The sequence below is a fragment of the Rattus norvegicus genome, chromosome 5 (genome assembly GCF_021556685.1).
Source record: "Rattus norvegicus strain SHRSP/BbbUtx chromosome 5, alternate assembly SHRSP_T2T, whole genome shotgun sequence".
Classification (NCBI taxonomy): Eukaryota; Metazoa; Chordata; class Mammalia; order Rodentia; family Muridae; genus Rattus; species Rattus norvegicus.
Genome location: NC_141538.1, coordinates 69184958 through 69257046, shown reverse-complemented (window position 1 = coordinate 69257046; position 72089 = coordinate 69184958). Strand labels below are relative to the sequence as shown.

Genomic DNA, 72089 nt, shown 5'->3' with positions numbered 1-72089 from the left:
GCCTCAGTGTTCATGTGAAATTGGCTAAAGCTGGACCAAATGGCTAGCCCACCAGCTTGGTTCAGCAGGTTTGCAGTATTTCGGGTTTCAGAAAAGGCAGAATTTTGGTCAGATGGAGCAACATCCTCCCCAGAAAGAGTCCTCTCATCCCATACCTGATTGGAGAGAATGGGCGAGTCTGTTTTCCCACTGAGTGGAAATGCTATTGTTATGGATGATGAGAAATACAGACTCCAAGCAAAATGAAACTTAGTAACATCCGTTTGGTTTGCTTCTGAGAATCAGATCTGGTTCCTAACAGAGAAGCCAAGAGCTGTCTTATCCCAGGATGGTTCCCCCACAGTACCATCCAGCTCAGAGTGCCAGAATCCTTAAACTAGTACCCTAAGAAGTGCCAGAACTTGTTGATTCTAGACAAGTAATGTGACACAAGTCTCTCAGCAAGTCACTTAGTTCTTGTTGGTGGCCTGGGATCAGCAATGTTAGATAGCACAGCATGAAAAGGAACAAGTCAGTTTAATACTACAGTTTGTCCCCATAAGTTTACTAGCTCTCTGAAGCCCCTTAGACTATTGTCAATCCACAGAGTATAAGAAGTCCCTGGAACACCTCATGCCAGTGTGCCAGCATCTACTGCTTCACAGATCACTCCCTATAGTGAAGCCTCCTAAAACTCCCAAAACCGGAACAGTGAAATAAACTCTTACTACACTTACCCAGTCAAGGTACCACTTAACTATTCCCAGTTTATTGTATATATTATATTATAGTTTATCTATTTTAAAGAAACTGACAACTAGTCTTGGGGAGCAGGAATCCACAGATTTCATGACTGTCGATGTGCCCATCTATCCCCAAGGCAAAGCTTTCTATATTAGACTTTACCTAAGATCCACAGGAACAGGAAGCCCTGACTCCATACTTCCTTTTCCATCCTAAAACATCTGTTTGGGTTGTGCAAGCAATGTCATCCCTGTAACTGTGGAGCCAACCCCATTTGACAATAGTTAAGATAGCCAAATAGCCCAGGGTATGGGTTCAGTTAGACAACTATAACCACGCCTCTTATAGGTGAATACGATCACCCTGGCCTGTGTGTCCTTCCGCCTAAGTTTACTCTCAGGAATAAACAGAGAACTTGTAAAGTCACTCTACTGACTTCCCTGCCTCTCCCTCGCCCCCCATCTGCAAGATGGGATCCTCGCTTCTTAACATCCAGCCACCACTGCTCTAAAATTAACTGGACATCTATATAACCCTGGCCCAGAAAGGAAACGACAGGAACAGATGCCAAGGCCCTCCTCACTACACATGTGCAGAACACACCACGGACTTCTCAATTGGAGACATAAAGAACACCTGAAAGACAGGCTTTCATCCTAGCCTGACATATCTGACTTTGAGAGGAAATTTTAGTGAGAAAGGTGAACACAAACCACAAAGATCTCCTGAGATCAAACACCGTAACTCTGGACACATACACTTTCAAATAGGAAAAATTTGAAATGATGACCAAGAATTTGAAGTATAATTGGTTAACTGTTCATATTTAACAAGGAAACTCTTTTGACGTAGCTGGAATAAGTTAATCACTCAGCCATATTGTAGCTACATAAAGCTTTGTAGCAATAACTTTGGACCGAGTACTTGTTTCTGGTTTTGGAACAAAAGGGATCTGGCTAGGTATTTGGGGAAATGGATTATATTTACTTCAGAGTTAGAATGCATTTTTTTCTTCCAGTGAACTTCCAAGTTTTCACCAACCAATAGTTCTATTTCTTAGAGTGACAGTAAGAATTGGTGTGGATGCGGCAATCAGCTCCTAACTTTTGTCATAACTTGTGTGATGTGATGTCGTTTGATCAACACTGAGATAGTAGTACCCTCATCTCAGCTTTACAAATGACAGAGACAATCTTGTCCGTGGACATGAACCTGGTAAGAAGAATGGAAAGATTTAAGACCACGAAGACTGAGCTTGCTTTCTATCCTATTAAATTCCTCTTATTTTTTTGGTTCCTATATTCATGTGTCTCAAATTATTAATAATCTTATTAATATAATCTGGTCTCAATCCAATTTTCATAAGAGAAACGAGGAACTAACAAATTAACTGTTTGTCAAGGAGCAAGAGGCCCAGACCTCTTCAGTATCATGTACTGCAAAGAAACAGATGTATTTAAAAAGTGTGTGTGTCTGTGTGCATGTATGTGTGTGTATGCATGCATGTATGTGTGTGTGAACGAGTGTACAAGACAAGTGTGTATGTGTGCATGAGAACAGGAGGTCTTCCCTTGATGTTGTTCCTTAGAAACTATCTACCTTGTATTTTAAGAGAATGCATCCCACCAGGACCAGCGGGTCACTATTGAGATTAAGCTGGCTGTTTGGTGAGCTCCAGAGACTCTCTTGCCTCCATTGTCTCCACCCTGGGATTACAAGCGTTACACCACCATGCCCAGTTCCTTTACATGAGTTCCAAGAATTGAACTCATGCCAATTACCAGGGTACCACTCCAGCCCCTCGACATAGTTTTAAACTGCCTTCCACATTCACCTTAGATTGAGGAACAAGTGGCTGAATTTAAATTAAACTGATAACAGCAATGTGCTCCGAAGGTATACACATTAGTAACAACATATCGTTATGATTTTATGGTAATGGATAGTGTCTGCTCTCTACCATATGTTACAATGTCCAAGCCACTAGTGGATGGCTCTTTTTGAAACAGAAGGGAAAAAAGCAGCCTCAGCACAGTTGGTTTGTAGTCCAAGTCAATCGTGCTCTAGAAATGGCATCCAAGAATAGAAATGTAGCTGCTAGTCTGAGAATTAGACTGCATATTTGGGAGAGGGGTGAGAGGGTGGGATGCTAGGCATGAGGTCTTAACCCATGCATGCTTGGCTGTATTCCCAGAATCTGGAATCCTTTTCAGGATTACCTATTCCAATGATTATGACTTATAAAGTATGTCACAATACCTTTAAATTATTTCTAGCAAAAATAGCAGTGCATAGGCAGAGCACTAAAGCTGTGTAGATGAGGACGTTTCTGACGAGCTTAATCTAATCCATAAATTTGCATTGTTGCTGCTGATAATGGCAGCTTTACAATATGGTTTTTGCCAGATTTTTTAAACCCAACAATTGCCTGGCAAGGTAGCACATGGCTTTAATCGCAGCGTGTGAAGAAACATGCACTCCCACACACTCAGCACAGGCACACAAGGATTTTTAAATAAAATTGAAAATTTAGCTAAAAGGGATGCCGGCTTTTCTAAAATGCAAGTGACCCTTTAGGGGATAAACCTCTGACATATTGGGACAGTTGAAAGTCCTAAAGAAAACTTAACATAGCTCTGTTCCCTAGCATAAAAACTCAACAGACTGAAAAGATCAGCATTCCTCCAAATCACCCCCAAACACAAAACAGTTTTCAAAACAACCAGAACAATAGAAGCTTGTGGAGAAGACAAACACACCCAAGCAATTCCAAAATTTTATGGAATAAAATTTAAAAAAAATATTGGAAAAGCATAGAAAGGAAAAGTCAATAGCTTTTCAAATTAAGTCTTATGTCTGAAATTCATACAAAAGCAGAAAATGCAAACATGATCTACACATAAGGCAGGAAAAATAAACATGGGAAAATATTCAACCATCAAATACTAATTACAACACTTAAATTGGAGTAGGGTATAGCCAGTGGGCAAGATGTACAGCACACATGTAGTCATGGGATTGATGCTTGCACAGCACAGAAGTAGTCATGGGATTGATGCTTGCACAGCACACAAGTAGTCATGGGATTGATGCTTGCACAGCACACATGTGGTCATGGGATTGATGCTTGCACAGCACACATGTGGTCATGGGATTGATGCTTGCACAGCACACATGTGGTCATGGGATTGATGCTTGCACAGCACACATGTGGTCATGGGATTGATGCTTGTACAGCACACATGTGGTCATGGGATTGATGCTTGTACAGCACACATGTGGTCATGGGATTGATGCTTGCACAGCACACATGTGGTCATGGGATTGATGCTTGCACAGCACACATGTGGTCATGGGATTGATGCTTGCACAGCACACATGTAGTCATGGGTTTGATGCTTGCACAGCACACATGTAGTCATGGGTTTAATGTTCCCACCAGAAAGGGGGAATGGGGGACCAGAAAAACTACTTACAAAACATAGTTGGTGAGGTTATGGGGATCTGAGCTTTGCAGCATCTTGTACCTTGGCTGGCACCGAGTCTGGTTTCTGCCATTTTTAAGGGTCATTTCAGATATTATTGATTACCAATATAGTTGTGACTATTGGTTTGATAACCACACTCACAGCATATTTATCTCAGTGATCTAAATATATTTAAATTGGTGCAGACATTTTTACTGCAACAATATTTATCATAAAGATAATCGTGGTAGTTTGGTAGTAAATCAGGATAAAAGAAAAAAAAAGACTTAATCCATGGAGGTAATAGATGACTAATTTTTAGAAATTAAAAAGATCACTTTTAAGACAGTTGTTCAAAAATAGTGTATACTTGCCACTTTAGAAAAATGTTATACATATATATATATATATATATATATATATATATATAAATTACCAATTACCTTAGTTCATAGGAAAAAAGAATTTTAAAGCAATTGTGTGAAGCCAAGCATAGTAGCTCATGCCTATGATCCCAACCCTCAGGAGATGGATGCAGGAGGATTTCCTTGAGTTAACTGACATTTTGAACTGTATAGTGAGTTCCAGGACAGCCTAAGCTACAATATGACACTCTGTCCCAAAAATATTTTTCTTTATATTAACAGGATACAGTAATCTCAAACTGCTTATAACTCCTCAGAAGGGGGTGGAGCCTCATGACTACTTCTTCTATCCACATGGACTGTTGATGGGCTCAGTCTTATACAAGAAACACTGCAGTGCGTGTACAGAAAAGAGTGGCACAGCACTCCTCATCATTCTCCATTTCCCCTTTTGTTGCGTTTCCAGAGTTTTGGAGAGGGTGATATAGACGTTCCATTTAGGGCTGAACATACTCAAGAGTCTTCTCAGCACTCTGGCCAACTTTGGTCTGCATTAACCAGTGCCCACCACAAGCACAATCTTCCTTGACCAAGGCTGAAAGTCGAAAACATAACTACTAAGAAGATAGTTTAACAACGTCCATTTAGTCAAACAACAGTAGATGCCCTTTTAGGCTTTGACCCCTTATATTTCTTCTTGCACGCAAGGCCTCAAATCCAAGTAGAAAACAATCACTCCCATAATGGCCATGCCATTATTGCACCAATGGGCACATGTTGCCTAGTAGATTGGTACTATAGCACCCAAGCTCCAGTCTGTTCTCTTTCAGTGGCCTGAATAGCACCTGGCAGAACTGTAAACTAGTCAGCAGGGAGTAAGCTTTTGATCAGCTTCAATTGTTTTCTCCAGGTCCTGAAACCAAAGCGTGTCGTATATTTGGTAATAGATCATCCAGTTCTGGTGAGCAACCAAGAGCAGAGGCAATAGCCTGTGTTGTTTGGAAGGCCTCTGGGGTTTCCTTTACCAACAACTGAGAGGCATGTGACCCACTTACTGGGATTTTTACTTACTAGCTGTTATAGCTTCTAATAGCATCCATGTAGGGTACCTCCATTCAAAGGAGTTTGCTTTTAATATGTTAAATGTGATATATTGGGGATACCCAAAGAGCTTGAGTAGAGACTTGAAGAACAAAGTCCTTAATTCCTGGAAACCATTAGCATATCGATGGCATTTAAAGTCATAAATCTGGATTAAAAATAAGCATAGCAAGGAATTAGAATCATGACATCAATTACCGTCACAGAGATGAGGATTGACAATGGGGACTAAAGTGGAACCAAGAGGGAGAAGCACCCCCAAAACTATATAATGGCTCACAGTGAGGCAGCTGGACAACAACCTGACTACAGTGGGTCCATGCCAGAGTGAGAGGAGAGTAGTTGGAAGCAACGAATTGCAGACATAGAGAACCAGTGGAATGAGACAGGATGCTTGCTGTGCACTGTGGACAGCCTGTGAATGCGAAGAAGGGCCAGTTGCATGGAAACATCACCAACGTGTAAGATTCAAACAATGAATGAAATACTTTCATAGCATTCCTTGCTGGAAGCTTGGGAATGGCTGTTCCAAGTGTCAACATATGAGCAAGATACAAAACCGAGTTTGGGCACCAAAAAAGAAAAAAAAATTGTTAGTCTTGGCCTCTACGTTTTCCTGAAAGCGTCCACGGTCTAGGCAGAAAGCACACACTTGATAATTACAGGCATCTCCCTCTATCTAGATCTAGCTCGTTCTTAAAATTGTGATGAGCAGTGTTTTCCACATCTCTCACAGGGAAGCACAAACCACATCCCCACTTGATTCAAAACCACAACTGCGCTTCTTAATTACCACGAAAATTCTCTTATTTAGACATCGATGCATGTATATCCCTAATGCGCAGCGTGTGGACTGTGATATCATAACCCACCAAGGATGGCTGCACAGTCTGAAGCATTTATCCTGAGACACTTATTATTTATCTATTTTTAACCTGAGATATTTATTATCTATTTTTTAACCTGAGATATTGATTGATTGATTGATCGATTGATCGATTGGTTGTGCTAAAGATTGAGCTAAGGGAGTTATGTAGCCTAGGCCAGTGCTCTGTTACCAGGGTGCAGGCAGCAAAACAAGTGCACAGCACATTTAAGAGAACATGACTAATCTGGTATACTTTTCACTGTGTGATAAAACAATGACTAAACGCAAATTGGAAGGGGAAAGGGTTTATGTCACAGAGCTGAGGGAAGTCAAAGCAGGAACAGAGGAGAGGAGAGGAACCATGAAGCAAAGCTGCTTCCTGGTCTGCTCTCCATGGCTTGCTTGCCCGGCTTGCTTTCTACACAAGCCAAGGCCCCCTCACACAGCCCAACACCCAGTGGTGGCACCACTGCCATCCCTCCACACTTTCCCACAGGCCAATCTGATGGAAACGACTCCCCACCTGAGATGCCATCGAGGACTTCTACTTTGCATCGAGTTGACAACAAACAAGCACGATGACCAAGGAGAAAAAAGCTGAGTTACAGCCTCAGCCCTCTACCTTATCCCTCAGACTCAGACACAAGCATTTGGGTTGATGCCCACAGACAGAGGGTAGAGGACTTTCTACTCGGATGCTGAGTTTTTGAATAAAAATGTTTGGCAGCTTGTCATGGAGAATACATAGCGAGAAATCAGATAACGAAGGATACCTGCAAGAGAGGCTCACTTGACAGAAAGCGCAGATGTCTACCTGTACCTGTGGCCTGTACCTTCCCCAAATATTAGTGTGTGGGATTTGTGGGAGCATAACAATTGCTAGACTCCTCATACGTGAAACGGATGGAGATAATTAATGTTTAAAGGAGTACTGTAAGATCACAATCGGAATACACACAAGTAGACTTTGGCATGCCTATGAAATGCCTAGTTAAAACATAAACAGGACAGCCAGGACCACACAGTGAAATCCTGTCCCAAAAAAACCAGAAAGTAAACAGAACTGGAAACACATGGTGAAGAGCATGCATTGCCCTGCCAGAGGACCAGGGCTAAGTTCTCAGCGCCTATGTGGAAGTTAACAGCTCTCTTTAATTCCATTCCAGGGGTCCAACACCCTCTTCCGCTGACTGTGGACATTTGCATGTATGTACTGACATATGTGCAGGCAGAAGACCCACATACACAAAATAAAATAAAACCTTTCTGTTAGCCTGATAATGTGTAGGTATAAAAAAATTTAATGAAGAGATGTGTAAGCCCATGACAATTTACTAGCTATTGGGATAATACGAAAGAACCGAGATTTTGTTTTATACCAGAATACAGGAAGTGTGTGTGTGTGTGTGTGTTTATTGGCAAGGTGACCCAGTGTGAGTTATGTTTTTCCTCATCTTGACAGTCCCTGATTAAAAGAAATTATTTTGCTGAATGTTTGACGATTCGAATGTTGAAATCCAAAAGTGGCTCTCACTGTATCTGTAGCAATAACATTTTGAGCACTAATTATTAATGATGACACCATGCAAAGGCTTATCACTGTGTCATACAAGAACTTGACCCCAAAGCTGTAAAACCGCTCACAAAAAGCCAGCAGACTTTCCCTCTCCACAGCTGCCTCATTCTGGGGCCTAGTCCAGCTTTCTGTATGTCACTGGTATATTTCAATAGCTAACAGCTATTAAGTCCTTTAACTAAAGGATCCTGACATTCCCTGCAAGGTCTAGCTTCCGTGATTATTCAGCTCATGGTCTTTTCTCCTTAAATTGATTCCTCCTCTGCTCCTGAAAGAGGTTCTTTCGCAGCTACTCAACTATTTCACACAGCCAACAGTTACCATCTTCATTCCTCTTACATAGCCCAGGCTCAGAGGGATGACACCGGGTGAGATCCATGCGGAAGCAGCACGCCAAGGCTGTGCTCAGCACACTGGGTGTGTCCTTCGTGGGGTGGGGCAGGGTGGGGGCGGAGTATAGTGGAATCCACCCAGGGAGGAAGGGTCCGCTAAGGACTACGCAGTGAATTAAAAGAGCGAAAGAGCATGGGCCACGATGGCACTCAAGGCCTCTCCTGTCTTGCAGACTTTGCAAATGGGCATCAAGCACTTCTCTGGACTCTTCGTGCTGTTGTGCATAGGATTTGGTCTCTCCATCCTGACCACCATTGGTGAACACATAGTGCACAGACTGCTGTTACCACGCATCAAAAACAAATCCAAGCTGCAGTACTGGCTGCACACGAGTCAGGTGAGTTCTGTGGGGCTTTGGGCCGGAGTCCCCATACTTAAGAATTCTCGAGGAAGTTAGTCAACCAGAAAATGGCAAGAGATCAAAGAGGAGTGGTCAAGCACTCAGAGCTGGAACTCCCTTTATTCCACATCTCCCATAAACTGAGGACTCATAGTGTCCCTTCCTTTCCTGGAACACTACAGCTGCCCATAGAAGATACAATATAACTATTTTGAACCCAGTTTCACATGATAAAAAAAAATCATCTAAAGAGATAATGTGACAATTCTGTTCCCCAGAGATTTTTCTATGTCAAAGTGAAAGCCAGTAAGAGTCTCAAGTAGTTCCCATTTGCTTTTAGGTGGTCCTGTTCCCCTGGTCTTTGTTTCTCTGCCAGGAGTTCTGAGGCCTACTTGCCTGAAGCTATGTCTCGGAGATGCAAGGTTTTCTTTTGTAAAATAGACATCTAAACCTAACTTACAGAAATGATTAAAACCGTTGACACAGATCATTTGGACACATCTTTTTTATTATTAACCATTTTTTATTTACATCCCAAATGCTGTCCTCCCCTCCTAGTTCACCCTTGCAGAGTTCCTTCCCCCATCCTCTTTGGCTCTGAGAGGGTAGGCCCCCCCTCCCAAGTATCACCCCATCCTGGAGCATCATGTCTCTGCAGGATTTGGCACATCCTTTCCCACTAAGGCAGTCCTCTGCTACATATGTGCTGGGGGCCTCAGACCAGCCCATTTTGGCTGGTGGCTCAGTCTCTGGGAGCTCCCTGGGGTCCACATTAGTTGACTCTGTTGGTCTTCTTATGGGGCTGCCATCCAATTCTGTTCCTCCAATCCTTCTCCTAACTCTTCCAGAGAGGTCCTCAGCCTCTGTCCAATGTTTGTCTGTAGGCATCTAATCTGTCCCAGTCAGCTGCTGGGTAGCAGCTCTCCGAGGGCTGCTATGCTAGGCTGCTGTCTGTAAGCACAGCGTAGCATAATTAACAGTGTGAGGGACTGGTGCCTGTCTATGGATGGCTCTCAAGTTGGGCAGTCACTGGTTGGCCACTCCTTCAGTCTCTGCTCTATCTTTGTCCCTAATTTTCTTTTTAGACAGCACCAACCTTGGGACAAAAGTTTTATGAGTGGGTTGGTGTCCCCATCCGTCTACTGGGAGTCCTGTGTGGCTACTGGAGGTGGTCTCTTCAGGTTCCATATCCACATTATTGGGCACTACAGTCACCCACATTGACTCCTCGTCCTAGATCTCTGGGATTTCCTAGGGATTTTCCCCTATCCCTCCAGCCCCAGCAACTGCATATTTCCATTCATTCTCCTGGCCCTCTGGGTTTCTCTCCTGTTTCCCACCCATACAAGATCCTATACCCCTATCCCCTCTCCCGTCTCCCACCCAGGTCCATCCTTCCTTCTGCCTCCCATAATCATTTTGTTCCCCCCTTCTAAGTGGGATTGAAGAATCTTCACTTGGGCCTCCCTTCTTGTTTAACTTCTTTGGGTCTGTGGCTTATGTCCTGGGTATTCTGAACTTTTTGGCTAATATCCACTTATCAATGAGTACATACCATGCATGTTCTTTTGGGGCTGGGTTACCACACTCAGGATGATATTTTCTAGTTTCCTCCATTTGTCTGCAAAATCATCTCTGCCCTTTGTGGGAGCCCAATGTGGACATCCATGGTACAACCAGAGAGTGTGTCAGGAAGGAAGGACTTTAGCAAATTGCATGGTTTCATCTGACGATGTAAAATGGATGACCCACCCCCTCCCCAGTGTGGGGTTCCTTCTGCCTTCTGATACTCCATGACTTGCCTCACCTCTTGAAGGTGGATATGTTTCTGCTTTTGGCGTTCACCCGTTCTCTTACTCGTTTCCTTGCTGTGTTTTCGTTGTTTGTTTTGTTTTTTGCTTCTGTTGTTTTCTAGGCAGATAATTGGTTTTCTCAGTTGAATGCTGTTCCTTATACCTTCTGAAGGAGTCCTTTCTTTCCTTGAAATCTGCAGACAAGTGATATTCTCTGTTCTAAGCTAAATTAATTAAATTCTCAAGAAACCTGCTTTTCTTCCTTGTTTTGGTTGCTTTGGTCTGAACTCCGACCACTGTACAAGGCTTTGTACCACACAGGAGGTGTTGGTTGTCACTTCTTTCTATAGGATACCATTTCACCACCCAAAGCATTCATCCTTCTAGAAGTAGCTATAATGCCTAATAAGTACTAGCAAGTATCATGTACCCAGTGTGACTGAATGTACCAATGTGTGACTGAATGTTGACCTAATTTCACGCATGCCAGAAATTTCTGTTAAAGAAACCAAAGTTTGTAACTACTAAATAATCTGTGACATCCCAAGCACTGTTTTGTCCTCTGAAACATACAGCTCAAATGATCTCTACAAATCTGTTCTTCCTACCAGAGGTTTCACAGAGCATTAAACACGTCATTCGTAGAAGAAAAGCAGCCACGTTCCAAGACAAAACGTGTGGAGAAGAGGTAAGAAGTCAAACGTGTCTTTGCCCTTGCTAAAATAGAAGTTTAGACTGGTGCAACCACCCCTATTCAAAATGGAACTTACCTCTAAATAAGTATTCTGACCAAATTTGAGCCATCTGTTGATAGACAAAGTCAATACAAATACATGGATTTTTCAGTTACAATGAAGTAAAACAGAAAATAAAAATATCTGTGTGTATATATACACACACACACACATATGTGCACACTGAAATGGAACACAAGCAAAACAGAACATAGGTATGGGCTGCAGAGCCTGGCACCTGGGGCCCATACTGACTCTAACATTTAACAGTATGTGTTACTTAACATCTGGGCCTCAGGCTCCTCATCTGTGAAATGGGAAAAACACTATCCACTCCTTAGAGTTGTTATAAGTCATAAATGAGATAGTCAACTAAAAGACCTGAGAGTAAAGAAAATGCCTAATAAGTACTAGCAAGTATCATGTACCCAGTGCACACGACCCTTCAGTGGTGGGCCCAGCAGGCAATCCATTTTAACCTGAAATTGCCTTCTAGGCGTATTTCAATTCTCCACGTCTCTGGCACTCCTAAGAATATGTGAAGCATGCTAGAGAGATGTACTGTCAGTCCAACTCACAGCTCCCTAGGAAGAATTAAGTGCTTCAAAGGTCCACACCTTCACTGCAGCCAGCCTGTGGATGGCTCTGTTCTCATCCAAAGTGACTGAAGTTGTCAGAAGCACTTTGGGTCTGTTGGCCTCTGCTGCAGCTTCACCCAGACTGCTCTCCTGGGTCTCTCTCAGGCCCAGAGACCTCAGAGATGGGGCATTGACTCTGAGAATTGGTGGCACATCTTCAACTCAAAGCCAGAATTTCTGGGTAGTTTTAAAATCTGACACTAACACCTCTCATTCCTAACAGAAGGGAAATGGTATCCAACAGGATTCTTGTCTCGCTTTTATCTCCTCTGTGGCTGCTCTAGTCCCTTCTTTCTGGATTACATCTAGCTTGTCAGAATCATTTATACTCTCTTATGGGTCCTTTTTCCAGTCACAGAATGACTTGTCACCTGGCTGTCAGTATGGTATCCCCTTGTCACAGTGCAAGTCTGCTAGTGACAAACTATAGACTAGTCAGGTCACAGCCGTTCTGTTACGCTAGAGAAATTTTTCTATAATTCTTTAATCAGAGGGAAAAAAGACAACATAGCTGTGAAATATTGTCTTTAAATTACAGAACATTTTTTCCAGGGATAGAAACAAGAATCCCAGTGACCCTGACCCTTTAATGGGACTCTTATATACCTACTTCACCTGTGCTGAAAGCCGAATGTGTCTCTTCACTCGACTTAGCCACTCTTCCTGCAGATCCCCTTCCGGAAACTCTGACAAGGAGCTAAGACAGAATGTCTTTATCACTGTGACCCAATTAATCCTCGACCCGTCACTAACAGACTTGTGACAGCACATGGGACACCGTAGACTGAGAGGGGCTGCTGGGAGTGCTCTGTGACTAGAGATCTTAGAAAACAATGGGGATGATTCTGATAAACTGGCTATGCTCTGGAGACTGGACTCTAGCACTGGGGCTATAAATGATGAAAACTATTGTGAATGGTTGTTTCCTGTGACAATCTCCCTGCAACCCAGCCCGCAAACCTCCCAAATGCCCTGTTGGAAGTCACTCCCATCTTACGTAACTGTTCCAGGGAAGCCTGTTCAGCTCATTTTGTGATGAAATACCCGTTTCTTCTAATTAGATGCCTCAACTGCTCCAGCACCAACCACCTTGTATTCACAGGTAGCTCAAAGTCACACATCGATTACCAGAGCACAGAGATGCTAGCACAGTGTGTTACAAGGAAGCCCAGCTTCTGCTTACTATTCTGTTAGATTTCCACATAGATGCTCCAAGATTTGGGTAACCAGACTGCCTGTGAATCTCTAGGTATAGGATTACTTACGGTACCTGTCGTCTAGTAAAATGGGCAGACGACTCTCTTACTGTCCTACTGTCAATCGTTCTACAGCAGTACAGTCAGGTTTGCTGCCTTTCTCTCTTCTAAGAATAAAATGCAAGTGTCCATACCATTATGACACGTCATCCTCCTCTGTCCTCTACATTTACTGAATAAATTTGGAGGGAGAGATGAATAGAGGATGAACGTGAGATTGGTGCCTTGGAGAAATTCTAGGCCGTGGGACCAAGGCAACTTTAATGTATATCTAACACTCATTTAATGCACATGAATGAATATTTCAAGAGAGTTTTTACATGAAATTCTTGATTTACTCAGTGTGAAAAGTGAGAGGCTAAAAAGCTTCTGACCACATTACCTCTAATTCTAAGGTCTGGGAAGCAGCTATGGGTAGAATCAGTGTAGTATTTCCCCCAGACCATGACATAATTAAAGTGAACTCTGGCACCCTCTACATCTATGAGATTTCAACAAGAGCAACTGTGTGGACTGACCAGGGGGTTTGGAGTGTGTTTGTGTTAATGCCCTGGATAGGTTTCAGTCAGCTTTTGCTCTGTGAGAAGTCACCCAAATACTTAATAACAGAAATGAATTGCTTACTGATCTATGGATCGGCTCAGCTCGACTCCTGCATATATCTGTAACCAGGTTGGGGAAAGGGGAAAGCAGCTAAGAGCAGCCTGATCAACTGTCCTCTGCTAGAACCCTGTAGACTTTCTCCAGGTCTGCCACCCATCAATAGGTCAACAAGGGCTTGCACAGTACCTGCAGAGATTTGAGAATGACAATGTGTGGGGTCCTTAAAAACTTAGGCCTGGGACTTCTCAGTCTTCCTAGTGCCCAAAATAAATAGAGACCAAAGCCAAGGGTGGTGGCTCTTGACTGTAAATCCCAGCACTTGGGAGACAAAAACAAAAGAATTGCCTCTGCTGGAGAATGACACCTTGTCTCAAACAATGTTGTGAAGCTAGACCTCACAGACCAAGGAAAGAGGCCATGGATTAAAAAGGAATAAAGACTTAGATGACCTTGGCAATCCACTTCTGGGCAAAGCAACATAGGATCATTCTAAGTCTTTGTGTTTTGTTATTCATTTCCCCTCCCCTTGTCTTTCCCACTCCAGGGTTCCCACTTCCACTCTCGGGCAATTAGGAGTCCAGAAATAAAGCTGATTCCATTTTATGGGAACAAAACACAGGGACTTAATAGGGGTTTCCTACTGTGCTGCACCATGTGGTAAACTGCAAAAGTGGTCATAATCTTCCTCCTCTTCCTCCTGCTTCTCCTCCAGGGTAGAAGGAATCAGCAGTCACACTGCTTAGATTAAGCTGTTCTCACAGTGAGAAACTTCTCATTGCATCCAGTTGTCAAGGTGTATTTAGAAATTTGCCCTGCTCCCTCCCTCCCGTAGTCTCCATGATAGTGGCAAGTGGTATATGAAAGCCTAAAGGAACTGTAAATCTATTTCTAGTCATTATCACCTCAGCAAGAAGCAAAGATGCTCTGTTTGCAAGCATCAAACTTGACTGGTCATTCTCAACCTACATACTCGCCTCTAATGAGAAACACTTTGCTAAAACCTTTGTTAATGTCTTTATTCTCCCCTGAAGCCCAGTATAGTCCAGAAAGACTTAAAGTCAGCCATAAAGTATTATCAACCTATAACCAACCAATCAACCAACAATCAACCAACCAACCAACCAACCAGTGCTTAAGCACTATCTCCGAACAAAGATCTCTCACTCTTACTAGGGCTTAATCTTTAGTCATAGGATGTCTCTAGGCAGCACTGCTTTCTAACCACGGCCTATATAGGTAAGGTATAAAAATGCACCTAGGTGTAGAAAAGATGGCTCAGCAGGTGTGCTTGGTCTGAGAACTAAGCATGAGAACTGAGCTGAATCCTGAGCACCCAAGTTAAAGCCCAACCTGACTATATGTGCCTGTGACTCCAGCCTTGGGGAATGGGCTAAGGCAGATCCTGAGAGCTTACTGGCTAGCCAAAAGGTGACTTTGTGGCTCCTGTCTAAAGCAGTAAAACAGAAGGTAATAGAGGAAAACACAGGATGTCATGCTGTGCCTCAGCACACGTTTGTCCTGTCTATTCTTTCTGTCTTAGTTGTCTGTCTATCTGTCTCTGTCTCTCCTTCCTTCCTTCCCTGTGTCTCTCTGCTTCTCTCTCTCTCTCTCTCTCTCTCTCTCTCTCTCTCTCTCTCTCACACACACACACACACACACACACACACACACACACACACACACTTCAAATTATTCATAAGACAATATAACGTTTCCCATTTCATCAGAAGATATCCAATTCTAGTTTCAAAGCAACCAAAGGCTTGGTAAGACCTTCAACCCAGTTCATGGCTCCTACCAACCCCATGACATTCTAAGCAGGCAGTCCATTCATGACCTGGTGATTTCAGTTCTACAAATGTAACTAGTTCTCTGCTGTTCACATAGCAGATGGAGAAGATGGACCTGCAAGACAGAAGGGGACTCTGAATTGTCTCTGTTTCCTAGGTCCAACCTGGGACCCCAGCAGCTCATGGTATGGAATACTTCCAATCTGAGTCATGACAACCAACGAAAATACATCTTTAATGACGAGGAAGGACAAAACCAGCTGGGTACCCAGGCCCACCAGGACATCCCTCTCCCTCAGAGGAGAAGAGAGCTCCCTGCCTCACTGACCACCAATGGGAAAGCAGACTCCCTCAATGTAACTCGGAGCTCCGTGATTCAGGAACTCTCTGAGTTGGAGAAGCAGATCCAAGTGATCCGCCAGGAGCTGCAGTTGGCTGTAAGCAGGAAGACAGAGCTGGAGGAGTATCAAAAGACAAATCGGACTTGTGAATCCTAGGCTGTGTCTCCCCCCACTTTCTCAGCCCCTGGTACTCTGAAGCCCTTGAGACACTTTGTAAAGCCCTTTTATATTCCTTGACAAAGGTGTGGGGTCTGGCAATGAAGTGTGCTGTTCTCTGCCTAAGGTGCAGCAGCAGCAGCAGCAGCAGTTCTTCCCACAAAGGCCCCCAGGTCTTCAGGGTAGTAATCGTTCCGATAGTAGGAAGCTAGGGTTAGTCGGGAGTAAAGTCTGTCTGAGGGGATCGGCGAGCTGCCAGACAACTCTGGCTCCTCTCAACCTTTTCACCTGGTGCCACAAAAAAAATTCTGGTTTTTAGCCCTTTCTCTGCACCTCAACAAGAGATAAAAAGCCGTCGCTCATACCTGTGTCTTACTGGGTTGGTTTTTAATATTACTACAAAACAAAATTATCCAATGTTGCAGATTTGATACAACTCCCCAATCTAGATCTGATCTAACATTCTGAATGAGCAGGGTAGGAGCCAGGAAAACGGGACAGAACAGATACATTTAAAAAAAAAAATGGACCTCAGAATTATCACAGGTTGACTGGCTAAGCTGGCACCATGAGTTTGAGCAGCTCTGGATCTCTGAGCCTATCCTGACTAAACTTTAGTAGGAACATGTTGATGCACCACTATGAACGGGAAAGGAATGCAGAGTGGGAGCAGAAGACAGGCAGATGGTGCACTGGCAATTCACGGGGTGCTTTTAAAATAAAGCCCTGGGCCAGAAAGGCAATTTGGCTAAAGAATGTATTGCACTATACTTCTAATGGAACTAAGCACCTCCACCATAGTGTGTGCCTTCTATAAAGGAAAGAGAAGCAGCAAGGCCCTGTCCTTCACAGGAACCTTTGCTCTCCACCTAGTTAATGCCTGTAATAGGGTCCGTGAGCTGACACTATATCAAGGGAAACGTTCTGCATACCATAGGTGAGGCTGTTTTCAGATCAGTGGCCACCTCTCTTAGTCTGAGGAACCCCAGAAGCAACCAGAGGACACCACAAATGTCTACTTGAGTCTGCCCTGCTTTACCATCTCCCATCTTACTCGTCTCCGATGAGTTATGGTCAGTTCTAGTCTGATTACCCTCCTGGCTCCATTTAATGCCCTCAGAGATTAATGCAATCAGTCTAGCTTCCCCTCTGTTTAGGTATCACTTTCTAGTCACACAGTTGCTTGGCATGAAGAAAGGAATCATGAGCTCTCTAGACTTCCTTTATGTTCCCAAATGTTGGCTAAATAATCATCTAAGGCTGCCATCACAGTGCCAACACTCTTAACCAGAAGTAATGTTGGGAGGGCCTAGAGGTGGGCTCAGAATCCTAACTCAAGCCAATGCCTGAGGACACACACCACAGTCCTAAAGTTACTCTCAGAGAAGCACTGCTCTGGAAATTTGGCTCCCTCGAGGCATGTGAGAAGGACAGAGATCCTGTTGCTTTTTCTCCTTTTACTTCAGCACCCAACTACCGATTGGTTTCCACATCCCCACCCTGCACCAGAGTTCCATTTGAGGTAAACCTTCTTGTTGATCAGTCAGTGCCGCTTGTTTTTAGGTTCTCACTTCTCCAGTCATTGTAATATCTATAATGAGTGTGCAACAGTGTCCTAAGCAGTGCTCAGATCATTAAAAGGGGCTTCAGTGGCACAACTCCTCTCACTTTGGGACACAACGTCTGCATTCCACCAAGAGCTACACAGATTCCCACATAAAGATAGTGCCCTAAGTTGTAGTCAGAACACTTGAACAATGAGTTAAATGGAGGGGTAAACCTGGGACTGCAAGTAAGCTCAGATATTAAAGAGGAGCCGGGGGACTTTAAAAATAGAATAAACATTTCAATGAAAGGGGAAGAAGCCCTGAAAACAAAGGACTTTGCAGTATCCTCATGCCCTACACCCCAGCAGGCCTCAGCTGCCTGTGGCGGGTTCCATCCCTTAGCCATCCCACCCATCTGTAACAACGCCCTGGGGTCTCTGCTCCAAGCATCCCTGGATACCTGTTCAGCCTCCAAGGCTGATGTATAGTGTACCTCAATTCACATGACAGCCATGCTCCCGTAGTCCATGGACATTTGTTCAATGACTCCTATCTCGACTGTGCTCTATTAGCTATTTAAGGGAACACAGAGGTGAATTCTTTTGTAAAGAATCCTTTTGTAATGCAAACCAACTATCCCTTAAGGTATCTGTTTTGTAAGTTTGGATTTTTGTACATCTGGTTTATCTAAAAGCTTCTCTACTGAGGCATTCTGAGCAGTGGTGACCAGATGGCAGAGTCTCCTGCCTACCCACAGAGCAGAGAACCAGTGCACGCTCTTAGGAGAAACTACCTGACCAAACTGGCCAGGGTGCAGCAAGTAGCAGCAGGAGTAAAGCAGGTTTACTGCTGTCAACACTGCTTAAAATGCTTTCTTGTCCTGGGTAAAGAAAACACATAATTGCTTGTGAAGCAGTTTCATGATAAATAGCAAAAAAAAACAAAAAAAAAAACTTTAATGGTAGTAATTGAACAGTGTTTTGCAATTTGTGAAACAGTGTGCTGTGTTTTGTACAAAGATTTCACGAGGAGAGGGAGAGTCCTTCCAAACCTTTGTTCTGCTGGCCCCTCAGCTCCCTTACTCACCCCTCAGGCTCACAGTGGGAAGTTCCAGGGACAGGGCTGTTAGAATGAGCTAAGACACTGCTTTGCCTCCTGCGCTCCTATTTCATTGGATCAGGAAAGCCTCCATTTGCCAGCCAGGCTCTAGGACTGGGAAACATGGAACATGGCAAACCGTCCCACACTCCAAGCCTTTTCTCCAAGGCCTGGCACAGGAAGCACTTAAAGCATGAACTGGGTAAGTTGGTTTGTTTGAATAAGAAAGTAAGGGTTCCACAGAGTATCTGCCACAGAAGGAAGAGTGTTCCTCCAACAAAAACATAAGTTAGAACAGGCCAGATAGCCAAGGAGGCAGCCATACGAACCTAAGAAGTCAGGGTCTGTAATGTGTCTGGATTTCCTATTAGTCATAAGATTTGCACAAACCCTATATAGGAATGGCTGCTTCCCTTCCACCCCTCTGAAATGTACGTGGAGCCACTCAGAACACAACTGTATCATTGAGGTAACTCCTCAGTGCTGGGTCTGTTACAGCCTAGGGGCAGAGTTGACCACCACTTTGTGTGGATCAAGAAGAGAAGAAACTACTTTGGAGTCTGGAAAATCAAGCCAGATATTCCACTGAGTCTTCAGTGAAACCGCTTTCCCAGACGGTAAAACCACTTCACCTCCCGCACTGTTTTGTTATGCCTTTCTCCCGACCCTACTCCCCACTCCTGCCACCAAACAACCCCGCAGAGGGATTCCTCACTCTCTTCTGTTTAGCTGCCAGTCATTTTATGAAAATGAAGTGCTTCTCAGTATTTCCTTGAGGTCTGTGAAGAGTATTTGCCCTGCGTCTTCATTTCAGTGTGTGTGCAACTGCTCCGCTCCAAGAACTGAAACGCTGTCTTGTGAGCATGACGTGAACAGGCTGTTTTGCTCCAGCCACTTTTCTTGTACAACTATGGGGATGGACTAGATGTCCTCAGGTCTTTTCCATCTTCGGTTTCTATGACTGTGGAATAAATGTTCAGACAGAAACTTCACTTTCCCTTGTGTTGCTGGCATTCATTGGGGATTGGAATACTTCAAGACCCCAGCCCCTTCCTCACAGGGACCCACTGATGTAAGACTTAGGTGACTTATGCAGGTTTCTCTGTCTAATCCTCGGCAGCACAAGAAATGCCGAGAGAGAGCAGAACCTGGACATTGGGAAGCAGGAGCATCTTTATATGAGAAAGGCATTGTAGGGAGAAAAAGACCTCTTCGTTGGGTCTCCAAAAAACTCTGCCCTAATTCTACTCCTTTAGTAATTCAACAAGAACATCCTAGTTTCCATTTACACACCAACCGTTAAACCACAACAGTGGACAGGGCAGGTATGGTCTTAGCCTTGGGGGACTTTCTCTCAACTTGATCTTCCCAGGACTTATAAATACACTGTGATAGCCAACACTTATGGGCACTTATTATAATATAATGAAGTCTCATTTAATCGTGTGATTATATTACAGCCATGTGATACTAAACACTTCAGATGTAGTCTACAACAGTCAAACACAAATAGTTTACAGATAGAAAAAACAAGTCAGAGAGATTACAGGTGGAAGAAACATGTCAGAGACTTTATGACCTGCCCAAGGCCCCACAACTAACAACAGTAGTCGAGGTTAGTGTGCACAGAGCACCGCCATAAAACAGTACTGTCGGCATTTTGCTTAATGCCTGCCTCTTCCTCCTCCTCCAATATCTCTCATCTGTCCTACTCCGACCCAAGCCTCAACTTGACCAACCAGCTCTACAGAGCAGAGGGAAGCCGAAATGACTGCACTTGGTCACTCAGACGCAAGGCTCATAGCCAATTACCCAAGCAGACAAAAATAACTATCTGCACCTGTTCTGCTTTCTAAGCCCTGTCAAGCACTGGTACAAACAGCTTCAAACCTCAGCAGCCCCACAGCCATGCAGGCAGTTTCTGACAATTCAAGCAATTTCAGTAGCTTGCAAACTTGCCCTCATGAATCTTCTAGCCTGACATATTCTCTACACATTCTTTTGAAATATAACCAAGTCAAATCTCATAAAAGTATGAGCTTGCTATAACCTAATAAAACTGCCAACTTCTTCAAGACATTTTTCATCATTCATTCCGGGGGTCCAAGTATTAAGACAAGTTACTGGAGATAGCAAGGTAATGGGAGATTCTGATCTCAGGGACCCATAAGACTCAACATAGTATGAAATATACGTCTAGCAATACAATATGGTGTGGACTCTAATAAAGGAATGCACATCAAGGCCAGGGAGATGACTCAGTGGTAAAGTGACCTCATGCACACATGAGAACCTGAGTTCGTATCTCCAGAATCCATGTAAAAGGCAGGCGAAATAGCATGTATGTATAAACTCAGTGCTCCTATAGCAATATGGGAGGCAGAAACAGGAAAATCTCTAGAAGCTAATAGGTCAACTAGACTAAAACACAAGGGATGGGGGTGGGGGAGACTCAAAGAAGATGGAAAGCAAGAACTGACACCCGAGTCCTCTAACCTTCACGCACAGACACACACACACACACACACACACACACACACACACACACACACACACGTGCTCGTTATACACATATTTATCCATAAAGTTTTTTTAATGCACATTAAGTCCTACAGCAGCAAAGATGACACCCTGCTCTTCCTGTGTTTCACAGGTGCAAATGTGTGTGTGCTAGTAGTGTGGAGACATAGTTGGAAGGTGACAAACATCTTAAGAAAATTGTGCACAGGTCCAGAATGGGGAGACCATAGCAATTAGGGACCTAGAGGACTTCAAATACTTCAATATGACAAATGTTAAGTACAAGCTTTATGGAGTAAGAGAAAAGCAGGACCAAGATCACCCTGATACACTGCATATATCCCTAAGTTGATAGGGCATACACATCAAAGGATCATAAGCTCTTAAGTATCCATTCTCTCATTCATTCATTCATTCCTATTCTCTCCCCCCTCCCCCCATCTTCCCCTACCCTCTTTCTTTCAATGAGAATAAAAGAGAAGTAAACGTCTGAGAGTCACATGCCAATTGAGTGGCTGGCTCACCCAAGGGGCCCACAGCCTGCCGCCTCATCTCTAAAGAACAGTCTGGGCTCCTTTTCAGTTCTCACAGCTGACCTTTCAAATCATCTCATTTCACTGACATCAGTAACCTGAAACCCTCTAGGCACATCATTATTTTACCTATTGGTTCTATGGCTCCAATATTGTCTACACTGTCACTCAAAGAAAGGCTAGTCTATATTAAGAGAAGCTCCAATTGTTGCAGGCTGTCTCTATAGAAATATTAACTTCAAAATTTCCAACAATTCTTTTAGTTATTACCATAAATTAAACTTTCAGTCATAAATATTTGAAATTTAAAGAGTTAATGTATAAAGAAAAGCACTTTGGAAGAGAAAAAAAAAAGGACTGAATTCACACACAGGTACAGTAAGACAGACATCTGAACGGTTGGCAGAAGGAAGGGAGCCCAATTATACAGACACCTTTACTGAGTACTGCATGCCTCTGCCACATGTTGGGGATTTAAGACATTGTCCTGTCCAGATCCAAATCTTGGGAATTTTGAGACAGGTTAAAAGACCTTAACAGCTATGTCAGGAAGGGACCAAGATTTAGAGGAAATCCTCAAAAGTAAGGATAGTAACCAGCTGACTTAGTTGGTTTTCTATTGCTGTGACAAAACAACATGATCAAGGCAACTTACATAACAAAGCATTTACTTTGGGACTCAGTTCCAGTGGCAGCAGGCAAACATGGTACTGGAGTAGTAGTTGAGAGCTCACTTCTCAATCCACAAGCACGGCAGAGAGCTTACTAGAAACACCATGGGACTTTGAAACTTCCAAGTTCACCCCCTCCTCCAGTGACATGTCTCCTACATTAAGGCCACCCCTCTGAATCCTTCCCAAACAGTTCCACCAGCCGGGAACTCAAATATACTAGCCTGTGAGAGTTACTCTCTTTCAAATACTACATACAGCAAAGTATTTCCTTAGATGCACTGAGACTTGGGTTTATCAATCAACTGGTTGTCCTCGGGAAAAAGCAAGCAAACAAACAAAAACACCCCCACAAAAAAATCTTGAAATACAAAATAAAAAGGCATTCCAACCAACAAATGATAATGGGCATGAAACTATCTCTTCTTACAAGAATAAATACCACCATCCCAGTAGGTCTGGAAGACAATCACTTTATTGTCTTGGCACTATCAAATCATGTATCATTTAAGTGGTGTATGCATATTATTCTGTAAGTATAGCACTCCCCTGCCCTTGAAAGACAAGGACAGCTAGTAATCTGAACAGATAATAAGAAAAAACAAAGTACCCAAGCGATATCCATAAAGAACGTAATAGCTAGTATCAGAGACAGCTCAGTACCTTTGAAAGGGATCCCTGAGAGTAAATAGAGATAAACCTAATATAAGACATATGCCTCAGTTTGAGCATCCCCGATTTTGGTCAATACTACTTAAATATTTCTAAGAAAAAGCAGGGGAAAGAAAAAGGGAGAAGGTAAGGGAGTGGGAGGGAAGAGAGAAGGAAAGAATTTCTCTAAAATATATAATGCTTTCTACTTTAAATTGAGAAACTTTCCCATAAAGATATTACCTTGTAATTTTCTTATGGATGCCGTGTGGTTATTTCTAACTTTAGGAGAATGTCAAGTTTTGAAATTCCTCTCAGGATCTGAAGAGCTGTTAAGTCATGTAATTAAAACCAAAACAAAATGTGACATGAAATTCCAGGTGCATTCCTGAAATCCATTCACAACCTCCCATGTAGGCAAAGAAAGGCCAGTGCGAAGGAAAGAAGGAAGGGAGGGAAGGAGGGAGGGAGGGAGGGAGGGAGGGAGGGAGGGAGGGAGGGAGGGAGGAAGGATCAATCAATCACCATTTTTTAACCTTTCCTGAAAATAGCTTCTTTTGAACATTTCCTGAAAATAACTTTGAGGACTCACCCTGTTACCGGACCTGGACTTCTCAGTTAGAGCCTCCCCTTACCCCAGCTTTCCAGAGAATGAATGCTTCTCTCTACATCACGACACAGGCTAATGCTATCCTGATACTAGGCAGCTGGCTTTTTAGGCCAAATGACATGAATTGCTAATGTCGTAACCTCCTGCTGTTCTCAGCCTAGCTGGTCCCTTGTTATGCTCAAGCTTACCTTCTGGGTGCCAGCAGCAAGGGGACTAAGTCCTGGCAGTGAATGCAATGGTCATGTCTAGGAGTAGGCCCTAATGTCAACATGGCAGGGTGTCCATAAACACATAAGTATATACTCTTGGCAGCAGGATCAACAGACCAATGGCTACTCTTGATAACCAAGTGAACCCCAAACAACTAGGTTTCATCTTAAATCCCTATCACAGAATGGTAGGATTCATCATCATAAAGCCTGCTAAGGACAGACAGGGGACATGCCTTTGACCATTACCAGAAGAGATTTACTTGATACAAACCCTTTATCAGGAAGAGAAAACTTCTGCTGTGATAGTTTCTATAAAACTCAAAAGTCCCACCCAAAGCCACCAGGGAACAATCTCTTACCTCCATAGTGAGTTACAGAGGAGAACTAAGTAGTCTCTCCTCAGTAGAGACTCAAAACAACTGGGAAGGCAGAAAACTGCTTTAATTCACACTAAAAACGAAATACTGTCAACAAAGACAGCCTCGGAGGCTGGAGAGATGGCTCAGTGGTTCAGAGCACTGACTGCTCTCCCAGAGGTCCTGAGTTCAATTCCCAGCAACCACATGGTGGCTCACAACCATCTGTAAAGAGATCTGATGCCCTCTTCTGGTGTGTCTGAAGACAGCTACAGTGTACTTATATATAATAAATGAATCTTAGGGAAGAAAAAGACAGCCTCTTAATTTTAATTTTGTTCAAAGAGTTCACTTCCCTGGGCATGGTGGCACACATCCCTCCCCTCCCCCCCGCCACCACCCCACCCCAATCTTAGCTCGATTAAGGCTGAAAAGGGGGAACTGTCATGATTCAAGACCAGCCTGTGCTAAACAGCAAACACCCATCTTAAAATTTCAATTTTGGAATAGTCTTTACAAAGAAAACCACAAACACAAGAGAAAGCTGAATCCTGCTTTAATTGAAAGTATATGGAATATTAAAATCCTACAGAAACATTACTGAGAATCTTCTGGAAAACAGAAATCAAAGAGTCCCTCTGAGAGGATGATGACAGTAATTCATAATTCACCAACCCTCTCTGGATCTTATCCTAGACTACCTAGATCTCTTCATAATCCATTCCTGCTGCTTCTTAAGTACTAAGTCTGATTTCAGGAGGAAAAAAACAAAAAGCAAAACCATAGGAACTATCATGTTTGAAATCATTCTGGCCTTAAGAAATTAAAAAAAAAAACCTATTAATATTTGAATACTTAAAACATAAATAACTTTAGCAAGAAGTCCAACTGACCCAAAAAGTCAGTTTACTAGAAATGAGAGATAGACTTATCCTGGATATAATTTCATTAAGGCTTCGAACCTTCCAGGAGAGACTATCACAATTATACCATTTTACAACCTAAGTTTAGAAAGGTTTATTACCAAATCAAGAATTTGGGGCCCATCGATAGCTTATTTCTAAAAGTTCACTACTCCATAATAGTATATGTTCACTCTATGACATTCCCTTCTCAGTGTCAAAACCATCAACCTGACTTCTTCAGGAGGATGGGTAAATCCAAGTTTACAGGCTTTGCCCAAGAAGAAAATGCTGAAAACTCTGAAAGGACATAAAGAAAGCTGATAGGAAGACAAACACTAGTAGCTTCTAGTTCATTCTAAACCCCAAGACTTGCAGTCTTTTTCACGAATGTTCTCTGGCTACTGGCGAAGAGAACCTGGACAGTCCGGGGAGCAGGGAGCCGGCCAGCTGTCACAGAGGGAGAGGTAGAGGCCTGGTGACTGATGAGTAAGTGCTTGCCTAGCCAGTTCTCTCTCTTGACTGCACTCAGCCAATGTAGATGCGATGGAAATCATTGGCACCGAAAGCAGCGTTACACTTGGGACACTTGCGCTGGCGAGTGTCATAGCGCGTCTTCACACACTCAAAGCAGAAAACGTGAAAACACTTGGTAAGTACTGCATCCTTTTTACGCATGTTACAGCAAGGGCAGGTCAGCCGCGCCTAGAAATAGAAAAAAAAATCAGAGTCTGAGGAACTATAAATAAAGGTCATGACCCACACAGCTGTGACAAATGAGCAAATAACCAAGACCACTGCAGTGCTCAGGAAGACTGCCATTTTCCCTGAAAATAACCCTTTCTCCGCTTGACTTCACACAAGGGTCAATGTCTCTCTCAGTTCTTCAGCAGACTTCTGCCTTGGGGTAAAGGTCAGTGTCTATTTCTCACGGCATTAGTGGACCACTTCCAGCCCCAACAAACACAAACAGTTGGCGCTTCTTACCTTGTAGTCCTTTATCTCCTCCATCAGAATCTCGTCACATTTGGGCACGTTGTCTGGCTTCTTGGTTGTCTCCAGCTTTCTTCGGAGCCTAGAGATGTCTTCCTGCAGCAAGAGAGTAGACATAGCTACACACACTTCCCAGACCTGTCTTTTCTGACACAAAGAATTTCTCCAACTTGACCGTTTGTACTGTAAACCAAAGAACTTTCTGTCTTTCATGTCCAATTCTCTTTAGGGATGTAAGTACTTACAAATACCTGGTTACAGGACACTTTTGTTTTAGAAGGGACAGCCCTAATCTCATCCCCATTAGAGCTGCATCAATGAGAGCACTTTCAGGCCAATGAAGACACAGCCTGGAATCTCAGAGCAGGTTGCTTTACTTTGTGGTAACTGACGGTGAAGGTGGGCAGACCTGGATTAATTTACTGAGCTATGGGAAAGAACAAAGCTATCATGAAGAACAGGTGGCATGAGAAAAATGAGAGTGAGATTTTAACCTTCTACTCCCTTTACTACAACTTACCAGGTTACCAGGCCACCCATTTTGCCTGAATTTGTTTCCCTCCTAGGGAACATGGCCTGAAGCAGACAATGCCAGGCCCTTCCCTTCCCACAAGGCCATTAGGTGCAGCAGCTCTTGGTGTACAACACTCACCGCAGCCCTCACAAAGCACTGAGAAGGTGAATATAGTCAAAGACAACAGTGCTTGCCTGTGCGCGTTTGAAATTGAACAAGTCCTTTTCCTTGGTGACACTGTTCTCCACAATTTCATCCTGAAAATCATGGAGCTTCTTCTGAGCCAGTTCCAGCTGTGCTTTGAGGTCATCTGCAAGCTGGGCCGCCTCCATGGCCTAAGTAGAATGTACAACATTACCTTATTACCCCTTCTTCTAGAGAGGGGAGTGATGAACCTCAAACACTCAGGCAGGTGCTGGAGCCTGCCCAACCGTGTTGTTACAGAGATCAGCTTACCTTGCGTTTATTCATCTCTAAGGCTTGAGTCCTAAGACCCAGCTCCTTCTCCCCTGTGCCAATGTTACTCTGAAGCAGGTGCTCCTTCTCTTCCAGCTTTCTTACTACCTGTAACTGGGCATCTACCTGCGTAGGAGAAAATTCAGATTTTAATATAAGGAGGTAGGAAAATAAAATCAGTTATGTTCCACTTACCTATACATCCTCAAAAATTACAACATATCAGAAACATATTGCTGACTTTTCCATAAACCTTTTAAAATATATCTAAGATTACAATTACTGAAGTCTTAAATTTTTCACATAAAATAACCATGAATATTCAGTTAGGGAACCTACCAAAAAGACATGTTTCCAAACTGCCAAGAATAGAAAGTTAATCTTAGATAATCATTTTCTGTAGCTATTTAATCCTCAAAACAAGGCCTCTCCAACCAGAACATAACCCTGACTCAAACCAAACTTCACTCCATTTTTTTCAGAACAGCTAGAGATTCTAAAGTAGACTTTTTCTTAAAATTAATCCACAACATAAAATCAAACAATACCAAGAGGTTAAAAAGTAAAATCACAGACCTACTTCCGGCCTCTCACTCACAAACTCGCATTCCAATATCCAGAGGCAGTCAGGTCAAAGAAAAGCCATGTCTCTGGGGGAGTGTATGGGCGTGAAATGTATTTACCCAGACTCTAACCAACTCTTAGTCTGCAGCATTCTATCACACAAGGAAAAGCAGCCTGCCTCAGTGATCAGCCTTCATGCAGAAAGCTCCCACTTCCACAGATGGAGAACGCCATTCATCCAATTACCTGAGTCTTCAGTGTCAAAACCTGGTCAGCTAACTCTTCCTTTTCCTCTTTAAGCAACTTATGGATCTGATTAGACTTGATCCGCTCTGACATGAGCTTGAAGTTTGCATCATCCTTCTCCCGCAACTGCTGCATCAAACGGATGTTCTGCTCCTGCATGTCCTCAAAGGCCTGTCCTGTGACATCCATCTCAGACAGGAGAGCTTCTTCCTCCTAACATGAGGATCAATTAGCAAATCTGCCACTGCCAAAGGATGAGCAGAGGAAACTAGACCTTCCTTCTGATAGCCTGCATTAGTTTCATATGTCTATAATCAGAGAGTATAAAAAATTTTATTTTCTAATCAGTATATGCATCAGTTCCAGTCAGCAGAGAAAGAAGAGGTCCCTCAATAAACAATGTCTGAAACAACAGCTACTACTCAAAGTAAAATCTGCCACTCAAATTCACAGAATAAAATGAGAAGGATGGCAGACAAGGATCTCACTAACAACAAAGGATAAAAGTAATAACAGACAGCAGTAGGACTAAAGCCAGCCTGCACTGACAGTGAGTTACCCTGCAGACTTTCACTCAGTGTTGACAAAGGAGGAGTGCCCACCTGCTTGGCCACAGCCAGCTTCTTCTGCAGGTATTCGATCTGCTCTTCCACTGCCCGGATCTTCCTCAAGGCGTCCTCATCAGCCATTTTCTTATTCTCCTTCTTCTCCTTATCTTCCAGATCCTTGAGTCTTTGCCTGAGATCCTCCAACTACAGGAGGAAAAGGAATATGTAAAAACCTAAGTAGCCAAACATTTCCAAAACTCAATCATCATTATATACACATGGAAGGCCCACATAACCAAACATCAAAGCATGGTGGAACAGGAGAAATGACAAACTGAGAATGGCAGTTCAGCACACCACTTATCAGTGCATTTCATGCACCTATAGGCAGGTTTTGCCTACTACATAGCCTTCTTTGGAAGCGTTCAAACTGTCTTCTCCTTAGGGCTCAAATTGTCAAGGATAAAAATATTCCTTTTAGGACATTCATGGTGTTGCACACCTTTAATCATAACACTTACAAGGCAGAGGTAGGTGGATCCGAGAGTGTGGGGCAGCCTGGCTTCTAAGTGAATTCTAGAACAGCCAGGGCTACATAGACAAAGCCAAACAAAACAAAACAAACAAAAAGCCATTCATCTCAGGACTAATGGGATGGCTGAGTGGTCAAGAATCCTTGCTGCTCTTCTTGAAGACCTGGGTTCAGTTTCTAGCACTCACATTAAGGTATTGCACAAGCACCTCTAACCCCAGTTTTAGGGGTCCTCTCCTGGGCTCCAAGGCACCAGGTACTTCTGGCCTCCATGGATACCAGGCACACATGGGATGCAGATATACGGACAAGGAAAATATCCTTACACACAAAATAATAAAAATTAATTTAAAAATATTCCTTTCAAATGCAACCAAAGAGACTCACTCTAGTAATAATAAATACAAAGTGGTAATAATTTCTCACAATCAACTAAGGGATCAAATTTTTAAAAACCTGCTCCAAGTTCTTGTAATTCTGAGATAAGTTACTACCTTGCAAAGAATTTTGAAAGACTGTTTTCAGTCAGTGGCCCTCCTCTTTCCAAAACTTTTTAAACTTGAACATTATGTATGAAAAATACAAAGGACAACTTCACAAATGAAGATTTTCACCAGGATGACAGGTAACAGAAGGATTACCTCTGCCTTTGACTTCTTCTCGGCCGCCATTAGCTGCACTTTGTCTCTCTGCTCCTTGGGGGCAGAGCGGTACATGTCCAGGAGCAGCTTCATCTCCTTCTGGCTCTCTTGTGCTTTCCTATGACCGGAAGGTAGAGGAAAAGAACCAGAGACTGAGACAACAAAGGGCATCGGAGCAAGCACATTTGGGATGGAACACAATTTTCAACAGTCGTTTACTCTGTGTTATGAAGGAAAGCAGACACATTTTGCATAGATTACTAACAGACTTACAGAACACAGGTGGAAAGCACAGAAAAGAAAGCCAAATATATGAATCATTCCTGTCTATTTCCACAACATAAAGTAGCTGTGGCACTTAGGACACAGGCACATTCAAATGGTGCCACTCAGAAGCTGAGAGTTGGGATATACTTAGTCAAATCATTCAGATCGTTTTTACTGGGGGAAACGCGTTTACCTTTAAAAAAAAAAAATCAAACAGAAGGAAAAAAATAAACTCCTAATCCTAGAATTGACAACGGCAGTTGTAAACATCAGCTGAGCATGAACACTTCATCTCTTACTAAATTATTAAGCTTAACTACATCTGAGCTCAAGCACTTTAGGCACAGCAAACCCTTAAATTCAAGTATCACACAGTATAAAGCATAAAAACTCAGAAGAGCTAGTCTCAGCAGAGACAGTAATGGTTAAATAGGAGCAAACAGGAAAATGTGTGATGTTGGGACAAACATCCTTCCATCTAAATTCTGTAGAAGGAACCTGCCTAAGGAATTGATAGGATACAACCAAACCTGTCAACTACAAATACATTACCAGATACATTAAGATTAGAGATGTAGGATAATTTAAGGGAAAATACAAATAACATCGTAATTTACTTAAATGAAAAGCAGTAGTCAATTTCCAATAATTCCCCGGCGTGCTACTTCAATGTGCTACCTGTTCTCTTAATATGGACTTACGAGAAGTAAATGCCTAAGCAGGGGCTGCCCTGGCACCTACCCACTAAGCACCACTGCAGAACAGCCAGGCAGGCCATCAGCTACACATCCCACTCAACGCTGAGAGCACATTAACTGGACATTCGGTACATCTGAAACACTGTATAATGCGTGGGTCAGCCCTACCGTAAAGCACACACTTTGTTCCAGATCCAGGCTCTGGGTCACTACACACTCACGTACTTGAGCTCAGTCTTCAGCTGCTTGATGATCTCTGCCTCCTTCTTCCTCCCGTCATCGTGCTTCCCTTTGTCCTTATCCTTAACAGGATCTCTCTCTTTTTCCGACTCTTTCAGTTTCTGTTTCTCTCGTTCTCTCTCCTTTTCCTTTTCCCGTTCTCGTTCTCTCTCTCTTTCTTTCTCCCTCCTTTCTCGTTCTCTCTCTTCCTCATCCCGCTTAGACTTCACTTCATCCTCCTGAGAGGCCTTCAATGCTGAGGAATGAGTGGCGAGGTCCTCAGAGTCTTGCTTCAGCTCTGTGGGTTCATCCTTGGCGTCCTCAGTACTAGACTGCGACTGCAGGAGGGCACTGCCACTGCGCAGACGCGTCTAGGAGACGAAGCCAGGGAAAACGCACATCACCTCAGTGGGGCACATTGCTTCCTCACTCAGACCACCCTCCCCTTCACTGCGGCAAACAATGCTTATTCCACTGCTCCTGGTCACCTTGTTCAGGTCAGACTGTGCCTCTCTGAGTTTCCGCTTATACCTCAGGACCTCCCCCTTCAGCTGGTGGTTATGGTTCTGGAGACTGCTAATGAGGTGCCGCATCTCCCGGTTTATGGGGCCTGAAAAACAGCAGCAACAATACTGGGATCCTTAAGAAGGGCAAAGGCACAAGGAGAGAAAGCTCAGAGCACATCAGGAATTCCTAAATAGAAGGGAGGGTACTGAAAGAAATGTTCCTTCTCAAAGGATGAAAAATCAAATTGCTTGAGTGAGTTAAATCAAACACACAGGCTCAAAATCAGTAGCAGGATTCCATTCCAGGTACTACTGAGTCTTCTGAGTTTAAGTTAGCATTAACAAAGCTCAAGAACCAAATTTTATTTCAAAGGAGTTTACAACAGACAGAACACAGGGTAGGACAAGAATGACTCTACCTGCTTGTTCATTGGCCGCAAGGGTCTGCTCAAACTCTATCCTCAACATCTCATACTCCTTGCGGACCTGGGCCAAGGTATCCTCCAGCTGAATCACTTCAGTTCTCAGCTTCTTATGCAGACTAACCTCATCTCGCTGCAGATAAAGAACCAATAAAACATTCATATCGCTTGAGTCTACCTCTAAATTCAATCTGTAACAGTCTAAAAAGATAAAAACACTGCTGAGAAAAGAAGGCTTATTCTGAAAATTTCCACTACACTACCTCTACTTAAAGAACACCAGACGTGATATAGAAACATGACTTCATAACCCGGTGGAACAATGAAGAAATAAAGAAAATGGCCTCTAGCTCTGAGATTACAATTCAGTTGGAGAACCATAAACTGTCCAGGTGTAAACATAAACTAGCATCAAGTTCTTTAGCCAACATACATGAAAACTCCAGCTACTTTAAACACCACCGTAAGGAGTAAAGAAAATGGGGCTGGAGAGATGGCTCAGCGGTTCAGAGCACTGACTGCTCTCCCAGAGGTCCTGAGTTCAACCTCATGGTGGCTCACAACCATCTGTAAGGATCTGATGCCCTCTTCTGGTGTGTCTGAAGAGAGCAACAGTGTACTCACATACATTAAATAAACAAACAAACAAATAAGTCTTTTTTAAAAAGGAGTATAGAAAACATAAAAGTGAACATAAATACCAAAATAAAAGCTATACCTTCAAATAATTTGCCTACTAGATGTGCATTGAATGTCACAATGGCAGTATCTGCCTGATGTCCCCACACATATGAGTCATAGGCACAGCTTCACGAAGGCTGTCACTGCTGGAGCACATCAACAAACTTTCCATCTTTCCACCCACTTCCTTATCAGGAAGACACCACAGACAAATCAGATGCTCTGTCTCTCCATCACCACATCTTCAGACAACTACCACTGAATCATGCAGCACCTTAATAGCAGCATTCTCCCATAAGATCCATGAGGGCAAGAATTCTGTTGTCTTACACTTATGCCCACTGGATATTAACTGAGGAATGGGATATTAACTATGCATGAAAGTAGAGGCACAAAATCCATTAGTTAGGCAATCACATAGAGAAGACAATGCAGGAGAGGGAATGGCTGGCTTTGTGGGTAAGACTGCTGGCTCCCATACCCACCAGTGAAACACAGAAAAGTTCAATATTACCTCAATGAGTTCAACCTGGCGCTGGTGAGTTCCCCGGGTGCCATGAAGCAGGGTCCGAGCTTCATCCAAGTGAGCTTTCAACTGTAGACTCTCATTGTACAGGACAGAGAACTGTGACTGCATGCAGCGATATTCTGGGGTTTCCTTAACCACTTCCTCCACTGCGCTCCGCAACTCCACCTTAGGAAGGCCGGACAAAAGGCAAGCCAGAGTCAGAGCAAAGCATGTATGCCCCACAAGTCAGTCGTGGGAAAATAACTCACCAATGTGACACTCACTTGGAACCATTACTCAGAAAAATGATGAAACAGAGACTACCACTCCTGGGTAGAACTCAGTCCCTGAGTAAACCAGGCCACCCACTATTTTGACATGTGTTTAACATTGTTTCAACTCTAATCCAAAGAAGAGCTGAGTAAAACTGACCTGACCAGGACATTTGCTCTAAATCACAGATGAAGACCCCAGTAACTGTTATTCACTGTCACAGAGAAAATAATTACGACTGGTAGCAAAAATGGTCATGTTTTTCCAAAGCAACCATTTGATTTAATTTTCCAAGAATGTTTATGAAGTTTTTCCTTTTAGTGCAAATATCTTCATTATTCCTTAATCTAGAAATAAATTATAAATGATAGTCTATGAATCAAAGAAAGATGAGGAAGACTTCTAGAAGATTCTTCTTTGTTCCCCTAAGATTCTGCAAAGGACAATTCTAATAGGCAAAAATGAATACCAGTCCAGGATGCCTACAGACTTAGCACTGAGGCTGCAGGCCACACCCATCAGGCCTGAGCAGCTGTCCCCTCCCCAACTCCCCACTGCCCTCAGCTGACAAAATACCCTCCAGTTCCATTCTGCCTTACCTAAACTCTGGTAAGGCTCCAACACTGCCTCCCCCACACCCATTCTCCACAGCTATCCACCCACTCCCCAGTGCTATCCCTGCTCACTCTGCACCACCAGTTCAGCTTGGCCTTGTGGGAAGGAGTAAAAGCTCAAATGCAGGAGCATCAGCCTCTCCAACACTTCAGTTTCCTTCTGGGCCACAGCAACCATTTCCCTTAGGCCCCAGACTTGGCTACTTCAGCTGAACTCCTCCAACTCCCCCCCCTCCTCGGTCAACTTGTTCCAGCTGTTTCAGTACTGCTCCCCTCCTCCTGAAGTCACGCTCTCCAGTGTTGGCGACCAAGGGAGCTACAGTATAATTTAGTCTTATCTCCCACCTCCCTCTGTCAAGGCCCTTGCTACTTTCCCAACTCATTAACCCTTCCTGTCCTGACACTGTCTACTGCTTAAACTCAATTCTACAAGAATAATCTTCTTTAATGACAAATTTACTACATTTAGGTTTATTTTTATGCTAAAAGATCTCCAATTAAATCTTCAACTCAGACTTTAAAGGTCAAACTTAACAGGGATAAAGCTGCAAGTTCTAATCTTATAAAAAGCTGCAATAACTTTATTAAAAAGTATTGAAGAGAATTAAAACATACAATTATCAGTTACCTCATAATTTTTTTAACTTTTAAAGCTATACTTACAATCACGATTAATTACAATAGGCTTTATTCAGTCTCCTGTATATGTTCTCAAGGTTAAAATCAGGTATACTTAATAAGTACTGAATATGGCATTTAAAACGTTCAACAGAAACTTCTCCCAATAAACAGAGACTCCAGTGCTAACAAAACAATAACAACAACAACAACAACAACAACAAACTGTAAGGGCTCTCCTAAAAAAGATAGAACCCTGCACCTGGACTGTGGCGATGGTAAGCACTAGGAAAACCTGCCGCCAGGATACTGTATGAACTGTGGACACTTTTGGATTGACTACTGTATTCTGCCTTGTCAAAGAAAGGTCAATTTTCCCAAGTTCGTTCTCTACAGAAAAACTCCTCAGACCTGAGCCTAACAACCAAAGGCCTGCTACTTATGCCACAACTAAGAATTAAACGCTCTTCTTTCTGACATCTGAAGTGAATGTTCAGGCTTTTGTCCTTTCCTCAGCCTCCATCTACACACTCACCCTAGAGAATTCCCAAACTCCTCCTATTCTCCACCCACTTCTTTAGACCTTCTCCTTCCTCCCCGCCTCAAACATTTCCTTAAACTTAGAATGTTCGCCTTTCCGACCCAGAACTTCGACACTCCTGTCAAAGAGTTCTTGAAATCCTCCTCCTACTCTTCCTCTCACACACAAGAGGGCCCTTTGGCTACTTCTGCCTACATTTTTATATAGATGGAGCCCCTTCCTGTCAAGACAACTACATCAGGCTGACCCCTCCGTTATCAACATTCATCCTCACCCTCTGGTTCCTATTCACTCAAGATCACCAGCTCCCCACAAATCCCATTCCTCTTCTCACACTCAAACTATTCCTCTGCCCAAATGACTGCCAGATATCCATCACCAACTGACTGACTAAACTCATTAACTGTCCAGACATCCTCAGATATCAACACTGAACAAATCCCACACTCCCAATTATAAAACATAACTAAACCAAAGACATCTCTCCAATACACACAGACACAGACAAATTCATTCATTCATTCATTCTCTCTCTCTCCCTCTCCCTCTCCTCCTCCCTCCCTCCCTCCCTCCCTCCCTCCCTCCCTCCCTCCCTCCCTCCACTGCGTTAAGGTCAAGGTCATCATCCAACAAACTCTCCTGACTTCACTGATCATCTCCTTCGATGCCTCCCACGTTGTTCCAACCTCTCTTCAGTGTCTTCCATTAGTCGCATGCCCTCTCACCACTGACACCCCAGCTAGTCACCAAAGCTCATTCCCTTATTTGGCCACATCTTCCTCCTAAGGCTGACTGCCATGGCCCAGCTATCAAAATACTGAAGTCCAGAAATCAAAAGCCCACTTTGGCTCACCTAACTAACATGCGCAGTTAAAATTAAAACCTCATCTTAACACGGGGTCTCCCTGTTTACCTTTGTAAATTGTCATTTTTCTACGTCCCAAGATCTCCTCTCTATCCAGAGGCAGTTCTTTGCTCTCTGGAACAAATACCACTATTCCTTCTTCCTTGTTCTCTTCCCCCTCTCCCTTGCCCTCTATCTCCTGTCTTTGTCCCTTACTCTTTGCCCTTTGTCCCTCTGAGGCAAATAAATCTCCTTTCTGTTGAGAACTCGGTCTCCAGCCAGTATGTTTCCTTTTGAGTCTATTCTCTGCTTCTATGAGATCCACTTTCTTAGCATCTGTATGTTTCAAGCACTATTTGTCTATCTCTCCCTGCCTTATTTCACTTAGTATAATATCCCTCAGGTATATCAATGCTGCCGCAAATGACTAACTTTCCTTTTTCAAAGCTGAATAATATCCACTCTATCTACACAGTGTTGTTATACACTGATCTTTGGTTAAATTTACTATTTTTACTGCTATATAAAATGAGACCGCTTCCATTGAGTCTGTTGGTGATTTTACATTCTTCAACCTTATCGAACTCGTTTCTAGTTCTCTCAGGGACCCCTACATGTAGGATCATGGCACCTGCAAACAGAGACAACTTTACTCCTCCCTCTCCAATCATTCTAATCTGGAGCCCTTTTCTTACCTATGCCCATTTCTTCTGACTGAGCTTCTGTATGATACTGACAACAAAGGCAAGAGTAAACATCCTAAATCTTGCAACTCTTTACCAGGCATGTTAGCAGTAGGCAGGTCACAAATGGCCTTTGCTGTGTTAAGGTACAATTTTCTATACCTAACTTGTTGACCTTTATCATGGAAGAGGCTAAATTTGGCCAAATTTTTCTTGTTCTTCATAAAGTATGCAGGTTCACAGGCTGATGAACAAATCATTTGTCCTTCAGAGCTCTGTCTCCTACCTTCAACTTTTCATTCTGTGTAGTGACCTCTTCAAAGTCTTGACGAAGTTTCTCTAGCTCACAATGTCGGTTCTGAGCCAACTCTTTGTTCTCCTCAAGCTCAGCATTCATTTCCTCAAACTAGAAAGGATCAGGAAAGCATCAGATGAGAATGAAGGTCATCCCACTTCATGCTTCCCACATTCTGTTCTACTCTTGCAAATGCCACTGTGTTACCTGGGAACCAATGCAGACCCGAGGCACAAGGCCTGTCCCCAGTCAAACACCATGTCCCAGGTGGGGCAGACGTACCTTCCGGGCATTGATGGTGATTGTGCCTCCATAGAGACTGCTCCCTGCTCCGTACACTTTATAGCCTTTTGAGTTCACCTACAGAGAAGACAATGACTCTTTAGTGAGAGGCTGGAAGACTTCAGTTGTAAGACCAGAGTCATTCAAAGGATGTTTCTTCCTCAAATAACAGCATCTGGCTGATCCTTTCTGAGAAGGAAGCTTTTATTTGTAGTGGATGTTAGTAACTACAAGCATACAACCAGTTAAACAGCTGAAGTACTAGGAACAAGTGACAACCAAGTGTTCAGCCAAAAATGGGAGAACATGAGCACGCACGCACGCATGCACACACACACGCACGCACTCACGCGTGTGAGAAGACTGTTAAGGGCTAGAAGGTGGGAGCATTAACAACAGTGTCTCCTGGATATGGCACAGTGGCTGTGCTTATGAACTCACAGCAGCTATGGCTGCCTGCCCAAGATCAAATTAATCAACAGACTAGCATGGAAAGGGGAAGAGTTTACCTCCCCCTCACTGAAGAGCCATCGGCAGTTGACAGCTGCTAAGAGGAGGAAAGTCACTTTTATCTGTGGTGTGGTCTTTGGTATGTTGCCCACTCTAAGCATATAGAAGCCCAAATGGTAGTCAGTGAATTATTTAAAAAAAAAAAAAAAAAAAGACATTAAGTTGAGGGGAACACATGGAGACATATGGAGAAGGGTTCTGGAAGAACTGCAGAGGATCAATAGGATTAAGATACATGGTATACATTTATGTAAGTCTCAAAGACAGAAAGAATATGCTAGTGGGCGTGGCGGAGAGGCTGGAGAATGATAGCTAAGCAGGTAAAAACACTTGCTGCTCTTGCAGGAGCCCAGCTGGAAGCTCCCTGCACGCATGCTTAGCTACCCGACCCTATGTAACTGTAGCTCCAGGGGAGCTAATGCCCTCTTCTGGCCACATTCTGCACACACAATGGCATATATTCCCTCCCTCATACACACATACACATTAATTAAAACTGCATTTGTAAGTCATTTTAAAAGCCTATATAAATAGCACTGACCCGCTCTAGGACTTCAGCCAAATGCCGGTTGAGCCGCTGTTCTCTTTTTCGAATTTTGTCAATATCCCACTGCAGGTCATCAATCATGGACTCCAAGACGGACACTCGTGACTCTGCTGTCTCTACTTTACCCTGCAGCTTACAGAACTACATCCCGAAGACAAGCATTCAGAAATATAACAAAAGAATAGAGTCAAGAGTTCCAACTTCCATAAAATTAGTCCTTACTCATATACAATTAGAGAAAAAAATTCAACAGCCAAATTTAAAAATAAAAGTTCTTAGAGTGCTATAATAATGAAAACAAGCAATTGCTAAGAACTTTCACAAGGACAATACCAGTTAAGATTTAATAATCTTTCTATCTTTGAAAAGTACCATTTCCCTAGATAGACCACGATCCTTCAGATAATGAAGATTTTCTTTTAGAAAGAAAACATCCTTTATCAAATACTTTAGAAAGTAATAATTTAAAACAGAAATATCTCTTACCACCAACTTTCTCTAGCTACATATCCAGAAATGATAATCTTTATAGAACAAGAAAAAACTTCTTCTGTATTTAGGCTGAGTCTTGAGCAGTTTACAATCAGGTTGTGTGCATGTGTGCATATGTGCGTACACACACCATAGCTTGTATATGGACATGAACAGAGAACTTCAGGCATCAGTCCTTGACTTCCATCTTGTTTGAGCCAGAATTTTAAGTCAGGCCCTCAAACTTCCAAGTATGTCCAGTCCTTGCCTCTTATCTCGTCTTAGGGAGTGGAGTTCTGGGATTACAAATCAATACTACTGCACTGAGCTTTAGGTAGGTTATGGGGATCTCAACTACGTGGCCAGTGCTGTGTCCACTGAGCCTGCTCGGCAGCCCTGTCCGGTTGAGGAGCTGTCAACCAGCTACTGCTGCATAGCATCCTAATTATGGAACTGCCCCATGTTCCCACTACTCTGTACAAACCTTTCCGCTTACTGTTTTCCCTCTGACAATCTTCCCATTAAGAGATGGATCTGTTCCTCCTCTTGCTCCTGGACAACTTTAGTGCCAAAAACATTAATAGTGTGTAACTCTGAGGCTATGCTAAAAAGATCAGGCAGGATGTGCTTTGTTTCCTAGAACACTCAATGTGGTTCAGCTGACATGTTAAGAAACGTGCAGGACCTCCAGCTGGCCACCGACCGCCTCCCAGCTGACATCCAGCATCAAGAACCAGCCATGAGAGATGAGGGGCTGGGTGAGAGGGAACTGGGAGGAGAGAGCGGAGCTGAGATCAGAGTAAAGTGAATTAAAAAATAAGCTAATGAAAGAGAATAAATTGTTGCATGAAGAAGCTGCCCTGTATTTGGTGCCATTAAATTAAATCCTATTCTGATGTAAAAAAAAAAAAAAAAAAAAAGAAAAAAAGAAAAAGAAAAAAGAAAAGAAGAAGAATTAGAAGAAGGAAAGGAAAGGAAAGAGCAATGCGAGCCATGGGTTCTACACACGAGCCCAGAGAGCAAAAGGAGAGAGGCCCTTGCTTACCGTTGCTGAGAGTTGCGAAAGGCCAGCAGGAGACATTTCTATCTTGATAACACCTAGTTAGTGCCCTAAAATATGACACTCCCACCATTGTAAATGCTCCCTAACTCTAACTGCTCTCAAAGTCCATGAGCATCCAAGCAAACCTAACAGCAGAGCTCAGGAAGCAGTGCAGGGAAAACACGGCTCTGAGATTAAACAAACTCATCAGCAAACCATATTTTCTAATCACCTGCTCTCGACTGCACACTAATTCACTTTCCTCAGCAGTAAAATGGAAGGAGTTGTGCCCTTAGTAGTAATATTCATGTAGTGCTTATCACTGGGTACCGAGTGACTACGTGATGATGTGTAAGTGACCAATCAACATGAAGTCTGGTAGCCAAACCAAAGTAGGTCAAGCTTCAGCAGATAAGAAAATAATCTGAAACATTCCAGGGATCATCCAAAGCTTTGTCACTTTCTCATAAGCACTTTAGTAGACAGATACCTAATTCTGACATGGGATAGTCATGGCACTCTCTGTGGTCTAGTCTGGAGTGAAAACTCACATTCCTCAAGTTCCTATGGCTTCATCAATGCAGGAGCCTCCTCCCCGCACTCTGCTGAACTCTCACTTAGCTATTCACTCGGTACCACTGTTCACAGCCTATTACATTTAGAGCAGGGATCATTTAGGATTTAAATTGTGTTGTGGCATTTCTTCACAATGATGAGGATCCTGACCTATCTATTAAACAGAGGCACAAAAAGAAATATTAAGTTGTTTTCTTCCTTTAACCTTTCCATGGACGCTGAGTTGACTGTGACTGCCCTACACTCTCTTCAATATAAGTATGTCTTTTAAAACAAAGTTCTCAAAGTTCTCACAATTCTGACGTGGTGTCGTCAGCCAGAGCTACTAAGTATGAATGGCTGTTAGTCCTTTCAGGTCAAATACCTCCTGAGACATGGTGTGATGCTTCTCCTGAAGGAGATCTGTCAGTTCCTGGAGCCTCACATTCTCTTGCGCAAGGAAGGAGTTCAGCTCCTGTACTGCTTCCTCCATTATCAGGTTATCTGAGGAAGAAGAGCTGCACTTTAGTTTAGTATCAATAGTCTTCAGTTTCACAATCATCGATTGCATCAAAGCATCAACCTGCCAGCTCACCCCACTGTCCTCAGAATGTCAGAAAGTAACCTAGTGTGTTATCTCACAGGACACAGAAGTACTCTGGTTAGGTGACAGTAATTGGTTACATAGATGAGTCAACCTGCAACCATCACCTATTCTCATCTCTGTTAAGACAAATGCCTTGAGCAAATAAATGAAGGCCATATGATTTTATTCATACACAACTATCACTACCAAAAATAGACACTTTAGAATTTACAACAGACAAGATTTCTAACCAGTGTCAAAACTAAAGCAATACAATTTTACTTTAAGGTAATCACAAATTCCTTTTTTTTTTTTTTCCTTTTCTATTTTTTGGAGCTGGGGACCGAACCCAGGGCCTTGCGCTTGCTAGGCAAGCACTCTACCACTGAGCTAAATCCCCAACCCCACAAATTCCTATTCTTAACTAATAGAAACATGAAGCATCTCTCTACTGTGGTGGAGAGACAGGAAGCATAATTTCTATCTTCAAATAATCACATATAAAAATCCTGAAGCACAAAGAACACAGAACTCGCTTATGATAAATACAACTCTGAAGCTCAAAATCAAAAATGTACATAATATTTACAAATGTATAAGTTACATCTTTAGAATTCATTATGTTGAATACAGGTATCTAAAATAGTCCTAACAATTACAGCTCAATCTAGGTGATATAAATGGAACCAATTAGTCTCCAGACACACATTATCCTTTAGAGTTTCCAGGGAAAAGTGGTCCCACATACTGGTCATTACTGCTCTCAGAAACCACATACAATACATCAGTCCAGTCTTGGGTTCCCAGTTTCCATGTAGGATTGCCCCCCTGAATCACTTGTCAGACTTTTAAGATAGGCAATTCCATAGCCATGGCAAAATAAATACATAAATAAACGCTGACTATGAGTCAACCTGAGTTAAAATCTAGTGCCTAAATTTTTGTTCTTTTAATATTCTAAGTTCTGAAGGTAGGCCCTAAAATTCAATTAAAACCTAGTGAATATTCAGTAAATTAATAAGTAAGCCATAAATCTAAATAAGAACCAAACCCGTGGGTGAAAATAAACTTCCAAAAAGTCAATACTCAGTATTATAATTCATCATATATGTATTTTACCTTTTTATCAACACGATTTCCTCTGGGTCACAAGCAGCTTAGCTATTTAGATTTTATAATAAATTTTTTTAACTTAAACTTGATCTTAAAACACCCTCTAAGAAATAATTTTTGTCTCTGTGTGTGCATGGGTCTGTCCTGTGTGTACAGGCATGTGAATCTGGAGATCAGAGGATAACCCACAAGAATTGGTTGTCTCCTGCCATCTTGTGGGATCCACACATTGAACTCTTGTTATCAGGTTTGTGTGCAAGAGCAATGCTGAACAATCTTGTAGACACAGAATTCCAAACAGTTCTAAGTACTGTTTTATGTATTCAGTTTAATTCCTTTACAAATACAGCAAATGACGTACTTGATATACACTTAAAACATCAAATGTAGCATGAAAATAACCTCTGCACACTGCACATTCCCCACATTAGTATGCTTTAACAATACCCTCTGAATAGTCGATTAGAACCATGGGAGACAGAAGCCTCACACAGCTTGTTTTATACTAATAGGGAGGAGTAGTCACACCCATTCCCTCTCCACTGTGGTGTCCTAATTAAAAATAAAATATAAATAAGTAAGCATATTATATGTAGCAGAGAAGAGCCTTGTTGGGGCATCAGGGGAAGGGGAAGCCCTTGGTCCTGCCAAGGTTGGACCCCCAGTGCAGGGGAATATGGGGGAGGGGGTAATAAGGGGGATGTATGGGGGGAATACCAGTATGGGGGAGAGGAGAGAATGGGGGCTTATGGACAGGAAACCGGGAAGGGGAATAACCTTTGAAATATAAGTAAAGAAATATATCTAATAGAAAATTAAAATAAATAAATAAACAAGCATATTAATTACCACACTAAATAGAAGCAATTTTTAAAAATTTCCTTAAAAATAAAATTCTAGAATAATACAGTTCTTATTTGCTTACCTAGTAAATAAAGTACATTGTATTTAATTTATTTAAGAGATTAAAACATTAAATATCTTGATGATAATCAGGAAGGCTAAAATACTACAATAGAGGTTTAGGGAGATGGCTAGTGGATAAGAGAGTGGACTGCCCTTGCAGAGAACCCCGGTTTAGTTCCCAAAAATCCATATCAGGTAGCCAACAACTCCAGATCTGGGGGACCTGATGCCTTCTTCTGACCTCATCAGTTATCTGCACTCACATGTATAATTATACACTCACATAGATATACACAATAAATCTTTTCCTAAAATATACTATAACCAGACCAGCGCTATTGCTGAAAACTTGAAATAAAGGTATTTTATCTGCATTTGAGAAAGAGATCTGCAGTCATTTTGTATACTTTCTATATCGTATGAACACAATCTCAGTACAACCAAGCTGCATCCTGAGCCTCATGGAGCTGAGTTCTTGCCTTCCCACTGCTCCCAGTCTCCTGGTTCTCTCCTCACCTCCACTGTTCAGTTTCCGGGACAAGAGATCCACTTTTTCTTGCAATTTATCATAGACGGTCACAATCTGAGACACAGCACGGCGGGAGGACTCCACGCGCTCCTGAAGCTGGGACTCCATCTCCTCACTGGAACTGCTAGCCAAAGTAGCAAGGAAAGAGAAAGCTGGCTCTTGCCCTTCCCCTGAGAACATGGGGAGAAAAAAAGCCCCCCAGATTATACATCCGGAAATAGCAAATGTTCCTTCAAATGGAGAGCCTCAAAGCAAACTTCAACTTCAAAAACCTAGTAGCTAACGCAGTCACAGAATACCTCACGAAGACACAGGGAGAGAAAAAGGAGCCCCCAAGCTTCTTTTAAAGCTAGGAATAGCAAAATCCACTGTTCTCCTCACCTGGAGAGGCTCACAGCAAAGCTCAATATCAAAACCCAGATAACCAACTTCACGACAGAACTCCTGCAAATACTTGCCTCTCTCACGGTCATCTTTGCGCTCCTGATTACTGTCAGAGTCGGGCTCAGGCTCTGGCACAACCAAGGCTTTCCTTTCTGTGAGTAGGTCTCCCAAACCCTGGTCCAGATCATAACGTTTAAGGATGATGCGGATGTTTTCATCAAACTACAGAAGAGAACATGGAGTAAACAAACAAACAAGGACACCAGCTGAGAAATTAAGAGCACTAAGGATGGTAAGGCCGATATGAAGGGGTGAAAAGACGAGGAACTACCTGGCTCCAGTACCGGTTCACGATCAACAGTGAGGCATCGTCGGTGGCCTGGCGTCGCTCCAGCTTCTCAATGTGCTCCCGAAGCTCATCTTCAATGGCCTGCCGCTGATCTAGCATTTCTGCTAGCTTACGATTTTTCGATTGCAGTGTTCGAATGTCTAATTCCTCCTACCTCATGAAACCAGAATCATTAGTCTCCACAAAAAATTAAACAAATGAGCTTTTAAATTCAATAAGTTCACATTAGTTCATTAGTTATTTTCTATAAATAAATCTCAACTGAGGCTGAGGACACAGCTCAGGTGCTAAGGGCTTGTCACACAATCATGAGCACCCAAGAGAACCTGCTTCTAAGAAAGCCAGGTATGGTGGCAAATGCTGTCACCTCAACACAGGGAAGATACAGACAGGTGGATGCCTGAGGACAGCTGGCTGGCCAGGGCAGCGTAGCCTAATATTGGTGAGGTCCAGGCCAAGTTAAGAGACCCTGTCTCAAAAAACAAGGTGGATGGCAACTGAGAAACACTGTTTGGCCTCCGTATGTACACCCACATACACAAAGAAATCTTAAAACAAATAATTAGGTAAGAAGTGGGAACAGAAGAAATGAAGGAGCAGGCGTATGATCACGACCAGAATCAGCAAGTATAGTAGGCTCTCCAGCTCGCCATCTCACTGCTCTAATAGGAATCTTCCCAAAGTAACTCGACACTGAAGCTCCACATACTGCTAGTCCACTGTCTCCTTCCTAAGCACCACTCCATTCACTCAAGATCCTGGCACTTGGGTTATCTCTGTTCTAATACCTGTCCCATTACCAGGTGATTTAAACATAGGTTTAGATGAACCATCACACACACACACACACACACACACACACACACACACAGAGAGAGAGAGAGAGAGAGAGAGAGCGAGAGAGAGAGAGAGCGCATCCAGTCTGTCAGTATTTTGGACTCTAATGCCAAATGCCTATCCCCATCACTAGGCTTCAGAGATAAATTTTATTCCAGAGTACATACTATGGAATCATCCAGAACCCTGCTCCAATCCAGCTTCCCATTTCCTGAATAAAACATGTCTCTCTGGGTATCTCATGTCCCCATAACAGAACTTTCATACTGCAATCCAGGATGTGTCTGCATTCCAGCCAGATCATACAGACCAAGACAGTCTTTGGATAAGATCCCTTGCCAGATCAGCCATGTTGATGGATTAAATTGCCTCTCTACAGCCTGGACTACAAAGAAAGATCCTGTCTCTAAAACAAAGCAAGGCAAACAGAATACTCTCATCCATCACTAATTCCCCAGGCCTTCCTATATTTAGACTCTAGCTTCTGCCCCTGGAGAAGCTGGCGGGGGGAGCAGGGGAACAGTCAGAGGAAAATATCACAAAGAAATAGCAGGTGGAAAGGCCGAAATTTATTTGTTCTGTTGTTGATTTTCTTTTTCTTAAACAAAAGTTAAAGTTTATTAAAGGGAAGCAGAATAAACTCAGATGGTGAGCAGGCTGCTTTGCAAAATGTCAACTACAAGTCTTGTTTTATGCAGAAATTGGTGAAATTGAGTTTTAAAGCAAGAACTGCTTAAAGAGACTTCTTCAAATGTGTTTTCACGTTCCTCCCAGGTGTAGTCGATAGGAGTAGTTTATTTCAGTTGTTATTCATCTGCCACTATGGAAAAACATGTATTTGCCATGGGTAACTTGTCTTGTGACTGCATACATTACTCGTGTGATTCTTCTTAATCCTCAGAATATAAAATGCCTGCTACTCTGAATAAAGTTGGTTACTGCATGAGACTTTAGTCTGCCTCGTTTTTCAGCCTTGCTCTCCTAGACTCACTCCAACTGGAGCATCAACAAACATTAAGCCACTCACCCAGGCTCTCTCTTGACTGAAAGTTGCCTTCCCATTCTGGCAGTAACTGAAACTGTATGAGAAAATCCCTGCAGTTTCCTTCCTACACTCACTGAAGCCCCAGCCTAAAGGCAGATGCTATCTGTTTTCCATTGCTATTCCCTTGCTCAAAACTCCTTAGCAGACTGGAACATTAGATCGTATCATCTGCCACTGCTGCTCGACTTACCTACAAATTGCTCAGGTCATGTCCCATCTCCAGATCTAGCATCTAGCTTACCATCACTTGCTACAGCTCTACTTCCCGATACAACCTCTCTTCACATCTTCTATCTCTCTTCAAACGCCCAAACTTTCCTCTCACATTTCACCAAAAACCCAGAAGCAATCAGAAAAGAATGCACATGCCTACTTCTTCAAACTACTGCTAATTATCAACCTCTACTTGACCCTGCACCCTCCGCCTTTCTTCTGCTGACACAGATAACTGTACCTGCTCCTGGCTAAGGCCAACTGCTTTATTGTGCAGCCTTTGTGCACTGCATTACAACTGCCCTCTCCTACTCCAGCGCATCACAGCAGTACCTGTCTCTTCTTTTTGCTTTATCATCAATGTCTTCTCTCAATGCGCTTCAACTAACAGAGAAACAGGCTTGATATCTCCAATCTTAAAATGAAATCAAAAGCTTTCCCTTGATTTCACAAAGCTAGCTGTGCCCCCCACCCCCTCACTTAAGCTCCCGCTCTATCGTCCTTGTTCTTACAGCAATCATCCAAAGCACTGTCTCTCCAGTCTCCTTATGCCCTAATGTTCTTAAGTTCACTGCAATCAGCCCCGCCACTACCTCAGCACAGCTATTCAGTCTTCAGTGAAGTACCTATTGCTAAATGCAATGTCTCCCTTCACTCCAACGAATACATTCTTCATTTGGCTTCTCCAGGCTTGATTCCACAGTTAAAGTTACTGTACCCAATGCTATATCCAATTTCTAAACTTTAATATTCAAACCAAAACAAACTGATTCGTTCTCCACAGCTCCTACACACTCCTCCTATACTCTTCCCGAGCACAGTAAGAAAAACCTTACTCCCCAATCCTTATTCACTTCACAGTATCTCTCGCTCAGGCAACTCGAATGTCCTTCTGTCTGTAGCAAATATTTCTAATGCTGTTTCGTCAGACAGCCAGGTTTGGCAGCTGGAGTGGACAGCCAGCGTTCACAACTCAAGAATCCCTTGGATTCTCATTTTTCATGTTTCCAAACCTCAGCTGGGTCATTGTAAAACCAGAAGAGGGCATCAGATCCCATTACAGACGGTTATGATCCACCATGTGGTGCTGAGAACTGAACTCAGGACATCTGGAAGAACAGTCAGTGCTCTGAACCACTGAGCCATCTCTCCAGCCCCAAGAGATTTCTTTTGACTCATGATTTTGGAGTGTTTGATCCATGGCTGCTTGGCTCTGTGGTAGATGTGTTAGAGGAGGTTCTTTACCTTCATGGCTGACAGCAAACAGACAGGCACCATGCAGGCCTCAGAATCAGACCTGGTCACCCAGGCTCCCAGCACAGCTAACATCTCCTCCCTGCCACAGTCACTCACACCAAGAGCTCCATGGTGGAGGATCTGGACACCTTCACAGACCTTCAGACTACCCATCATTAGTGACTTGGGCATCTTTTCAGTCAAGCTTACAGTTAAGACAACAGTCCCAGTGACTGGGTCATTTTGTATCCAACTATTTAACCAGCTGTGCACTGATACACGTGTGATCACATATCAACTATTTTCCTTGTACTTGGAGCCTTGGAGGAAAGTGTGAGATCCCAGTTTGCCCATGCCCATGCATGTGAACACGAACACACACACACACACACACACACACACACACACACTATTCAGGGCCAGGGATTAAACCTAAGGCCTTACCACATACCAGGCAAGTACTCTACCGCTGAGATCTACCCTCAGCCTTTGTCTAATACTTATATATTACTCTTCTTTATTAGTGTCTTCAGCACAGGGAGGAAGCAGATCCTCACCCTTGGAAACATGAGGCTGTCAGTGGATGTGGGGAGCAGGAAAACGAGAGGAACAATTCTGCTAAGTGCTTGTGATTATCTTTTTCCTCCCACAGGAGCCTCTGGGGGCTCCGTATTCAGCTCTGACTAAAGTGCAAGCTGGAATATTCACTTTGCTTTCCTTTCATCCATCCATCTATTTTCCTGTTGGTTCCACACTGGACACTAAAGGGTAAGGGCTGTAAAGCATAGCCACCAGCAAATAACACAGTCACTCCCTATGGCATACACGCCATTGCATTGGCATAAATGCACTTAGGGTGCACACTGCTAAGACAAAACCACCTTCTGGCACCAAGATGGACAGGTCATCTCCCTAAATGACACTTCATTAACAATTTATTACGTAGGATCTTGTCATGACTGAAAAATAAAATCAACTTCTCCGAACCCCGGCCTCAATATACACAAGAAACACAACTGGAAAGCATGTGCACGCTATAGTCCCTTGACCAAATTCCAAAGACAGAATCCTGTCCACATCAAAACCGCTAAGTTTCTCATGTGTAAAAGATACTACTGTTAAAAAAAAAACCACTATTTGTGTATCACATTACACAGCCCAATAACAACTAGTAGCTCACTCTTGTGAGTGCATACCGTGTTAAAAAGACAACGTTTTAACTCTTTACAGGGATCTCCTTTTTGTCTCCATCATAACCCAATGTCCCACACAGGAACTACAGATTCATCTCACAAGAAGCACAGGCACAAGGTAGTTAATACAGGATGGCTGAGAGTACCCCCTGGGCACTCGGATCTCACTCTCATTTAGCACTGGCACTCTCAAAGGCTTTGCTACAGTGCCTCTCAGAACATGGCACCACATTTTCAGTAAGGGAAAAGTGTTAACTATAACAAAGACTACTGTAGTCAGACTCTCAAAAAACCCCAGAGGCACATCCTGCAAATACAGATCAAACTTGAGTACACCTCACATTAAGAACTGGCCACCACATCAATTCACCCATTCCCCTCTTCTTTTCCAATGCTTCTCTCCTAATTCAAAAAGCTTCCATCGACTTTTACTTTCAGGAAACAACAGACAGAAGCCAAGCACACTTTCACGATATCGTTTTCTCGTACCGTTGAAGAGACACCTCCTAGTTTAATTGTTTCCACTGTGGTCCCTGAATCTTCGACAGCTGTCTTCTTCTCTGGGGGCACAGATGTGCCTGGCTCTCCAGCCGCTCTTTTATTTCCAATCCCTGACATCTTGGTATAAGATGACAGCTATTTTTTCTGAATGAAAAAAAAAAAACAGAAACAAAAATTAAAAAAAAAAAAAAAAAAACAAACCATGAACTGAATCAAGATAAGTAGGTAAGCCACAATATAGAGTACTTGTATATAAAAACTAGTAATTTTTTTTTCTGGACAACTCTGTAACCCAAATCTACTAATTCCACGGCAAAAACCACCAATCCTAAATCCAGGGACAGACACGGAAGGGAAAAAAAAAATCTGTGAGGAGTGGGATTGACAGGATTAAAGGTTTCTACATAAGATGCTAATAACAAATAAAATACGAATCAAAGAATAGAGACGCTATGAATAAATTTCAGGACTCTCACTTCCTGAGACACCAAAACAAAAAATCAAAAGGAGAATGGTTTATTTATGACAGAGATTAAGATTAAGGTATTCCAAGACTCAGGGCTGAAAGAGACGTGGGAAATATTAGTTAAGTCATGAATCCTAAACAAGTCGGTTGTCTCCAAACCTTAGTTTCCTAAACCAGGAACAACATGCTTGCTAGACTTACTGCAACGAATGGATGACATTAACTATAGAAACAATTTAGCATAATGTCAGATAAACACTGAGCACCCAGAAACGCAAGCCTTCTCTTTGCAAAGCTTTTTCAAGGCTCACTGAGCAGTTCTAGAGATGTCAGACCTAGGTGAGCACGCCAGCGCTTCCTTGGGCAGCCGGGTTGCCTTAAGAGACGAATTTGTTAACAATTCCCGTTTCTTTATTTGTTCAGTCGGGGTGCACTTTCAATATTTCCTACCTGACTGGTTCCGATGCTTAAAGGAGGAGGAATGGATGCTAGATCGCGAGAAACGCGACCATCACGAGTCTACACCCCGCCGGCTTCCAATTCAAACTCCAGGACAAGGAACCTATGGCAAGCAGCAATCTGAGTTGGATCTCGCCTGGAAAGAGAGGAAACAAGAGATGAGGAGGGAGCGCAACTTGAATGGAAAGCGCTGGCCGCAACCTCCGGCGTGGCAAGCCACAGGCCGGGAAGATGGGACCTCGCCACTCAGGGCCCAGGAGCACCGGACAACAGAGCAAACCTGGGCTCTAGCAACTCCCGCCGCGGGCGCGCAGCTTCCAGGGGTTATTTACGAAGGGCGGTGCGGGATTCAATCCCTCATTTCGGACCTGCTCCAAGAGGGATTGAGCTTCACGGAGGCGGAGGCAGGGAGAGGAAGTAGGGAAAAAGAAAAGGAAGTTGCTTCAACTTCGTCCCATACACTGCAAGAAGAGGGCGGAAGTGACATAAGAGAAGGTCGCCGGGCGGAAGTGATGTATTAGGAGGGCGCAGAGTTCTGAGAGTGCCGCCTCCTCTGTGTTGCTTGAGTGGGGCGGAGACTGATTCAGACTTCAGAGCTAACGTGACCAACCTCTTCAACGCGAAGCATTGAATGCGATTTTTGTTTGTTTGTTTGTTTGTTTTCGTTTAAAAAAAGTATTGGGCTGTGCCTTAAAAGCCCGCTATTATTACTAAAGGAAAGCGTTTTGTTTATATTCTGTGGGCGGGGCGGGAGGGGCCTGTCTGTACGCTCTCATCCAAACTGCTAATTGGTTGATGGCCCTGTCCATCTTCGAATGGCCGAAGGGATGAAAAAGTTCTGCATAAAGCTCTAGGGATTTGACTGACTTCCAGTTCTGTTTAGTTTCCTCAAGCGTGATTCCAGCAGGGCAATGGTAGCACTCTGCGTTTAATCACTGCACTCAAGAGGAAGAGGCAGGCAGATACCTATGAGTCCAAGGCCAGCCTTGTCTACAAAGCGAGTTCCAGGACAGCCAGGGCTACGCAGAGAAATCCTGTCTTGAAAATAAGTAAGTAAACAAATAAATACAACATACTACACAGAGAAGCCCTTATCTGGGAAGCCCAAAATAAATGAGACTCGGTTTAGCACTACCTACAAATTACACTCAGCCGGAGAACTTTAGTCTTTTGTAGGGTTAAAAAAGACACCTTCAGCCCATCCCATCTTCCCACTATGGATTCTCATCACAGGTTGGAAAACTACTGCTTTAGTGTTTGGGGAGGATAAGCTACTGACCAAAAGCACACGGGGCAGAGGGATAAGAATAAGTGGATTAGTCTGTAATCTCAATACCAATTTTTTAAAATGTGCGCATATGTGTTCGAGTGCCCACATGTAAACCTCAAAAGGACAATTTTGGGGGAAGGGTTGTACTTCCAGGGCTTGGGTCTCAAGGACTGAACTCAAGATGGCAAGCATCTTTAACCACTGAACCATCTTGCCAGCCCAGTACCAGGATGTTTAAAATTAATTGGGAGTTGATTTTTTTTTGTGTATTAGTAATAAACTATATCTTATTCAATTATACTAAATGCATCTTAATGATAGAAAGGCAATCGATCTGACTTGCTCATGAAAAACTGTATGGCTTCCAAAATTGTGGCAAATTACCCAATGACATCAAAGAAAGGTACAGGGATGTAAGAATGGCTGCTGTAGCAAACCATTGAAATGAGAACAGGATCCTTGTTGGAGGAATTAGAGAAAGGGTTGAAGGAGCTGAAGGGGCTTACAACCCCATAAGAACAACAATACCAACCAACCAGAGCTCCCAGGAACTAAATCACCATCTGAAGAGTACACATGGTCAGACCCATGGCTCCAGCTTCATATGTAGCAGAGGATGGCCTTGTTGGACACCAATGGGAGGAGAAGCCCTTGGTCCTGCCAAGTGTGGACCCCCAGTGTAGGGGAATGTTGGGGGGGGGCAGTAAGGTGGGGTGGATGGGGAGGGGGGACACCCTTATAGAAGGAGGGGATTGGATGGGGCTTATGGATGGGAAACTGGGAAAGGGAATAATATTTGAAATGTAAATAAAAATATCCAATAAAAGAAAGAAAGGAAGAAAGAAAGAAAAAAAGAAAGAAAGAGAGAGAGAGATAGAGAGAGAATGGCTGCTGTACCTTAAAAAACAAAAACAAAACAAAACAAGAAACAATACATGTAAGCATGATTGGAGAAAAACCTAATCCACACCAAATTTCTGGTAATAGAAAGAATTTGGTGTCCTTGCACTTGACTGATCTTTCCTGTGCTTGAGATAAGGTCAGCTGTGGAAAGCGTATTCTGTTGGTGCCTTGGACTGCAGTATCTAACCTGGCCCAGAGAAAAATTGTCTGTAAATGAACTTCACACTCCCATTTGGTGAAGCTGAGGAGCAAGAAGAATTGTTTCTATAACTTTAATTTTTTTCAAATCCTACTTTTAATGATGGTTCATAAATGCTTTAACCTTCCTTGTAGACCACTACAAAAGAAAAGATACAGGGGATGGAGGGTGAACCTGTTTAGAAAGGTTCTATGAAGCAACTCCCATCTCTGTTATCTGGAAATTAGCAGTTCAGTTCACAGGTAAGCAGGCATTGGCAGCTTAATCCACTTGCAAACACCTCATGGATATACCAGCAGTCCAGTTCAGTAGAGATTAGCAATAGCTGTGGCATGACCTAGCAGAGACAGCCAGGTCCCAGTCTCTGCTCAGATCAGCAGGACAGCCCAATAGGAACATCAGGAGAAGTTCTCAGCTGTGCCTCTCTCAGGGAAGCAAAGATCAGCAAAGACTTGAGACTTACAAGCATTGCACAGCTAGCTGTACCAGCAAGCCAAGCTCTGTCTCCGTCATTCTCTGGAGTCCTATTTATACCCTCCAAGCATCATGTGTCCTCCACATGCCTTGCCTCAGCCCTAGTCCGAAGAAATGGCAATGAACTGCAGCACACCACCAGAAAGTTTTCGGTGCATTTCTCTCTATGGCATCCTGACAAATGCAGCTCAACTACACAGTGTAAGGTAGACCAATCCCTTGTGTGTCCTTAGCAAACAATCTTTCATCGTGTGTCCTTTCACGTGCTTGCTTTAGCAGAACATCCTTTCTCCTGTGTCTGCTTCAGGGAAACATTCCCCAGCAAAACACCATCCAACTGCCTTTCCAAAGAACCTGTAAGTTCCCACTTCAGTGTCCTTGGCCCATCTGTTAAACAGCATCAAATAAGAGAATAACGCTCTACTCTGACAAGCTTTGATGCCACACAATTTACCATAAGGCCACTGAATAGCAAGCAATGGCTAATGTTGAGGGAAAGATGATAGAGCCATTAAGTTCCTACCCTTGGGTATAGCCTCCATGCAAAGGTGCTCACTTAGGAGGAGAAAAAACAAACAAAACTCAGGTTCCCTTCTGCCTTTCCTGGCCAGAGGATCAAAGGATTTCTCCTTGTTCTGAGCTATCTATCTTGTCTCTGCCTCTCCTTTTCATCCATTTTCTTCCATGCATCTTGTGTGAGGACTGAAACTAGCCTCTGTCATTTTTAAGAATGAAGCCAGCAAAATGGGCTTAGAATACTTAAGAGAACCTCAGAAAAAAAGTAGAAACAGATCAAAGTCACCTCTAACTTTAACTTCAGAGTTATGGAGGAAATACTGAGAGGAGAACAAATCTTGAAATGTTATATTCTTGTGTGAGTGCCCTTCCCTGATGAACTGGTGAAGTTATCATTTTCAAAAGTCCTAGTGAGTCGCCTGCCACCTTTACACATGTCAGGGCTTTCTATAGGAAAATGGAGTAATACACACACACACACACACACACACACACACACACACACACACACGAAGATGGAGGAGAAAAAGACCAACCAGCTTGAGGATTTGATTCATGAGCTGCAATTGGAGTCCACTAGCAGAATCCTTGCCCACTAGACAAGGAAGTGATCCACCATTCTTTTTCCTTAACATTAAGGACATCATCTGATAAGTTATGCCTAACTACTTTAATGATAATCTTTAGACCGCCAGTTTAACTGTTAATCTCATGTGACTCCACTTATAATGTTTCATCATTTTATTAATTTATAATTGAATAAAATAGCAATATTTTCACTTATTGGGGAATTTTTTATTAGTCACTCCATTTGTTTACTCCATAACTTTCTTCCCAGTTCGCTCCTCCACCAACCCCCTATCCCATGATGTCCCACTTCCCCGTTATGCTCCCCATCCCACATCTGCCCTCCCCTCCCCTTTGCCTGTATGAGATCTCTCTCTCTCTCTCTCTCTCTCTCTCTCTCTCTCTCTCTCTCTCTCTCGTGCCCCACCACTCCAGCATCCCCTTATGGTGGAGCATTAAGCCTCCTGGAACCTAGAGCCTCCCCTCCCATCACTATCAGGAAAGGCCATCCCCTGCTACATATGTATCTGGAGCCACGGATCCCTCCAGGTACACTCCTTGGTTGGTGGTCTAGACTCTGGGAGAACTGGGTGATCAGGCCAGCCTATGTTGTTCTTCCAATGGGATTGCAATCTCCCTCTGATCCTCCAGTTCTTCCTTCCACCAGCTCCCCCACTGGGTTCCCTGAGCTCTATCTGATTGTTGGCTCCAAGCATCCATATCTGCATTAGTCAGCTGCTGGCCAGACCTCCTCAGGAACTGCCACACTAGATTCCTGTCAGCAAGCACCTTTTGACCATGGCACTAGTGTTGGGTTTGGTGTCTGCAGACATGATGGATCCCCAGGTGAGACAGTCCCAGGTTGGCCCTTCCTTCAGTCTCTGTTCCATTTTTCCCCTGTTCTTCTTTTGGACAGGAACATTTCTAGGTTAAAAACTTTGAGGGTGTCCCCATCCCTCGACTGGGGACTGTGCCTATCTACTGGAGGTGGTCTCTACAGGTACAATCTCCCCCTTCACTGAGCATTTCTGCTAAAGTCATCCGTGTTGGGTCCTGGAAGCTCACGTTTCCCTGGTGTCTGGGACCCTCGAGTGGCTATCCCCAGTTCATCATCCCCCCTGCTACATATTTTTGTTTGATTTCCTGACCCTCTGTAACTCTCTCACATCTCCAGATCCTGATGCTGCCACCCTTATTTCCTCCTCCTTCTTTCTCCCTCACTGGGCTCCCTTTTGGCTCCCTTTCCCTCCACTTCCCACAATCCTGTTCCCCCCTCAATGGAGGACTGAAGCATCCACAACCTGGGGATTTTTTTAATCGATTTTGATGCAGAGCCTCACACTGTGCCCTCGAATGGACTGGAATTCACTGTGTAACCTCAAACACCATGAGGCTTATATCAAATTTGTGCGTTTACCTCCTGAATATTGGGATCATAGACGTGAGTGGCCATGCTTAGCTGTCTGTCTATCCATTCAGCATTTCATTGTGTTTTTCAGGTCGACCTCATACTACATACCATAGGTTGGTCTTGAACTTATGATCTTTTTACCTCAGCCTACAGAGTTCTGGTAATACAAACATGTGCCACAATTTCTAGCTTGCTTCTTTTAAAAGGGAGAAGTAGGCTGAATTTCAAATAGTTTTTCCAAGTTAGTATCTGAAGAGCCCTGTGTAACTTCATACCTGTCTTCATTAGTGGCACAATTCTGCCACGAGATGGCAGCAGAACATGCTAGTCCCTATTTTACAGTTTTGTCATCTCAGACACTGAGAAACCTGGACAACTACGTAATGTAAGCGAAGGGTTCTGAGGGTACCTGGAAGAGAATGGGGGACAAGGGACGCAAAGAAGGATGCCAAGACAAGAGTCTGATCAAGGCGACAATTTTATTTTTTCCAAAGGCTGAATTTATACCATAACATGGGTAACAGAGTGAGGTAGGAAGTGTGAAACATTTACACAGGCCAAGGACACAGTATTTGTGTGGTCAGGGAATCAGCTGATGTTGACAGGATATTAGAAAGGTCACAGATTTGTCATATTATTAGTCAGCAGGAGAACTTTATCATATTATTATTATTTATCTTGACCACCAGATTTGTATTAGTCTTCTGCAGCTGACTGGGAATTTTCCATGAACCCAGTCATACTTAATTCTAACCATAATAATAACATCAACAATGGAGGGCTTCAAGGGTGTCGCTCCCAACAACTTAAGGTGCCCCTAATGCACTCAAAAGAGCAAAACTGAAATTTTGTGTAGGCTTTTTCCCCCTAGCCTCTGCAAATGTTTTTCCTGAACCACTGTTACTCTGTCTCCTCTGTTACAGCTTTCCACAGAGTCCGCATTGAGTTTGATTGTGGCCTCTGAATCATTCTGAAAATTCCTTCTTATTTTTTTTTTTTTAGAAAAACCTGCTATATAGAAATCCACCAGATCCACCCTAGATTCAGAATAGCCAGCAAGAAAACTCTTAGGAAGCGGGAGTTGTTACTTTTGTGTGCTGCTTCCTGTCTGGGCACATTTAAGATGCACTGCAGAGCTGGGCTGTTACACAGAGAACCCGTGTTGAATAAACCAACAACAGAGAAGATGACAAGGAAAAGAAGGAGGAGAGGGAGGGAAAGTGGAGGGGGAGGGGGAGGGGAGGGGAGGGGAGGGAAAGAAGAAACACTGGTGAGCATGGTGGTATCCCGCTCCACAGGAAGAGTGCTCTGTAGAAGTCCAACTCCTCTTCCCTTGGCCTTCCCTACCTGCAGCCATTCTCCACACCCTTGCTTCCTCCTCCCCACGTCACCAGGTCAGTCAGCTATGCCTAACTATGTTCAGTGCTGTCTGTGCGCTTATAGACAACTGTGTCTGCTAGAGCCAGGCCTCCCCTCTCAAGAGAGAGAAAGACAAGGAGTCTTTTTGGTTTTTTTTGTTTTTGGTTTTTGTTTTTTTTTTAACTTATTCACTTTACATCCCACTAACTGCCCCCCTCTCAATCACCCCATCCCACAATCCTCCCCCCCACCCCCCTTTCCTTTTTCTGTGAGCAGATGGAGGCTCTCCTGGACATCCCCACCCCCTATCACATCATGCCTATGAGGCTAAGCTCATCCTCTCCCTCTGAGGCCAGACAAGGCAGCCCAGCTAGAAGAACATATCCCATGGACAGGCAACGGTTTTGGGGATAGCCCCACTCCAGTTGTTCGGGGTCCACACAAAAGCCAAACAGCACATCTGCTAAGGACGTTTGGGAAAGAAGAGGAGTCTTAGCGGGGTCTGTGAGAACATGGGAGCTTATAGGTGATTACAGATAATATAGGAGCCCCACCCCATTTTAGACTCTCCTAATAGTCAGAGGGGAATTATGTTCATCATAGATTTGGTCTGGTATGTTTTTATACAACATGGCATTGAATGCTTGAGTTTCTCTCCACACTATTGTGCAAAAGGACTGACCTTCAGCAAAATAATGCCAAGCATCGTATTAAATATTAAATCATATTATTTGGCTTTGTAACTTTATTTATACTTGATTTGTGGGTGTGCCTTAATTAGATATCTACAAGGGCAGGGCTGTCTCAAGTCCATGTTATTGTATTTTAACACTGTTATGAAAGTAATTCAATACATCAACAAAGAATTTGTTTTCTTCTCTTCAAAGAGGGGTCTATACATTTAAGTTTGTGAAAAAAAATTGTTACTTAATTATGTATAAACTTTCCTATATGTTTTCACTGCATACCTTTTAAACTATTCTAAAATCAATGAGGAGAGTTGACGTTGAATAACCTGATATAAAATTATATATACATTTAAACAAGTTTAACTCCAGTCAATTGTTCCTATTAATAGTTCACCATTGGGGCTGGAGTGATGGCTTATCAGTTAAAAGCATTTCTTCAGGTTCTGCTCTTCTTTCTTGACCTTGACATTTAGCTTAACAGCAAAGAGAGCCACAGTTTCAAACTGAAAAGTACTAAAATATCTGGAAAGTACTGAATATCTTGGTGGATTTTTTTTCTTATGAAGAGTGTCTAACTTGTAAATGAATGCCAACTTCCCTAATTTGTATTCATAGCTTAAAATATGTGAGACATAATTGTTCCAAAGAAAACAAAATAGTGCAATGCTAGTTTAAATATTGCTATACAAAAATGTTTACCACAACATTACGTATCTTCAAGTTTATTTACTTACAAAGCAAACTTTAAACTTAGTTAAACAAATTTACCATAATTTTCAAGAAACTATGGTAAGTTCACAATAAATGCTTATACAGCAGCTGAAATCATTAAGGAACTATATTTCCTGAAACTGAAATGTTCTTATAGCATACTGTTGAAAGGCTTAGGGAGACTGAAGAAATATAGGTATCAATAGTGTTCATTTTACCCAAATATAACTTAAAGATATTAAAACCAACATATTGTTAATTTAGGACTTACACAGATTTCGCTCAACTTGTATTGTCCACTTAATTTCTTGTTCACTCTGTCTTCTAAACCAATTACATTATTTATCATTTTATAAATAAATTCAACAAGGATAGGCTCAGCGGTACATACCTGTCGTCCTAAAACTTCAGATGTGGAAACAAGAGAATCACTTGGGTTCAAATGAGCCTGGGCAACATAGTACAACCTTCATCTCAAAGGAAGTTTAACTTAACAAATAGTTAATAGTAACTCCAGCACTATTGCCACTGCTAAAAGCCATCGCCCCCATAAAAATGTGAAGTTGATCAGTCTAGTTCAAGCCGCTAAGGAAGATGGAGACAGGAAAAGTGAGGGGTGAGAAGCTCTGGGGCTGGATCCAGCAGCTCCCAAAACAGGAGGTGGGAATTCTGCCATGACCTGTGCATTCTCTCTCCATCCACCATCACTTCTTGCTACTCAACCACCATGGCTTTTAACCTGGAGTTCACCATGCCTTTGATTTCCTTTTTTTCAAGAGAGAGAAAGACAAGGAGTCTTTTTGTTTGTTTTGTTTTGTTTTGTTTTGTTTTGTTTTGTTTTTTACTTATTCACTTTACATCCCACTGACTGTCCCCCTCTCAATCACCCCATCCCACAATCCTCCCCCCCCATCCCCCTTTCCTTTTTCTGTGAACAGATGGAGGCTCTCCTGGATATCCCCACACCCTAGCACATCATGCCTGTGAGGCTAAGCACATCCTCTCCCACTGAGGCCAGACAAGGCAGCCCAGCTAGAAGAACATATCCCATGGACAGGCAACGGTTTTGGGGATAGCCCCACTCCAGTTGTTCGGGGTCCACACAAAAGCCAAACAGCACATCTGCTAAGGATGTTTGGGAAAGAAGAGGAGTCTTAGCGGGGTCTGTGAGAACATGGGAGCTTATAGGTGATTACAGATAATATAGGAGCCCCACCCCATTTTAGACTCTCCTAATAGTCAGAGGGGAATTATGTTCATCATAGATTTGGTCTGGTATGTTTTTATACAACATGGCATTGAATGCTTGAGTTTCTCTCCACACTGTGGTGCAAAAGGACCTTCAGCAAAATAATGCCAAGCTGGAGTTCACCATGCTTTTGATTCTTTTTTAAACATGTGTGATATTCTTATATCTGGGTATGAACCTCAACACAGCACATGATGTAGTTGTTTTACCATTGTTTTGTTCATGGGACAATAAACTAAACTTATCTTCACCTTCTTTTCTTCTCCCTTCTATCACATCAGATTCATATCTTTAGACACATAATTCTATGTCACATTATTCAAAGACATATTTCTATTTCTGTGTATATATATGTATATATATATTCTTAATATTCATTACACACAATGTATGATCATCTCTAGTTTACAAACCTATTTAAGATTTTGTTTTGTGTGTATAGCTGGCATATATGTATATGTACACCACATATGTGCTCTGTACCCACAGAGGCCAGAAGACAGCATTCAATGCTCTGGAACTGTAGTTACAGATGAATGTGAACTGCCACGCGTGTGCTGGGAACCACACCTAGGTCTTCTGAAAGAACAAGTGCTCTTAAGACAGATGGTTCTATCTAGCTTCCTTTACAGACTTCCTACAACACATCTCTCTTGTTCTTCTTTCTTAAGCAATTAAACTGAAATCTGCCTTGACTGTGGGGGTTAGTGTGGGAATTTATATGATCTTACATACAAGCAGTTTGCATGTTGCACAGTTCTGAAACTTCAAGTTTTAGTTGCCACAACTTTGTGTTTAAAATTGGCATCTATTCCTACTTTAGATTTAAAAATAAAAATGCTCATCGAACTTATAGGCACTCAGGCCTTGGTGTTGAAATTACTTGCTACAGAGAACATCAGTGCTAACTCAGAGGGGACTGCATGTAAACCTTCAACTACCAGCAAAACCGGTTTCACCACTTCAGAAGTCAGTATAAACTCAGTGTTTACATTGAGTTTATATGCATGCAATTGTATTCAGGAATGCATAGCTGAAATTGGATATTGCATTAAATTGTACTTATAGCTATATTCACAAAACAAAAATTCTGTTTTTCTCATGTGGAAACTGGATTTAAAATTCTCTCTCTCTCTCTCTCTCTCTCTCTCTCTCTCTCTCTCTCTCTCTGTGTGTGTGTGTGTGTGTGTGTGTGTGTGTGTGTGTGTGTGTATTCATGCATGCATGTTTAAAGGCTAGGAAACTGAAAGGTTATAAGAGGGAAGGAAGAGATCCTTAGCAGTGAGGAGAGAAATAGAGGGTAATGAAATTCATAATCCACACTAAGAAAGTTTCTACTTACCATGGTAATGGGAAGAAAAGAAACCAGCCGAAGAGGGGAGAGGGCAAAAGAAAGCATTGATGAAGGGAAGGAATGACAACAAAGCAAATGGTGTGTGTGACTATTCCATGATAAAACCCATATATGAACATTCCATGACTAAACTCATTGCTTCACTAATCCAAAAAAAGACTCTACTGCTATGAAATCTGCTCTAGATTCCAAAGGTTAATTAGCAAAGGCAGGTATGTTCATCAGCAAATACTTAATACTCAAGATAGGTTTGGGGGCGGAGGGAGCTAATACCATAAAGCAACAAAATACAGGGTCTGTTAGTAATTGGTAAGACAGAAATACAGGGCTAGGGAAGTGTTTTGCTGAGCAAGCATAAGGACCTGAGTTTGAAACCCTAGCACCCATGTAAAAGTCAGAAATGACTGTGTGGGTCTGCAATTCCTGCTAAGGGAGGCAGAAATGGGAATTTTGGATGCTCTCCGGTGAGCCAGCGTAGCAGAAACTGTAAGCTTCAGGTTCAGGTTAGAGACCTGACTCAAGTGAATAGGGCAAAGTGTGGTAGAGCAGGACACTCAGCATCTTCCTCTGGCTTCTTCATGCATAGACACTTGCCAATACAACTCCCTTCCTCAACATACAGAGACCCACCGAGAGGCTGACTCTTATTGGAAGAAAATTTAGAGCTTGGGTAAAGCTCTGTGGTAGAACACATAACAAGGTTCTGGGGTTGACCCCTTAAACCACAGAAAAGTAAAGGTAATTTAGACATCACAGTCTATATGAAGGTAGCAGGTAGCACTGTTTAAACAACTGTGATGTCTTTTATCAGTAACATTTTAATTGTTCATCTGTAGCCATATATCTTTATGCATTAAAATGTTTTGTTTTTGTGAGGGATGACTCAATCGAGCTAATTATTAGCCACTCATTTCAAGTCCCAGTTATTTCTGAGAAACACTTGTAGTTTGTTCTGACTTCAAGCATATAATACATATATACATAGTCACCTGCTGTGCAATATATCTCGGGGTTTATTCATATCTATCTGAAAATTGGGACCATGTCATCAACAAGTAGCTGGTCCACTTACCTCCATTTCTAACCCCTAGCAATCATTCTTGCTATATTTTTATACCCTCCCCACAAAACAACAACAACAACAAGTTTAATTCTCAACATTTCTAAGACTTAAATCATAATGGACTAGATAAACATTGTTTTTATTATTGTTTTCAATTCCCCCACGCAACGGTTACCAAGGGAAAAGAGTTTTAGTGTCAACATAAAAACAGAGATCTTATCTTCTAAACCTTCCTACTGCTGCAACTCTGACCCTTTAATACAGTTCCTCATGCTGTGGTGACCCTAACATAAAATTGTTTTCGTTGCTACTTCACAACTATAGTTTTGCTACTCTTTTGAATTATATAATGTAAATATCTGATATGCAGGATGTCTATGTGACTCCCAAAGGGATTACCACACAGTTGAGAACTGCTGGCTTAACAAGAAGAGAAAGTCTGACATGGAGATAAACATGAGTGGCCTGGCCTAACTACATGGGCTCAAATTGCCCCAAATATGGTGTTAAAATACGGCAATGGTTTTATGATATGTAGTTAAAATATAAAAGAAAGCCATAAATTGTCTTAGTTACTATTCCTGTTGTGTGGAGGAAGAACCCAACAGAACACCAGTTAAGGAAGAAACAGTTTATTTTGGCTCACAGTTCAAGGACTGCAATCCATCATGGCGGGGAAGCTCTAACAGCAGGAGCTGAGGCAGCCTGCCTCCTGAAGTCAAGAGACAGTTCGACAGGTGCTTGTGTCTAGCTCACTTTTTACATAGTCCAGGATCCCTGTGCACGGCGGGCAGAGCTTTCTTCCTCGATTAGCCCAGTTAACACAAGCCCCACAGGAATGCCCAGAGGATCCTACATTCTCTGAAGTTGATGACCTAACCAGCACATAAATCAAGGCACTTTTCAAACACATTGGGCAGGATTGTAATAAAGGGGACGAACCTTTGTTGCAAATGACAAAAGATCTTCTTAGCCTTTAAGATCAGTGGGAGCTAGTGGTTTGCTAATACATTGCAAAAGAAGAATGTGGTTGTCACCCGGGGGAGGGCAATGACTGACGGTAGGGGGAACTAACAATAGTCCAGGATAGTCTATCTCTAGATGTGCCACATTCCAGTTCTCCACGCAGTCAGTCAGCCTCATAGACTCGTTAACATGAATGTGCCCTCCCACCCCTACCAAGAACTTCAGTTTACATTAGTTTTGAAAAATTCGACCGCTGGAGAGATGGCTCAGCAGGTAAGAGCACCGACTGCTCTTCCAGAGGTCCTGAGTTCAAATCCCAGCAACCAGTGGTGACTCACAACCATCTGTAATGGGATCTGATGTCCTCTGCTGGTGTGTCTGAAGACAGCTATAGTATACTTAAATATAATAAATAAATTGAAAAAGAAAAGAAAAGAAAATTTCATCCAGGCATGGAACAATTCTTAGCTCTCTGATTAGTTATTAGTGTTATGACATATAATATTGCAGTGGTGGGGGGTGTTCCCACTGGGCCCATGCCAAGTTGTCTCCCTGAGAAATCATGTCATGTGACAGGCCTGGTATAAAGGAGGTTTATGTGGGGAAATAGGACATAGTGGGGACCTGGAGGACTTGTAGAGACAGACAGACAGGAGCAGAGCCAGGAAGACAGGGAAGTAAGGGCAGAGAAGGACAGAAAGGAGGAAAAAATACTTGCTGGGAATTTATGGGAACAGAGAGAGAAAAACAGAGCTAACTGGGGTGGTGAACAGTCCTTTTATAAGCCGCCAGCACCTGGCAGTGACAGGTAATAGCAGGCAGGTGATGACAAGTCCTTGTTAGGTCCCTGGGAGGAGCTAGCAAGCTAACATTCCGTTTTGTTTAATTAAAAATGAGGAACTAGGAGTGGTTGACCGCAGGGCAGGAGTCAGGTTGCTTTAGACTACTTCCTGTTGGCTCAGGACGAAGTTGTCTCGGGGACTGTCTTAGGTAGGGTTTTACTGCTGTGAACAGACACCATGACCAAGGCAATGCTTATAAGAACAACATTTACTTGCAGCTGGCTAATAGGTTCAGAGATTCAGTCCATCATCATCAAGGTGGGAGCATGGCAGCATCCAGGCAGGCATGGTGCAGGAGGAGCTGAGAGTTCTACATCTTCATCTGAAGACTGCTACAAGACTGGCTAACAGGCAGCTAGGGTGAGAGTCTTAAAGCCCACACCCACAGTGACACACCTACTCCAACAGGGCCACACCTCCTAACAGTGCTGCTCCCTGGATCAAGCATATTTAAACTACCACAGAGACCTTATGAAAATTAGTATGCTGGCCAGGTTCTGGGAGAGCTGGCTGTTTCACTGTTGTCCAGGATCTGTAAGAATATCTGTGGCTAGGAAAGTGCAGACCCTGTTGAAGCAGTCTGTGAGGCTAGCCTGCGGCACCTGTGAGTAGCACATTGGAGCTGTCCTGGATGCAGATTTTCAGTAAACACCTGGACTTGTGAGGATGTTGAAACACATATACAGATTAGAGGCAGAAGATAAAAGTTAAGTAGGTTAAGGAGAAAAGAATTTTCTTAAGGTGCACTTTTGAAAGTTTTAGGCCTATGATCTTGATAGTTGGGGAAGGAGTAGGGGGTTCCAGAACCAAGGAAGGGGGAGTAGATTCCCATCCTCAGGAATAGGCAGGTGGGGAGGGAAATAGGCTGTTGATTGACAGGTATACTTATCTGGAGTCCTTTTGACCCATGAGAGTTGCATCCGAGTGGATTTCCTAAAGCTTACAAGAATCTTTTTTCTTAAGTTTATAAAAAGAGATAAATTCATTAAAAGCATGAGCACTCTTCAAGGTGAACTCAGGGAAGGCAGAAACCTTCCGTGGAGAAGGGGCAAAAGCTCACCTGATCTGGGTTTTCAGTGAGACTACAGACCATGAAAGAGGGGTTTCTTCCCTCTACCCAGAAAACTGGGCGTGTATAGATTTGGCCAGGTGAGAAACACTTTTAAGTCTATATGTAAAAGACAACCAAAAGAAACTGAAACTCTTGAGCCTGTGACTATGGTGGTGGACAATAGAGCAGAAGGCTTTACAAGAGTCAGACTAATAACTTATCAGAATTTCATTGATCGTTGTTAAAGCTCTGACTTTTCGAAGTCCTAATACAATAAACAGTAAATACAATAAAGCACTTTTCATACCTTTTATATGCCTTAGATCACTTTTTAAAATCACCATTTAAGTTCTTACTTGCATTTACCAACCTTAAAAGACCACCTTAGACCCTAAAACACTTTCTTAGATCCTCATAACTTAAGTCTTTGTATCCTCAAACCGTACATAAATTTCAAACATTTTTTTCTATGCAATTATTGACCATGAGACACAGGTGGTTGATCACTGGGAGCAAGTGAGTTCCTTTAGATAAAGGAAGAATAAAAAGTTACATCTGAAACCTGTTTATCTTTTAACATGAATCCTGAGAGCAAGGCAAACCTGTTTGTCTGTTTACCATAAGATCCGGTGAGTACGCAGGTCCAAAGAGAATAGAGGAGAGAAAGAGCATGTGATGAAATGTGGCACTAAAGCCAAGGAATGTAGGCGCCTGTAGAACTTGAACACGTGAAGAAATAGGCTCAACCAGAGCCTTGATTTCAGTCTGTAAAGCTCATCTTGGAATTCTGACCCTGCAATTATGAGAAAGACACGTTATTTTTAATTTGGGTAATTTTAAAAAATCTTAATAGGAAACTAATATAGCATTCAACAAAGACTAGAAAATGAATACGTGTGAAATAGCTTATTTACAAATCTCTGGCTCATGATGAGGTGGTGTCCTAATACACCCATCACAGAGAAAAAATAGTGTCAGTTGAGATATACATAACTACTCCAACATGCCGAACATTGTCACTTGGCCTGGCTTACTTTGCATGTGTTCATAACATGTCACTTTACAATTAGGAAAGCCACTCTTATAAGAGTTTATGTCTCCTGTATATATTCAGATGGGGATTTTGTAATGAGGTGCAAAAGCACAAAACAGTATCCAACAATGCTGGCACCAGTACTCGATCGTATTATTGGCTGTTTTCCCTCAGATTGGAAGGCTGACTTGGGATTGCGGCTCACCCCATGATGAATCTTCAGAGTTTCACCACAAATCAGTAGCCTGGGAGAAAGTCGACATATAAATCTAGCATATCTCTTTGACATCTTCACACCATCGTAATGATGGCAAATCTTAATTTAAACCATGATAATTTAGGAGAGTTTTGTGCGTGTGTCCGAATACAGGACCGACCGCTGAGCCACCCCTCCCCTTTGCAGAAAATTAATCCTCAGAGAAGAGGTCCATAGTTATTTGGAGGAAACTCCAGATTCTCAGTGTTGTAACAAAATCATGACAACAGAAACAGGAGCTGGACGTGGTGATAAACACCTATAATCCCAGTGATTGGGAAGTAGAAATAGGGGAACCAGGAGTTCAACACTATTCTTCCATAAATGGTGATCTCAAAGGCAGCCTTAGTTAACTGAGACCCATCCCACATGGATGGACTGTGCTTCCTGTGAACAGGGCGTGGCCAGCAGCCTCCTCACAGAAATCTTATTAATTCTTCCTTGGGTTTTTGGTTTTGTGTTTTGCCTGTTTGTCCTGCAGCTCATGAACTAGCGCCATCTGCTTTTATGATAGGTAGTCATTGCCTCAGTTAACCCTCTTTGGAAACACTCATAGACAGTGCCCAGACATTGGTCTCCTTGTTCCAAATCCTGTCCAATTGATGAGATTAACCAACATACCTCTGACCAGTGCTTTAAATCCAATCCCAGGGGGTAGAATGAGACAGACTCCTTTCTCCCCTCCTTCCCATCCCCCCTCCCAGCCTACGTCCCAAACCCCTTTTGCTCTCCCCTAGTTACAAATACATCAACACATAACAAAGCAGAGAGGCAGTGAGACCTTGTTCATGTAGGAGTTGATTAGGTCATGAAGCCACCAACCTTCAGCAGGTATTAACAGCTTTTAGCTTATGAGACTAGAGTGGCTATTTTGTAAGCTAGTTGGCCAATGGCTATAAATCACACCAGCCTTCCTTCTGCCTTTCTCTCTTGGACACACATTCTTTTCACACTCTGCATCCTAGCATGCATATAACACCATGATGCTCCATTAGAAGCTAATAGGTTCTAACAATTTGTTCTTGGAACTGTCAGTATTATGAACTAAATAAACCCCTCTGAAAAAACAAACAAACCAAAGAGCAAAAAACTACCCAACCACATGCATTTTGTTATTATAATACAAAGTCGACACATGCAGTGTTAATAATTACTTATTAAATTAAAAAATTACATTTTAGTTTTGGTTGATCACATGTAGAATTTTCCCACAAGTGTAAATTATTTGTAAAGTAAGTCAGCAAATTTTTAAAATAAATAGTTCCATCAGTTATGACATATATTTATAGAGTTGATGCCAAGATCTGAGCAAACACATAAGTATAATCCAATCACCAGAGCAAAGAGGCTGGTGATAGCCAGGGTAATGGGCATTACTAACCGACTCAGGTCAGGCAACTAACTTTCTTACCAAGAAGCACAAATGTACATACAAGTCCCCAGATATCAAAATGGTGTTGAAAATGAATAGCATTGAGAGTCTGTCACCTGGTGAATTACTCAAGTCCTCAGTCTGATACAAACTCAATAATCTTTTTCCTAAAGCCTTAATTAATTGTGTGGGTATAAACGTGTGTGTGTGTGTGTGTGTGTGTGTGTGTGTGTGTGTGTATGCACGTGCATGCACCAGCATGTCAGCACATGCCAAGACGTGCGTGCCAAGGTCAGAAAGACAATTTGAGGAAGTTGGTTCTCTCCTTGCACCAAGTGGCTTCCGGGGGTTGTATCAGGTTGACAGGCTCAGCAGCAGATGCCCTAGCAACAGCACCATCTTCACAGCCACTTTCTCCAAATGTTGACTTAGCTTCTTTGTCAGGCAAAATAACTTCCTTTCACTTGGTGACTTTTCAATTTTGGGGAAGATATAGCTATTAGCCAGAGAGCAAGACAGATTAAAGTAGGTACAGAATGGTAACACTTTCATTTAATTGGTGAAAATCTGGTCTGTAAAATGTCTTAGAAAATCTGGCACTTAGCCCTTTGTAAGTTGCAGGATGCAGGACATGTCCAGTGTGGAAACTGCGTTGGACATGAATGAGACTTAGAGACATCTTCCCATTGCCTTTGCAAAAAGGGGGCACGAATTATGCAGGCCCATGGTACTCCCATCTCTCCCTCCCTCCTTCCTTTCCTCCCCCTTGATTTCTTTCCTTTTTCCCCATATTTGTGACCCACTAAGTAGCATAAAAATATTTTTTAGTTAAGACAAAATTTAGCTTTCCCATGGCATCACAAATGCATAAAGTGTTCATCATAAAGGCATAAACTCACAAGACATATATAGATAGTTCATTTGCCATTCGTCTCAACAAATTTTAGGCCAATCTTATCTTAAAAATTAAAATCTATCAAAACTTCTGCACATAGACACTTGCAAGCTGTAGGAGGTGCCACTAGAAGGAGCAAGAATGATGGGTAAATGTAGGAGTGTAGTATGAGACCGTAAAGCTAAGTGTGACAGATACCTCGGCACTGTGATAAGTCACGGCGAGGTCCCGTACCACCGAAAGGGGTCTAAAACTGTATGTAGATGTTTGGATAAGGGAGATGGGCACACCACTCTGGATTATTCAAGAGTCAGCTGAGTGCAGAAACGCATCATACATCTGAGCACTGCTTAATGCTCACTAAGGATTTGACTCTGTTATTAGGGGTTGAAAAGAAGTGAGAAAATAAAATTTAAATATCTAAATGTGATTTAAAATGATGAAAAATTGAAACTGCCATTTTGTATACAAAAATTACATGGTTTGTAAATAAAAAACAGATATAACAATCTAGTTTTAAGAAAAGGTATAGTTTAATTCAGCATTAACCTACTGGCTACTATTTTTTTAATGTTGAGGTAAGCAGGGAGTTAGGAACTGTGAGAAGAGGCAGATTCTCATGGAGGCAGATTAGAACCTCTAATTGTTCATTTTCCCCTAATGTATTTGTAACCTTTTCCAAGTACTTCTATTCCTATGAGTGATCAAACATCAGACAGCCCAGTGCAGCTCATAGCTGATCCAGGGCCATGACATCAACTGACAAGAGGAAATGCTGTCAGCTATTTTCTACCTAAGACACACATCCAAGTGTCAGGCTACACACCAGTCTTAATGACTACAGAGTCAAAGCCACCAGTGCCAGAATGTGACTAATGGTTTCCTCCTCTGTTGGTCCAAGAATTAGGAACATAGTTTCACCCCAGACCAGTGATCAAGTTATCCTGAAGAGAGTACAGTTTTCACACCCACTTCAATAAAAGTTACAAGCAGCTCAAAACACCACACCAGAATTCCTTTGTTCTTCTCTGGTTTGCTCTGACCTTGTCCCTTCTGGAAAAGTCTACTGCCTTTCTCTGACTCTATTTTTATTAAAAGCTTCCTAAACCCTTTTTCTGGTCTCCTTTGGTTCCTTTTGGAAAGGTGCTGTAAGTGGGGCATCTTCAACATTGGGATGCCTCACCCGAAGACTGAGACGTTTCTCCAGTTCTTCAGTAAAAAAATCCACATGATTGAAAATCGCCTTTTCTAAGCACAAAAACCATCCTAAACAAAAAACAAACACAAGCAAAAAAAACATACAAAAAATCACATCAAAATTATTACATCAAAATTATTATAACAATAAGAGGGATCAAAATCACATTTCAAAAAATGTGATGGTGGGCTGGAGAGATGGCTCAGTGGTTAAGAGCACTGGATGCTCTTCCAGAGGTCCTGAGTTCAAATCCCAGCAACCACATGGTGGCTCACAACCATCAGCAATGAGATCTGATGCCCTCTTCTGGTGCATCTGAAGACAACTACAGTGTGCTCACATAGAATCAAAAAATAAATCTTTATAAGACGTGTGCCGGCATGCCCTCCATATTTAACTAAGCTCACTGTTGGGTGTGTGGCATGCATGTGAAGGTCAGAAGACAGCTCCAGGGAGTGGGTTCTCTCCTCAGGCTTGGAAGCCAGTGCCCTTACCTGCTGAGCCAGCATGTGTGGATGCTAGTATATTTAAATGGGAAGTTTTAAGAAGATACATGCCAATCGAGTTTGATATCTTTTCAGAAAACTGGACAAACTGTTCCAAATGAACTTTGGGTATAAAACCAATGGGACGGGTGAGAAGAGGGGCATCCACCAACACCCCAGGAAATAGAATGTGCAGGCTTTGTCTCCCGTTCAATACCCTGCGCCCTTTTTGAAGTTGTTTCCCACAAAATACCCTAAGGAGCGTGCTTCGCTGAAAGTTTGCCAGAGGAAAACTTTCCTTCATTTTGATGCCAAATCCCTCCTTGGGAAGAGTTAAAGCCTTAATCTCACACAGAGAGCATGAAGGAGCGTGTTGCTGGGTGGAATCGTCCACACCCAGTGTGTGTTCCCTCCCTGAGCATGCATTCCCTGCCTAGATAAACTGCTCTCTGCCCCAGCTTCAACACTGATTCTCCCTACGTGTAGTAGACAAATTTTATTCTATATGGCAACTACTGGCACCTGACTTCCCACCAAGAGGCAACCCCACTGGAACATGAAGCTGTAATCAGTATGACTTGCAGTCAGATAGATTTAAAAAAAATACCAGCTTATATATATGGCTCTGAAGTTGAACCATATAGAGGACCCTTGGGCTCCCCCAAATTGTTGATGGTTATTTTCAAGACGCAAGCACAGAGCCCTAGTGTCACCATGGGACACCGAGTTCCTTTTGCACATCCCTGGTCTCGTGGCTAAAGAATGGTAAAAGAGAGGCCGATCATGCAAGCTGGAGCTCTCGACACCTGCTGGGAAGACGGTGATAGAAAGGAGAGAAAGAACAAGTTTCGTTTCCCGAGTTAGAAGACAAGAAGGCAGGCAGGCTCAGCAATGGAAGTCTGCAAGCAGCCGCATCCAGAGTTAGGTGCCTAGGGAATTCAGGAGAGGAGTGCTCTCTGAGGAGAGGCAGGTTTAGGGTTTGGGTGTCTGGAGATGAAAGATGAAGAGAGAGGAAGGGACAGTTACACTTTCAAAGTTAGAAGGAAAAGGGGGCAGGCTGAGTGAAAAGTTCCAAGTCAAGTGAATGCACAGAAGGGAAGGGCCTTTGGGACATACCACAGTAAAGCAATAGTTATTCTCAGCCCTTAGATTGCCTTTGCTGGTATTATATTTGTTTCACCTTTTGTCCTTAATCTGGGCCTTAAAATAAGATTTCTGTTTATCGGAGGAGCTCTCTGCCCTTGTCAGGACAAAGGAAGCACCAGCTATCTACCTCAAAAGTCATTGTCAGTCCAGCACTGTAACTAGAATTACTGACCGTCAACCACTCTATCTTGGTGAGAGGTTGCCAAAGTGATACTATTTTTATGTACCCAAGAGCTTCCTCCATGTGAGAAGCAATTCCTGTCCACATCAGAGAGGACACATATCTCAAATATTGCCTGGGAAGCAGCTGGCTACAAATGACCCCACGTTAGTTCCCATATGACCCAAATAGCCTTGAGAACCTCGTGGAACTAAAAGTCTCCATTCCGTGGAACATGAGGACCAGTGGCAGACCCTGGTGCACTGAGACCCGGCAGTGGAGGTGCCAGCAGTATTTGCACAACATACCAGAATTATCTACAAATTCCACCCCATCCCAACGACAGTTTGGGATCCCTCCCAGGTTCCTGGTTGCAACCAGTTAGCTCTCCATTCCCTCTCAGTCAAGATCAGTTAAATTCCTTTGGCACCTGTCAATCAAGGAGACAAATTCAGCACGTCTCCTGTCTCACCTACAATACGCCTGTACACCTACAATGAAGCTATGTTTGGGGGAAACAAAACAGCACTGCAGTGTTCACTTCTGTCTACATTATACATAGTTCAGTGTGGACACACTCTGCATGGTGAGTTTGTTCTTAGTCCTCAGCCTGGGTGGCACCTGGGGAATACAGAACGGAGATTTGCAGAGAGTGGTCAAACTTGGTGTGATGGTGAATTATCAATTTGACAGAATGTAAAATCACTGGAATATGGACCTTTGGGAATGTCTGTGACGGGTCATCTTGATTACATTAATTGGTGTGAAAATACTCTTATTAAGTGTGGA

The 72089-nt window shown here is 42.8% G+C and overlaps 2 protein-coding genes across 4 annotated transcripts in view; one reads left to right on the top strand and one right to left on the bottom strand.

The window, feature by feature from the left end:
• The window catches only part of Grin3a (glutamate ionotropic receptor NMDA type subunit 3A), a 199242-nt gene extending 182593 nt beyond the window's left edge, over window positions 1-16649 (top strand). Inside the window, exons 7-9 of one of the 2 annotated variants that reach the window (NM_001198583.2) lie at window positions 8666-8830; window positions 11238-11314; window positions 15805-16649. In NM_001198583.2, the coding sequence (NP_001185512.1) occupies window positions 8666-8830; window positions 11238-11314; window positions 15805-16144 (582 nt within the window). In that variant the 3' untranslated portion in view covers window positions 16145-16649. Of the gene's footprint in view, window positions 1-8665; window positions 8831-11237; window positions 11315-15744 lie in introns of both variants that reach the window. The other variant, NM_138546.2, reaches the window with a different exon arrangement.
• Window positions 16650-24881: 8232 nt separating this feature from the next.
• Window positions 24882-50545, bottom strand: Rnf20 (ring finger protein 20). 2 transcript variants are annotated; one of them, NM_001436768.1, is made up of 21 exons: window positions 50412-50545; window positions 50123-50267; window positions 49195-49350; window positions 44164-44331; window positions 43907-44054; window positions 43436-43618; window positions 40700-40818; window positions 38241-38387; window positions 37190-37267; window positions 36899-37018; window positions 33046-33225; window positions 31848-31983; window positions 31411-31532; window positions 30929-31293; window positions 29739-29856; window positions 28620-28769; window positions 28018-28230; window positions 27208-27333; window positions 26946-27086; window positions 26232-26333; window positions 24882-25949 (listed from the first exon to the last, which is right to left on the bottom strand). In NM_001436768.1, the coding sequence occupies exons 3-21, from the start codon at window positions 49321-49323 to the stop codon at window positions 25773-25775; spliced, it is 2922 nt and encodes a 973-aa protein (NP_001423697.1). In that variant the 5' UTR covers window positions 49324-49350; window positions 50123-50267; window positions 50412-50545; the 3' UTR covers window positions 24882-25772. The 2 variants fall into 2 exon arrangements, with proteins under 2 accessions (NP_001423697.1, NP_001101399.2); NM_001107929.3 differs by having other exon boundaries at window positions 50123-50545.
• Between the last annotated feature and the right edge of the window lie 21544 nt (window positions 50546-72089).

Excerpts from the sequence above, each read along its gene's own strand:
- Rnf20 (NM_001107929.3), bottom strand. The coding sequence starts at position 49,323 with ATGTCAGGGATTGGAAATAAAAGAGCGGCTGGAGAGCCAGGCACATCT. Across the intron at positions 27,087-27,207 it reads TAGAGATGAATAAACGCAAG|GCCATGGAGGCGGCCCAGCT; the intron begins GTAAGCTGATCT and ends CATTCTACTTAG. Across the intron at positions 25,950-26,231 it reads AGGAGATAAAGGACTACAAG|GCGCGGCTGACCTGCCCTTG; the intron begins GTAAGAAGCGCC and ends TTCTATTTCTAG.